The 72,089-nt window shown below is 39.8% G+C and overlaps 1 protein-coding gene across 4 annotated transcripts; it reads left to right on the top strand.

The window, feature by feature from the left end:
- The first annotated feature begins 40,039 nt into the window (after positions 1–40,039).
- Positions 40,040–58,708, top strand: EMB2752 (embryo defective 2752). 4 transcript variants are annotated; one of them, XM_089418421.1, is made up of 3 exons: positions 40,040–40,083; positions 40,451–40,556; positions 58,463–58,708. In XM_089418421.1, exon 3 carries the CDS (start codon positions 58,476–58,478, stop codon positions 58,680–58,682), a length of 207 nt encoding a protein of 68 aa, XP_089274547.1. In that variant the 5' UTR covers positions 40,040–40,083; positions 40,451–40,556; positions 58,463–58,475; the 3' UTR covers positions 58,683–58,708. The 4 variants fall into 4 exon arrangements, with proteins under 4 accessions (XP_089274547.1, XP_089274545.1, XP_089274546.1 ...); XM_089418419.1 differs by having other exon boundaries at positions 40,065–40,083; positions 58,466–58,708; XM_089418420.1 differs by lacking the exon at positions 40,040–40,083 and adding an exon at positions 40,090–40,355.
- Positions 58,709–72,089: the final 13,381 nt, after the last annotated feature.

The raw sequence follows: 72,089 nt of genomic DNA, 5'->3' as shown, positions 1-72,089 counted from the left end.
TGGGTTTTTTTCTTTAGGGCCCGAGTGCAGAAGCAATGAAGTACTCATGCCAATTAGATGGGATTTGTAGCCATTGCTATAGATTAAATGACTCCTCATCACCCACAAAGGGCAGTGATGAATTCAACCCTTTATTAGATGCTTGCTCGAGTTCAAGTTTAGTATACCTTAAAAAGGTTGTATGTATTGGTTTTGTGATGACATTTTTTATTGTAAGCTTTTCAAGTCTTAAAGTATCCATCACCCTATTTTATAATTGTTACCAAGATTCAGTTCTAGATCAACTATGAGCATTTCCAATGTGTGAAAATCATTATAGTTCAATATTGTTTCTATATCATGGGCAATGGGTGCCCACTAGTAGTTTTAGGGTGCGCTTCAAATGATCATACCCATCCATTCTTGCAAAATCTCAGTTGAGATCAGATCAGAAATCGTTAGTTTGGAAAGTTATTAAGAAGAAGCAGAGATAACCTTGGAAAATGGCACGCAAGATCTTTCTTCAATGATTCACTTTTGCCCTCAACGATTTGAAGAATGAGCAGTTGATATTTGATGTGCCAATATTCTAGTCAATTGGTCTCCTTTACTTTATATTGCTTTTTGTACGGAAGAGACAAATTAGGCACATGATCAAGTACAATTACATCCCATTCTTAGTTGGAAAACAATGATATGGAGGGAAGAAGTTTGCCAATGCAGGATTCTGAAGGGATTAAGATTAATGCCTAACTTGCAAATGTTGCATTCATTACAGATTAATGCAATTTTTTGTAAATGTTATAATACTTTATAATGCTTTATTTTCTATGTCGCCCTTAGTTTTCTTCTTATGATATCAATATGATGATCTTGTACAGACCTATTTTTTATGTCCCCGTGGGCTATGCTCAACTCTTGAAACTAATCTTTTGCAGTCTTCTTTGGAAACATTGGAAGATAAGGAAAAGGTTGAAATAACATTGCTTCAGGTGATCATGTACAATTCTTATTAATATTGATTAGTTATGATGACAATAGCCCTTTGCATTTTAAGTGGCCTTCACCTTGAAGACGAGAAAAGATGCAGTGGAAGATAGGTAGTTGTTCAATAGTCTAGGATGTTTGTGGAGAGGAGAAGTTATACCTCATTAGGGTTATGAGACATGTGTATGAGGATTGTTGTCCAATTTTTCAATGGAGATATGGGATATATAAGCTTGACATCATACCCTTATGAGGGCTATGAGATATTTCGTGTGATAATGATGTCCAATGATGCTGGGAAACTTGGATCACAACTAGGACATTGTATCTTTCAGTGGAATAAGGAGCAACTTGAAGGAGTCTTACTAGTCCAAGCATTATTTTTCAAAAATGGAGCCTTTGAAGAATGTTTGGTTCTATTTTTTGTTGTGTCAACGTGTGTTTTGTTTCAGTGGTGTAAGCTTTAAGGGGGGTGTTAGATTATAAGACTAACTTATGTAATAATATCAAGTTGTTAGGCATCGAATTATTGTTGGATGATGGTTGAGATAACCATTCAACCACTTCCTCTCGATTAAGAAATAATTAGATCTAATAACCATTTGCAATCATTATAAAGAGGCAAATGTTATTACAATGATGAAGTGGATCTTATATTGAATATATTCTTTGAGTTTCTCTAGTAGTTCATTTTTCAATATGGCCATCATTGGTGTTATGGTCTATATTTTTTATAAACTAAAGAAAGAGTTATAACTCACTTGTAAATTTAGTTTTGGAAAACTATCTGTACTAGTGAGGTTGCTCCACTTAGGAGATAAACATAGTAAAAATAAGATGATAAATGCTCTCTAGACGTGATGCCCCATCTATAACTCACACATGAATAATCTCAAGGGGATCTTGAGAGAATATCTCTATATTTGGCACCCTCACATTTATTTATGCCAAAAAATCAAAATGATTATGAATCACTAGTCCAACCACTTTCTAAAAAAGAAACTTCTAAAATTTAGGAAATTTCAAAAAATTAAAAATGATCTCAAATGAAGGTGATGATATGGAGAACATATTCATAGTAACAAAACTAGTATTCCTTCTTTGCGAGGAACATGTTCTCAACCACACCAAGTTTGTCTATCAACAAATCAGACTCCCCTTTCACTAGAGGCTTTGTCAAATCATTGTCCACCTGCAAAATATGAATGAATATATTCCAGGATCATTGATCTCCTATGTGCCTTGTCCCTCAGGAAATGATATTTGATCTCAATGTGCATGGATCTATTATGTAGAATTGGATTATTATAAAGCTTAATGCAACTAGATTTATCAAATAAATGATAATGGGCTCCAATATCACATGGATCCACTTCCCTACCAATTTGTGAAGCTAAGCATGGCTCCTCAACTAATAGAGGAAGTTGCATTATATTCTGTTGTTGAGATTCACAAGAGATAAAATGGATAGAACATCCATAAACCTTTACCTCGAAGAAGAGTAGTGATTTTATCTGCCAAAACATGATAATTTTACCAATTCAAGTGGGCAAACAATCATTTTGCATCCATTGGTGTTAAATTGCCTTGATAGACCCAAAAGTTAAGAATACTAGTATCCTTTTGAAATACACTAGAGTAAACCTGCAATATTATTCAACTGAATTAGTAAATGAGTGTGCTGGTCTTAGAAGAGGGAGGGTGTAAACCCTAGAAAAGAACCCTAGAATGTTAAATTTTGGGTAGCTCAAAAGGTATTTCCAAGAGAGGACAACCCATTATAAGTTGTTTGTTGGGGACTTACCTATTTGACCCAAGTAAGTGGTTTAGGACCAAGAAAGAAATAATTAATTATTGTAAGGGTCAAAGAGACAAAAACCCTAGATCTATAAGGTTTCCTAAGTGACCCAAGGAAAAGTATTTAAAGAGCCTAAGGTGAGGTTCATATCATATCATGTGTAAGAGAAGATGTAATCACTCTTGTGCTAAGACAACCCTAGGAGGGCCAAGATCTGATCATGGAGGTCGAGATCTATTGTTCTTATAAGGTTGAGTCAAGGGAGCAAGGGTGTCGTAATGTTGGAGGGCTGGAGAAAAAGGTCAAGTATTTAGGGCGAAGTTTAAGGCCAATGTAGCATATCTACCTCTTGTTCCTATAGGGTTCGAAGAAGGCCATTGTGAACAATAATTGAAGGAAGGCCGAGTCCAAGCATTTCCATGAACGGAAGTTAAGAAAATTATTAAATCTTGAGATATATTTGCCTAGAAGGAGATGCATACCTCAGGAAGGAGCTGCAACCTTGGAGAGACGAGTTATGGTCTTATTTTTTGTGTTAAGGAAGGCCGAGTTATGCTTATATTGAGGTCGAGTTCCTGTGGAAGGTGTGTGCTCTAGAAGGGCTTTGTTCTAGCTGAGTTAAGGAGAGAAGGACTACTGAAGTCTGAAGTAAATATGATCCCTAGTAATGGTCTGGACAAGTAAAGGTAAGCATTAAATTCTTTGTGTAAGGGCTAGTATTAGTTCTGTACACAAGGAGGGAGGGTTGAGCCCCGAAAGAGACCTGTTGTGCCTGTTACCCACCATTTTGTGGGTGATATCCCTAGGAGAAAAAAAATCTCTAAGATGGTCCTTAGCCGACTGTCAACAACCCCTTACAGCCACCAACTAGCTCATCGTGCCATTTCTCTTTCGCCTAAGCTAGCCATGTGGTCCCTCACCCATCTACCATGATCGAATGTTTGAAGGTGGCCCTGCCGAACCTAAAGGTATGCCATGTCATTTGGTAATTGAGTATTGTAGTTTGCTTATCATGAACACTTATGGGCATGCATTAATGGGGGGATTCAGTGGAAAGAGTGGGTTAGGTTTGTGCTCTTGTCCCTTAGACCTGTTTTGGATGTTAACCTTGGACCATAGTCCTGTGGAATGTCTTTTACTAACCCTTGGGCCTTCGCGATGGTACTACATGGGAAACCCCGATTTTGGTTGCATGGTCTCACTCCCTCATTCATATATATTACTCCCCTTCCACTCATTATAACCCCATTCATCATTTCTCCCACCTAGGTCCACATTCCTCCACTGGGTCCACATAGGGTTAACCTTCCCCTTCCCCTTGCCCACACCTTGGGTTGGGCCTAGAATGATGTCCCAGAGTTTGATGCAGGTGAAAAGAAAAGCAAAAGCATAATTGCCCACATTCAACAGGAAAATGTACCACAAGATGCAAACGATGGTCAGGACAAACACATTTAGCATGTGGGAAAAAGCCAATACATGAGCTCTACCCCATCATCATGTCCATCAATCTGGTTCCTACTGGCCCTAGATGAGCATCCTTTACCATTCAGGAACCCATGATTGTCCCAACCCCTGGTGGGAAAAGAACCATCGTACCTTAAAGGGGGTATCCACTGCTATATCTCACACATCATGCTCTTACCCCTTGAGCCCCAAGCAATTAATTAAATAAAAATCATAAAAGGCAAAAGGCATATAAAGAAGGGTGGAAAAATCAAGGTCGGGGCACCTCATGTACCATGATTTCTCCCTCCTATACATTATATACCCATGCGTGGGGTTCCTTTTTACTGGTTGCCCTTATACCACAGCATGTGACCTAGGTTGCTCCTTTTCATTCCTTACTCCATTCATCTCTTTATCACATGCCACCACTTTTTAAAGGATGTACCTTGGACATATTATCCCCTTTAGAAGTAGAAACCACCTAATAGGATACTTGGTTTACCCCATTTGGAGCTTGGATACATTAGCACATGCTAAAGCCCATTATGGAAGGGCATGTCATTATGAAGTCCCCACTTGTTGTCCATGGTTTGTAAGCTCTTTTACTTGATTTCCTTGATGACTTGTATTGGAAGGCTAGGGGACTCATTGGATATTATACAGGATTGCATGTGGTCCCATCTTGGGTTTTCTCTCCCTGTATGGGGTCCTAACCCTCTAGAGGGCTACATTGGCACATGTAGGATGTGTGTTGAGAGCCATGGGCCTCCACAACAATAGAAAACACTCCATGGATCCCAGAGATGTTCAGAGATTGCTCGAGATTCACCTATTGGACGAGGAAGATGCACATGGTTCACCTTTGCCCAACCAACCCCACAGTTTTACCATGCACTTGGGAGATGACCCATGACTTGTATGCTGATGTGGCATCACTTACACCATTATTTGAGCCCTTACAAATTATCTACATGCATCTTCGACTTACTTGGAGACCCATGAGGTCACTTGTGTGCCCTCACGGCCATTGGGAGCACCACAAGTTTATTGTGTGGAGAACAAGGGGCCAACCCCTTGTCCATTACTTTTGGAAGTCCAATTCATCATTTTGGCACTTATGGACTTCATTAGGCCTCTTAGAGAGCCCAACAACATGATTTATTGATTATTCAACCTCTTGGGAGGCTTGTTATTTTATTTATGACCTAGTTTGGTGGGCTTGTCACCAAAAGTTAGTTATTTGTACATTATTTTTATTTGATGGGTTAATGTAAGCTCAAATTAAGTAATTCGAACTCCTAATGAGTGTATAAATATGAGAGACATGAATTAATTTTGGATCATCACTTGGATTGGATCATTCTCTCTCTTGAGAATTTCACATTTCCTTCTTGGTGGACTAAATTGGAGCATGGATGAATTTGGATGTTTGGATTGCATTTTCTTATCTTGGAGCTTCTTAATTGGAAAATGTATTGATGGTTGGATATATTCTCTTACATGTAAGTGAAGATTTGATGCTATTTTCTTTTACTTTGTCACATACATTGATCATGGGAATTTCACAATTTTAGGGCTAATTGTTGCATGCATTTACTGCTTCATTGTGGAATTATGTTTCTATATAGCATATCTCTATGTATGGGCCATGTTTGTTGAACGAATTTTCCTAGAGATAGAAGTTACCTTGATAAGCTATCTTGATTTTCAAACGAAGTATGGATGTTTTAAGGTCACTCTCTTTTTGCCCTAATGCTAAACGAAGTTGCCCTTAAAGCCTCCTTGAGCTAGAAACGAGATTCGTTCTCATAATTCTTCTTGAATCCATATCCTCAAAGGAACTAGGTACTGATCCACCATAAGGTGATGGCCTTGAAATCTCTTTTTCTTCACCTTTTCCCCCTCTTTTCCAAGTCTAGCCACGCTGGACATACTAGGACATCATTTTCCTGACAAAGTAGCCATAGAAAAAGTTCGATCTCTTGGCCTCTGCTGCGTTGGTGTGTCCTTAAGGTCTCCTCCAAATTTGATAAATTATGACGATGGTATTGCGAGATATTCCAAGCCCTAGCCCTGATACCAAACTTTGCCTTGGTGTTCCCTAGGCTAGTACCTCATATGATCAATTTGGCACCTCTAAGTGGAAACTCTTGTTTTGATCCTTTCCCCTTTCTTGTTTAGGTTAAGATCATCATTGGTTGTTAAGCTCCCTCCCCTTAACCTAACCTATGTCCACTTGGTCCCGTGTGTTCCCATACCTTTGGAAAGTCAATTCTTCAAAAACTGTTAGGTCCCTATAATACTAGTGATTACCCCATTACTATTGTAGTTGTATCCCTTATTAATATTTTTGTGCCCCTATTGTCCCCATATTGTTATTACTGTGCCCCATAGAATCCCTCTATTGTTATTTTTGTGCCTTTATATTATTATTGTTAGGTCGGCTGGGTTATATTGTGACTCCTTAGACTCCTATATATAGAAAGGAGGTTTTGTCATTTGAATCATCAAAGAATCATTCATTTGTGTAATGTAAAGGAGGTTTCCCCCTCGAAGAGGCTGAATTCTAAGGCATTGATCTATATTTTCTATCTTTTTGTGAGCTGGTTTCATAACATTTGGTATCAGAGCTTTGGATTCTAGGGTTTCGCTGCTCCAAATAGGTCATCGTGGAATTTTCGCTATAACTTTTTTTCTGCGACATTTCAGAAGCGAAAAGAAAAACCCATTTGAGAAGAAATCGCACTGAACCTTGGGTCCGAATTTCAGAGCTTTTCGCGCTATATTTGCAGAGATATGATCTGAGGAAGTTGGTCTTTTTGCAGATTCCTGAATTACATTCCAAACAGGTGACCTGGGGAAAATCATCATAACTTTCTCTCTGAGCATCGGATTGAAATTTCGTAAGAAGGTACAGAAATAGGACGGACTGTAGTTTCTTGTATATATTTTTCAGAGCCAAAGGTCGAAACAGGGACACGTGGCACGTCGTACAAGTTCGCTCTACTGAACTAGTCTATAATCAGGTCATTGTGGGAGATTTGGCATAACTCTTCCTTGGAGAATCCAATTTGGATCAGACTGGTGGCATTGGAAAGAGGACACAGAGGGCTATGGTAGCTCACAATTTCAGAACTCGATGATCCAAAATTACAGAGATACATCAGAGGCAATATCGAGCTCCTACAAAGTGAAAAAAAGGTGTGTAGATTATTTTAAATTTTTGCTTAAGCTTGGTTTGAAAAATTATTTTGAAGGAATTCAAAGGGCATAGTAGAGCATTATTATTGGTAACTGATGCCCCGAGGAAAGAAAATGCAAACACCTAGTAAGCAACCTGAAAGCTCTATCATGACTTATGAAGAAGAGGAAGAAATGCTACATGATATATCAAAATTACAAGACCAAGTGCAACAAATGTCACTCTCACAAAAGCTAACAGAAGCTAAGATAAATGGCGTGGGATCTAACATAAAGGGCGTGGAAGCTAAGATGGACGATTTGAAGATAGACTTGAAGACATTTGAAGATAGGCATGGCAGATTTGAAGACAAATTTGACAAATTTTCTACAAGAAATACTTACTAATGGTGAAAGTGTAGTAAAGGAAGCTCATGATGCGAACAAAATAAATGTTAATCATGATTTCATAAACTCTAATGTTGGATCGAAGACCCACCATATTCCAAAAATCGATATGAGGAAGTTTGATGGCAAGGATCCCGCAACATGGATATTACAGATGGAGCAATTTTTCGATCTCAATAATGTGCAAAACACACAAAAGGTACGTATTGCAACTTTATATTTGGAACCAAATCAATTTGTATGGTATCAGTGGCTTTGCTCTCGTAAACAAATTATCACTCGGGCAATTTTTACGGAAGAATTGACAGCACATTATGAGGATACAAAAAGCAACACTTTTTTTAGCCAATTGATAAGTCTCAAACAAAAGGGTTCAATAATGGAGCACATTGAAGAGTTCCAAAAATTGAACATAAGGGTAAAAAATATTCCAGAGGAGCATAGGATTGATGTGTTCATAGGGACTTTGAAGTATAATATCCAACATGATGTTCGCCTTTGGGAACATGATTCATTAGAGAAGGCATTCAGGTTAGCAAAAAAAATGGAAAGCAAAATTATGGCAACCAGGAAGCATACCACTCACAACTATAAAGATGGAAGTATTGTTTCCCCTAGTCTTCCACAACCTATAAGGTTGACAACACAACAATTGGAAGAAAAAAAGAGCAAAAGGGCTTTGTTACAGTTGTGATAGCAAATACACTAAAAGTCATAAGTGTGCTGAGAAGAAATTATTCTACATAGATTATGAAGAGGAAGAAGAAAAGGAGCAAGAAAGGTCAAAAGAAGAGGATATACTCCAGGAACAAAGCCTAGATAAAGAAGAAATGAATCCGACCATATCTTGTAATGCATTGGCTGGAATTACCACTCCTCAAACCATCAAGATAGAAGGACAAATCAAGAAGAAAAAGGTAATAGTGTTGATTGATTCAGGAAGTACCCACAATTTTATTCATTGTAAGGTAGCAAAAGAATTGAATTGCTTCCTATATCCAGCACCAGAGTGTTAAGTGATGGTTGCAAATGGAGGAACAATAAATTGCTCTGGAAAGTGCCATAATATCAAGCTATCTATGGGAGAATATGTATTGACTAGCCCAATGCTTTCCATTCCAATGGGAGGTGTTGATGTTGTACTAGGAGTCCAATGGCTACAATCCTTGGGTACAATAGCTTTTAATTTTCAAGAACTTTTCATGAAATTTTCTGCAGAAGGAAAGGAAGTTGAATTAAGGGGTATTGCAGGGAAACCGAGAAAGATAATCAGCTCTAACGGGATGACAAAGCTTCTAAAAAAGGAACAAAGAGGTTTAATTGCACAATTATGTTCTCTAGATGTTTCCACATCGAAATCATGTATTTCTCCAGATCTCCAAAAAGTCTTGGACAATCATTCCAAGGTATTTGAGACTCCCAAAGGTCTCCCACCTATTCGTGATCATGATCATGCTATTATTCTGATTCCAGGAAGTGTTCCTCCAAACATTAGGCCGTACAAATATCCCTGTGCCCAAAAGAGTGAAATTGAACGTATGGTTGCAGAAATGCTAGAGGCTAGTATAATTCAACCTAATCAAAGTGCTTTCTCTGCTCCAGTATTATTGGTGCACAAGAAGGATGGATCATGGCGCATGTGTCCGGATTATAGGGAGCTCAACAAGCTCACTATTAAAGATAAGTTTCCCATTCCTGTCATTGATGAATTACAGGATGAATTGCATGGATCAATTTACTTCACCAAGTTGGATCTTCGTTCAGGATATCATCAAATCAGAATGAAGACTGAAGACATTCTGAAAACAGCATTTAGAACTCATGAGGGTCATTATGAATTTTTGGTCATGCCTTTTGGCCTTACCAATGCACCTTCTACATTTCAAGGTTTGATGAATTCCATTTTCAAACCCTTCCTTAGAAAATTTGTGTTAGTATTTTTTGATGATATACTAATCTACAGCAAGTCTTGGAAGGATCATGTTGAACATGTTGACAGGGTGCTACAACTATTGGAGGAGAAACAATTATATGCAAAAATATCCAAATGTTTCCTTGGAGTACAAGAGGTGGAATATCTGGGTCATATTGTATCTCATGAAGGAGTTAAGGTAGGCCCTAGCAAAATTAAAGCCATTAAGGAATGGAAAATCCCCACATCCATAAAGCATCTGCGAGGATTTCTCGGGTTGACAGGGTATTATCACAAGTTTGTTAAGAATTATGAGAGAATAGCAGCACCTCTAACAACATTATTGAAGAAAGATGCATTTTCATGGACTCCAAAAGCAACAAAGGCCTTCGAACATCTTAAAAAGGCAATGTGCCAAGCACCGGTCTTAGCTACACCGGACTTCACAAAAACCTTTATTGTGGAATGTGATGCTTCAGGAAATGGAATTGGTGTTGTTTTAATGCAAGATGAAAGTCCCATTGCTTTTGAAAGTCGTCCAATCAAGGGAAAGATTTCACACAAAGCTATTTATGAGAAGGAATGTTGGCAATACTACATGCACTTAAGAAATGGCGACCCTACCTAATGGGAAGACACTTCAAGGTAAAAACGGATCATGATAACCTTAAATACTTTGTAGAACAAATATTATCCTCTGAAGAGCAACAAAAGTGGGTCACAAAGATGTTGGGTTATGACTTTGAAATCATCTACAAAAAAGGGAAGCAAAATGTGGTGGGAGATGCACTCTCAAGAAAGGATGAGGATGTGGAAGCATTGTTGTGCGCCATTTCTATTATCCAACCAGATTGGATAAACGAAGCAAGGGAGGAATGGAAGAATGATGAAGAAGTGTGGGCACTTATTCGAAAGTTACAACAAGATTCCAGTACATCTGATACATTTAGCTGGCAAAATGATTCGTTATGGTACAAAGATCGCTTATACCTCTGTAAGAATTCCCAACTCAAACAAAAGATTCTTATGGAATTGCACACTTCTCCCTTAAGAGGGCACTCAGGATTTTTAAAAGCTTACCACAAGGTTAAGAAGGATTTTTTTTCGGATGGCCTTAAATCAGATATTCAAAAGTTTGTGGCGGAATGTTTGGTTTGCCAACAAAATAAAGTTGAAACAATTAAGACCCGGGTCTATTACAACCTTTATCCATTCGAAGCCAACGTTGGGAGGAGGTTTCAATGGATTTTATCACAGGTTTACCCAAGTCTGAGGGAAAGAGTGTCATCGTGGTGGTAGTTGACAGACTTACCAAGTATGCACACTTTTGTGCATTATCACATCCATTTAAAGCCAGTATAGTTTCTACTGCATTTATGGAAACAATTCAAAAGCTACATGGAAACCCAAAGATTATTGTAAGTGACAGAGATCCCATTTTCACTAGAAATTTTTGGACAGAATTATTTTCTTGTCTCGGTACTCAGTTAGCTCATAGCTCATCTTATCATCCTCAATCTGATGGGCAAACTGAGATAGTAAACAAATGTTTGGAAGGATATCTTCGTTGCTTTGTATCTGATAAACAGACACAATGGGTCAAATGGTTGCCTCTGGTTGAATGGTGGTATAACACTTCCTTCCATACAACAACAAAAATGACCCCATTTATGGCACTTTATGGATATCAGCCACCATCCGTCACATCATATTTAAGAGAAAATTCTAAGGTTCAAGCAGTGGAACATCACATCGAGCATCAAAAACAAGTCCTCCAACTCTTAAAGGATAACCTCGTGTTGGCGCAGAATAGAATGAAACAACAGGCAGATCAACATTGCAGCGAAAGAAGTTTTGATTTAGGTGATTGGGTATTCCTACGGCTACAACCATATAAACAAATGTCCCTCAAGCAAGCTAAGAAGGATAATAAATTATGACCAAAGTATTATGGTCTGTACAAGGTGTTGCAAAAGATTGGTACTATGGCATACAAATTGGAGCTTCCTGCAGCTTCTCGAGTGCACCCAGTTTTCCATGTTTCATGTTTAAAGAAGGTTATAGGCGACAAGCTCCTAGTTCAAACAATATTGCCAGAACTTGACGAGGAAGGAAAAATTATATTGGAACCAGAAGCAGTCACAGAAACAAGAACTCGACGGCTATGAAATCAATCAATTTCGGAATATCTCATCAAGTGGAAGAACTTATCCGCTGAAGATTCCACATGGGAGGATGAGAATGTTATACATAAGCATCTAGAACTACTCAAGCATTGAGGACAACACTTTTTTGAAGGAGAGGGGCATGTTAGGTCCCTATAATACTAGTGATTACCCCATTACTATTGTAGTTGTATCCCTTATTAATATTGTTGTGCCCCTATTGTCCCCATATTGTTATTACTGTGCCCTATAGAATCCCTCTATTGTTATTTTTGTGCCTTTATATTATTATTGTTAGGTCGGCTGGGTTATATTGTGACTCCTTAGACTCCTATATATAAAAAGGAGGTTTTGTCATTTGAATCATCAAAGAATCATTCATTTGTGTAATGTAAAGGAGGTTGCCCCCTCGAAGAGGCTAAATTCTGAGGCGTTGATCTATCTTTTCAATCTTTTTGTGAGCTGGTTTCATAACAAAAACCACTTGAGAAACCAAGTTCAATAAGGATTTTAGGGTTTTGGAAGCTCCTTTACAATTCACACTCCTTTAAACTAGCCCTTAAATCCCCATCCCCTTTTGCTAGAAAGCTTTGTACTTTGCTTAAGAAGCAAACTAGTCCCATTCTTGAGCCTCCCATAGGAAAGGGTCCCCGAGATCACTTCTCACCCATCTTAGTTGATCTATCTTTTATAAGTAATTATCTATATATTGGGTCTCCTCCCATCGGTGAAAGTCTGTAAAGAGTAGGAAGCTTTAGCAGTAGTGATAGTGGGATTTAGCTTCATTGTTGCTCTTGACCTAGCAAGTGCCCCTTTAGGACCCCCTCCTAGTTTGGGCAATAACATTTTGGCGTCATTGTAGGGGACACGAAATGTGTGTTTTGTTCCCCATATGACATATTGACATAACATTATTGGTGACTCCATTGGAAGAACGAAGCCCTAGTTCTTCATTGAACTTTAAGGTCAATGCTTGTAGGGTGAAGCAAGCATTTTTCTAGGTATATTTAAATTTACCCTGGTGACTCCTACATCTTTTTCATGTATATCCCAAATAGGTTGTCTTTCTTTGATAAATTTCCCGCTTTGGACATTGCTAGCATCCTTGGGCATCCTAATCATGTCGCGAGAAGGATGATACATGGGGGCCCGTGTTTGATGGTGATCCACTCTCCACAATTTACCACATAGAAAAAATTAATGCACATGCTTCAAGAGAGAAGGTTGTTCACCAAGATGTCCTAATGTTATTGGTCATTTGATATCTCAGTGGTCATAACTCATGGCTGCATGATCATGAACCTAGGAGCATCTCATCTATTGAAGAGTTCGTTGATGGCTTTCTTAGACATTTTCAAGTATGCCCTGCATTAAACATCCAAGGAGAAGCCTTCATTGAACATCATCAAGACATTGAGAATCTAAGTAATGAACATGAAGAAGAGTCCTCCTTGGGTCCACATGATGAAAAGGATGATTTTGAGGACACATGTGTTGGGAAGAATGAGTCTATGGAAAGTGAAGTTGAGACTAACCTTACCCTTCTCAAGGATAATACTCCTTATGATTCTCCTTTTGAGAACCTTGAGGAAGGTGATCTCATTAGCCCCTTAGAAGATGACATTGGAGATTATTTCCATATTGAAAAAGAGAAATGGGAAGTTGTTCAATGTTGGCCCTCAATTTTATGGTGCTCTCATTTCTGACATCGACAAGGTGGATGAGGTTGAGAGTGGTCCTCCCTTTCTCCCGAGAATTATTTATGAGGACATATCCGTTGATACCCTTGGGAAGGAGAAGTATCACTTTCCCTTGCATGAAAAGGAGAAATTAGAGATGATTGATTCTCATTTTTGGTAAGACCCAATCTTTGATACCAACAATGATAGGATTGATAAGGTCCTTGCTCATACCTACCTTCCTTATGATTTCAGGAGTATACTCAAATCACTTGAACCTCAAGAGTTGGATTTTCAGGAAAAGGGTCCCATTGAGACTACACCTTCCCCTTTGCCCTTTTCTATTGTTCATAATATTAAGTTTTCATTAAGTGATTCCCTCACCCCTTGTCATATTATCTCAAGTGACCATGAGCCATTCCCCCTTCCAAGTATAGTGTCAAGGAAGATCCCCTCACTGATTATACTTTACCTCCTTGGACACACCTTCAGGGTTTTGATCACTCCATCACCTCCCCTCTCCAATATGACCATCACCTTGAGCGACCTATTTATTGCATCCTTTCCATCCCTTGCCTTTCGTTCCCCTCTCATCATGACCTTGTGGCATCTACAAAGCATGATACTATAAACAATGATCGTGATAGGGAGTTGTTGAGAGTGATCTTTCATTATACCATCACATACTTAGAAGGAAATCCCTGCACTCCTAGATTGACTTATTATCCTTCTCCTAGGGTTTCCTTTTACCTCAAATGGAGATCATATTTTCCCACCTCCAACCCACTTCATCCTCCATACAAATGTACCTGCATCCGCTTTAGGATTTGCTTCATGAGTAATCATGCTGGTAGGCATATGTATAGTGACGTAATGATATGTTGGTTGCATTGGCTTTATGATTACACTTAACATTAGCATTAGTATATGCGTGTTAGGGTAGGATGCATTACATGTTTATTTTTTCATTAAAACTATTGACATGATATTTCTCATGATAGATTAGTTGCATTTAGATTTTAAAACTGCATTTACTTCTATGAGTCGATTTTATGGGTCTAACACAAGCATGTGTGATCATGAGACATCACGAAATCATGTTGCCTCGTGTTTTTCATTTATTATATGTGTAGGTAATAGGTCTACGGTAACCAAGAGATTGTTGGAGTTCTCATGACCTCCCGTTCGAGTAGATTCATCCACTTCTTCGAGAGTTCACGTCCCAGTTGGAGCCAAATGTTACCCACCATTTTTTGGGTGATATCCCTTGGAGAAAAAATTTCTCTGAGATGGTCCTCAGCTGACAGCCAATAGCCCCTTGCAGCCACCAACTAGCTTGTCGTGCCATTTCTCCACCACTTGAGTCAGCCATGTGGTCCCTCACCCATCTACCATGATCGAATGTTTGAACGTGTGCCTCCCTAACCCAAAGGTATGCCTTGTCATTTGGTAATTGAGTATTGTAGTTTGTTTATCATGGACACTTATGGCATGGATTAATGGGGGGATTTGGCGGAAAGAGTGGGTTAGGTTTGTGCTCTTGTCCCCTATACCTCTTTTGGATGTTAACCTTGGACCATAGTCTCGTGGAATCTCTTTGACTAACCCTTGGGCTTTAGGGATGGTACTACATGGGAAACCTCAATTTTGATTGTGTGGTCGTGCTCCCTCATCCATATATATTACTCCCCTTCCATTCATTATAACCCCATTCCTCATTTCTCCCACCTGGGTCCACATTCCTCCACTGGGTCCGCATAGGGTTAGCCTTCCCCTTGCCCACACCTTAGGTCGGGCCTGGAATGATGCCCCGAAGGTTGATGCAACTGAAAAGAAAAGTAAAACCATAATTGGCCACATTCAACACGAAAATGTACCACAAAATGCAAAAGATGGCCAAGACAAACACATTTAGCATGTGGGCAAAATCCAATACATGAGATCTACCCCATCATCATGGCCACCACCCTCGTTCCTACCGGACCTAGATGAGCCTCTTTTATCGTTTAGGAACCCATGGTTGTCCCAACCCCTGGTGGGCAATGAACCACCCTACCTTAAAGGGGGTATCCACTGCTATATCTCACACATCATGCTCTTACCCCTTGAGCCCTAAGCAGTTAATTAAAGAAAAATCATAAAAGGAAAAAGGCATATAAAGAAGGTGGAAAAATCAAGGTTGGGGCACCTCATGTACCATGATTTCTCCCTCCTATACATTATATACCCATGTGTGTGCTTCCCTTTTACTAGCTACCCTTGTACCCCAACATGTGGCCCAAGGCTGCACCTTTTCATTTCCTACTCCATTCATCTCTTTATCACATTCCACCACCTTTTAAAGGATGTACCTTGGACATATTATCCCCTTTCAAAGTAGAAACCACCTAATAGGATACCTGGTTAATCCCGTTTGGAGCTTGGAGACATTAGCACATGCTAAAGCCCATTATGGAAGGGCATGCCATTATAAAGTCCCCACTTGTTGTCCATGGTTTGTAAGCTTTTTTACTCGATTTCCTTGATGATTTGTTGTACTGGAAGGCTAGAGGATGCATTGGATATTATGCAGGATTGCAGGTGGTCTCCATCTTGGGTTTGGTCTCCCTATATTGGATCCCAACCCCCTAGAGGGATACATTGTCACATGTAGGGTGTGTGTTGAGAGCCATGGGCCTCCACAACATCAGACATCACTCCATGGATCCCCAAAGATGTTCAGAGATTGCTCAAGATTCACCTATTGGACGAGGAAGATGAACCTAGTTCACCTTTGCCTAGCCATCTCCATGGTTGTACCATGCACTCGGCAGATGACCCAGGACTTGTATGATGATGTGGCATCACTTACACCATTATCTGAGCCCTTACAGATGGTATACATGCATCTTCATTTACTTGGACCCATGAGGTCACTTGTGTGCCCTCACAACCATTGGGAGCACCACAGGTTTATTGTGTGGAGAACAAGGGGCCAACCTCTTTCCCATTACTTTTGGAAGTCCAATTCATCATTTTGGCACTTATGGACTTCATTAGACCTCTTAGAGAGCCCAACAACATGCATTATTGATTATTCGACCTCTTAGGAGGCTTGTTATTTTGTTTATGAGCTAGTTTGGTGGGCTTGTCACCAAAAGTTAGTTATTTGCACATTATTTTTATTTGATGGGCTAATGTATGCTCAAATTAGGTAATTCGAACTCCTAATGAGTGTATAAGTAGGAGAGACATGAATTTATTTTGGATCATCACTTGGATTGGATCATTCTCTCTTTTGAGAATTTCACAATTCCTTCTTGGTGAACGAAATTGGAGCATGGATGAATTTTGATGTTTGGATTGCATTTTCTTATCTTGGAGCTTCTTTATTATAAAATGTATTCATGGTTGGATATATTCTCTTACAAGTAAGTTCAATTTTGATGCTATTTTCTTTTACTTTGTCGCATACATTGATCATGGGATTTTCACTATTTTAGGGCTAATTATTGCATGCATTTACTGCTTCATTGTGGAATTATGTTTCCATATAGCATATCTCTATGTATGGGACATGTTTGTTGAACAATTTTTCCTAGAGATCGAATTTATATTGATAAGTTATCTTGATTTGCAAACGAAGTATAAACGTTTTAAGGTCACTCTCTTTTTTCCCTAATGCTAAACGAAGTTGCCCTTAAAGCCTTTTTGAGATAGAAACAAGATCTGTTCTCATAATTCTTCTTGACTCCATATACGCAAAGGAATTAGGCACTAATCCACCATAAGGTGATCACCTTGAAACATATTTTTCTTTACCTTTCCCTCCTCTTTTCTAGGTCTAGCCACGTTGGGCCACCTAGGGCATCATTTTCCCAACAAAGTAGTCATAGAAAAAGTTTGATCTCCTGGCCTCTATTGCGTTGGTGTGTCCTCAAAGTCTCCTTCAAATTTGAAGAAATTCCGACAGTGGGATTTGCCCTGGTGTTCCCTAGGCTAGTACCTCATAGGATCAATTTGGCACCTCTAGGTGGAAACTCTTGTTTTGATCCTTTCCCCTTTCTTGTTTAGGTTAAGATCATCATTGGTTTCTAAACTCCCTCTCCTTAACCTAACCTGGGTCCACTTGGTCTTGTGTGGTCCCATACCTTTGAAAAGACAATTCTTCAAAAACCACTTGGGAAATCAAGTTCAATAAGGATTTTAGGGTTTTGGAAGCTACTTTATAATTCACAGTCCTTGAACCTAGCCCTTAAATCCTCTTCCCCTTTACCTATAAATCTTTGTACCTTTCTTAAGAAGCAAGCAAGTCCCATTCTTGAGCCTCCTCTAGGAAAGGGTCCCCGAGATCACTTCACAACTATCTTAGTTGATATATCCTTTATAAGTGATTCTCTATATATCTGGTCTCCTCCCATTGGTGAAAGTCTGTAAAGATTAGGAAGATTTAGCTGTGGTGACAGCAGGCTTTAGCTTCATTGTTTCTCTTGACCTAGCAAGTGCCCTTTAGGATCCCCTGCTAGTTTGAGCAATAACAATGCCTCAATGCAATTTGTTAAGGAGGGCCACAAGGCATTTATAACAACATACGGGTTTTGTGGTCGGGTTCAACCCTAAAGAAGGCCGAAATTACCCTCATATTTGGATAGTGGAGCAACATGTTATCATGTGCAGAGAGAGAGGGCAATGTGACGTTGAAGGGTTGATATATTGAGTAGATTGAGTGTTGAAGGATATTGTGGAAGTCTATCTAGCAAAGGGTGCTTTGATAACACGTTTTAGGGCTACGTTGTACAATGAATCAAGAGTAAATTCATAGTGTGAGTAGACCTTGTTTTGGAGGCCTACATATAGTGGTTTGCAAGGGTCAAGAGAACGATGATTGATGAGAAGGTTGATTGATGAGGGTTGTCATACAATGGCATTTGAATTGACAAATCATTGTGAGAGGCCATACTTGTTGAGCCTATGTTCGGGACCTTGGAGCAACATAGTCATTGAGAGAAGGCAGTTACGTTGGAGTTGAAGTGTGCAAGTGTTTTGTAGTAGTAGAACCCTTATGAGCAACTGAGTGAAGGAGGAAAAAGGGCAACAAGTGCAGAAAGGGTTGATCTAGACGGGCTACTTCATCGAGTCAACTATGTGTTTGTTCTTGTCTATTTCTCATTAAGCAGATTGCAGATTTGATGTTGCAGGCTGTAAGCCCTGGTTTGTATACTATGTATACTAGTTGTATCAGAGATCAAGGGCCATGATACCTGGTACATAAGCCCCATGATTCTTTTATTAGTGAAGTAATAAAATAATTGAGATTTAGGCTCAAAAGATCTGTGTGCTAAATTGATTTCACTGCTGAAGATTTCTACTTTGCAAAGTGCTAGTAGGTTGAGGGTATTTCAATGTGTTTGTGATCATGTTTTAGACATAGACTTGATTCTAAAGTACTAGAAGAAATATCAACATGGTATGAGAGCAACTTTCAAGGCAGGTACAAGTACAAGGTGTTCTAGTGAAGGTTGTGTAGACTCAAAGGGAGTCTAGCTTGAAAGGGAGACTTCAAAGGATTGTCAGTTGCCCTATGGAAGTTTGAATCTCCAGGTTTTGATGAGATCAAGAAGTTTTCAGCCCATCAAGGACAGTCACGGACCATGCAAGATCATTCATGGTGGGGCAAGGAAAGTCATAGATCTTGTGAGGACAGGCATGGATCACGTTGGAAAATTCATGTTGTATGCAAGAATATTCATGCACCATGAAAGTCAAAGCTAGGCCTAATACAAAGAATTTGTGGCACATATGTGGATAGATATGGCTACGCAAGGAAAGTCATGAATCATGCAACGACGATCATGAGCTTGCGTGGAAAGTCATGGAGCTGGAAGTGTGAAGGAAATGCCTTCATCACTAAGAGGGAGTGTTAGATTTTGGGTAACTTGGAAGGTATTTCCGAGAGAGGGAAACCCATCAATTAGTTATTTGTTAGGAAATTTACCCAAAATGGGGTTTTGGACCCAAGTACGGGGTTTAGGACCAAGAAAGAAATAATTACTTATTTTAAGGGTAAAAGAAGATAAAACCCTAGATCTAGAAGGCTTCCTAAGTGACCCAAGGAAAAGTATTTAAAGAGCCTAAGGTGAGGTTCATATCATATCACATGCAAGAGAAGATGTAATCGCTACTAGCTAAGACAGCCCTAGGAGGGTCGAGATCTATTGTTCTAAGAAGGCCGATTCAAGGGAGCAAGGGTGCCATAATGTTGGAGGGTTGAAAACAAGGCCGAGAATTTAGGTCCTAGTCTAAGGCCAATGTAGCACATTTGTCTCTTGTTGTTGTAGGGTTTAAAGAAGGCCACTGTGAACAATAGTTGAAGGAAGGTCAAGTCCAAGGGTTTCCATGAATAAAAGTTAAGAAAAGCATTCAATCTTGAGACATATCTACTTATAAGGAGCCACATACCTTAGGAAGGAGTCATAACCTTGGAGAGACTAGTTATGGTCTGCTTTTATGTGTTAAGGAAGGTTGAGTTATGCTTAGATTGAGGTCGAGTTCTTGTGGAAGGTGTGTGCCCTAGAATGGCATTGTTCTGGCCAATTTAAGGATAGGACTACCGAAGTCTGAGGTAAATCTGATCCCTAGTAATGGTCTAGACAAGTTAAGATTAAGCATTAAATTCCCTTTGTAAGGGCTAGTATTAGTTTTGTGCATAAAGAGGGAGGGCCAAGCCTTGAAAGAAGCGTATTGTTCCTCAACGCAATCTGTTAAGGAGGGCCGCAAGCCATCTATAACAACGTAGGGGTTTTGTGGTCTAGTTCAACCCTAAAGAAGGCCGAAATTACCCTCAGATTTGGACAGCGGAGCAACATGTCATTCTGTCTAGAGAGAGAGGGTAGTGGGATGTTGAAGGGCTGAAATATCAAGAAGATTGAGTGTTGAAGGGTGTTGTGGAAGTCTATCCAACAAAGGGTGCTTGGATAGCATGTTTCAGGGTTGCATTGTATAGTGAACCAAGAGCAAATTCATAGTGTGAGCATACCTTGCTTTGGAAGAATACATACAGTGGTTTGCAAGGGTTAAGAGAATGATGATTAATGAGGGTTATCATACAGTGGCATTTGAAGTGAAAAATCATTGTGAGAGGCCAAACTTGTTGAGTGTATGTTCAGTGACCTTGGAGCAGCATAGTCATTGAGATAAGGAAGTTATGTTGGAGTTGAAGTGTGCAAGTGTTTTGGAGTAGTAGAACCCTTGTGAGCAGCTGAATGAAGGAGGCAAAAGGATGTGCTAGGTGCCAAGGACATCAAGTGCAGAAAGGGTTGATCTAGATGGGCTACTTCAACAAGTGAGCTATGTGTTTGTTCTTGTCTTTTTTCTCACTGGGAAGATTGTAAATATGATGTTGTAGATTGCAAGCCCTAGTTTGTATATTATGTATACTAGTTGTATAAAAGATCGAGGGCCATGTCCCTGGTACGAAAGCCCCATGATTCTTTTAATAATGAAGTAATAAAATAATCAAGCTTCGGGCTCAAAAGATCTATGTAATAAATTGATTTGATTGCTGAAGATTTCCACTTTGCAAAGTGCTAGTAGGTTGAGGGTATTTTAGTGTGTCTATGATCATGTTTTAGACATAGACCTGATTCTAAAGTATTAGAAGAAATATCAACATGGTATTAGAGTAACTTTCAAGGTAGGTGGATCATAGTGTGCACAAGAAGCAAGTACCAGTACAGGGTGTTCCAGTGAAGGTTATGTAGACTTAGAGGGAGTCTAGCTTCAGAGGGAGACTACAAAGGATTGTCAACTTCGTTATGGAAGTTTGAATCTTCAGGTTCTAGTGAGATTGAAAAGTTTTCACCCCATGCAAGGAAAATCATGGAACATGCGAGATCATTCATGGTGGTGCAAGGAAAGTCATAGATCTTGCGAGGACAAACATGGATCACACTGGAAAAGTCATGTTGCATGTAAGAATATTCATGCACCATGCAAGTCAAAGCTAGGCTTAGTACAAAGAAGTAGTGGCACATACGTGGACGAATATGGTCACTGTTGACAAGGTTAATCCTCTCTACGGACAGAAACGATCCCTCTAGCCCAATAAGTGGGTCTGCAACTGAAGTGACAATCAACTAGACATCTTCCTAGGTTATAATTGAAATAAGAACGAAAGAGATGGCTTACCTCGTTCTGATGTTATTCCAATTTTCTTTGTTGAGGATCCCAAACTTCTTGTGTCACGGGCTTGTTCCTACTTCTCTCGGTGTTTATGCACCTGCACAAGTGATCAAGAGACAACAAAACATGCCAAAACAAATAGCAAATCCAATAACAACCTACTTAACTGATCAAGGAATGTCAAGCTAATGATATATGAACATATACATTTTGGGAAGATGAACCAGCAGTTTTGTATTATTAGAAAGAAAAGGGAAGCTTACAACCAAAGCCTTGATGTTGAAAGGCTCTCCTTGAGTGGTAATCCAAGTCCAAGCCAAGAAATCTCCAAGCATTCCTTCTCCATGTCAAATGAATAGCCTCTAGGCACAAGCTTAGCATAAGGGTGCAAATAGACATAGACCAACCCTTTGGGAATGGGAGATGATGAATTTATAAGCTGGGAAAGGGAGTTAGGACTTCTCCAAAGATAGGATTAGGCCCTTGTCTCAAGGAGGTAGATCATAGGGATAATACCAAGAGGTCAAGTTGGGAGGATTCAACCTCATATATGCAAAACAACCTCCAGCTCACCGCTCTCGAAGCTTCTATATCACGAAGTTTCTCATTCTCTTTGGGAAAATTACCTTTTTGGGATCATCGCGGGTATGCAAGGGAAAAAATCGATGCCATCGCTTGTCAAGCATAGTGCAACAGGCGATCATCACTATTTTAAGCCTTATAAGAGCGATGATTCTCATTTTAGGGTTTTAAGAGTTATTTCTTCAGGGAAAGCTCAAGGCATTTTCCAATCAAAGTGTTAGGATGGATCTGAGTTGTATACATGGATGAGTATATTGTATAATGGTCATGTTTCAAGCACTTCGGGTTATGTCACAAGGAAGTGCGGGAGGTGTGACAAAATATTGTGTAACAAATGCCCCCTAAAGCATGAAGGCAGAACAAGGAGTGATGGTTGAGATGCTTTATGAGATTTTGGCAAGGACGAGGACGCACACTTTCAAGAGACCTAAAAATCAAGGATGCATATACATATACATATCTGAAATCACGACATGAATCTACGACATGGGTGCAACCTTCCGCATGATGAAGACTATATGAAAAGATCCATGGTATGGGGGCAACCATCCAGATAACAAGGATCATCGGGAATATAAAGTCCCACGGTATGGTCACAACCATCTGTATAGTATAAACATGTATACAATCATGAATAACATATATCTCCATGGAGCCTAAGTCATATTAGACAAGACTTAAGGTCTTGCGCTCCATCCCGACTCGATCATAGTACGAATTCTAACATGCAAATGAACGTGTTGAAGTCGAACATGCTAGAAAACCACCTGATTACCGGCCAATGATGTGGACCGTTAACAAGTACGAGAGAAACCACCAATAATGACAATGGCTCTCAAGGTACAACAGTACAATCCGTGAATGTGATAATGAAGCTGAAGTCGAACACTCGTGGAATCACCCGATCGAAAGCCAATGATGAAGACCTGTCATCGGATGCAAAGAACTTGCCATTAAGGCATGCAAGCTCTAAGGTACTAAAAGGGAGTTTCTAAGTCATATTCCTGGATAATGAGCTGAAGTCGACAGGAAGCAACCTATCGAAGGAGGGCAATGATGAATCCCCCATCATCGACACGAAACAAGGAATAAAGTGGAATAATTTTCAAGACTGTAACAATGACTCAAACAATGTATAGGTAAATAACTGCAAATTGGACTTCTCTTGAACACTAGCGACATGACTCTGGAGTGTGGCAACATCTGACTCGACATAGGACTAAAGGTCATGATGACAAAATGGAATAATTAAATGAGAGGCAAAAATGGATCACCTAAACCCGGGAGGATAAGTGACTGAGTGAGGATATCCCAAACCCAACATGAGAGCAGAAGAGTGTCATGTTCAAGAGTGACATGTTGCCTATACAAATGATGTTTCATCTTCATTCCCCCCCCTGGCTATTTCTAGCGAGTACCCCAATTATCTTTATCACAAACTTGAAGGGGATAGCATATGCTTTTCATGTAAGTTCATTCTTCGAATGAATCCATCCTAGTAAGTTTTATGATCCCTAGGAAGGAGAAGCTCGGTCTCATCATGGTGACGAGTCTTTCGTCATAAAGTTTTAATGAGTCCGACGTAAGAATAACTCGGTATCTTTTTCACATTTAGAGAGTTTGAAAAAGAGACGGAAAAGAAAACTCCATCATGTCCCTTTTCGTAATTTGTCTCTCGAATCCGAAAAGGTAGAAAACAATATCTGAGAGAACCTCTTGACCATGTCGATCAAGGTGTACCTTTTTCATAAGTAGTCAATCTCAGCCTGAAAAAGGGGTAAACGTATACTGAGGTGACGTCGATTCATTTATTTTAACGAGTTCAAAATGACAAGTACTCGGCAATCTTTTTAATTTTCGAGAGTCAGAAAAGAGCTCAAAGATGACTCCAGGGGGGTTCCTTTTTCGTTTATTTAATGAGTCTGAAAAAGAGATAAAACAAAACTCGCAAGAATCAGTCAATAATGATCACTGTTCACTCGAAGGTACTTGTAACTACACAAAGAAACGCACTCATCGTTGATATCGAGAAAAAACATTAAAATATTATGAAAAAAATTGACAAATGACTTGCAAAACTTATAAATAACCAAAAGTAATTTTCTTTTTTACCATTTTACCATAGTAAGCTCTGAAAGTGCATTTGTGCCCTAATTTTCTCGATTTTCAAGTGACCGTTACAGGAGATCCAGAGTGCCATTTCGCGAACCGTTTGCAACAGTTAAGAGGCCCATCCCTGCTCTTGCATTTTAAATGGTAATTTATATGCTATAAGGGAGTATTTTTAATTTTTAGGGCAGCAACGATCATCGCGGGTATGGTCATCGGACCCGCGATCATTGCGCTCGAGCCTAAAGGCTCGCGCAATGATCACACTCGAGCCCAAAGGCTCGCACAATGATATCACTATGTTTGTAAAGATAGGTGGGATGGCACCGAGGCGAAATTTTTAGAAGAAAAACCCTCTTTTCAAGCAAAAATCTTTGATTTTAATCCATGAAAAAAGCATTAATTTGTGTTAAATGATGTTTTGTAGGAAATCATGGTTCTGGAGTGGAAAGAAAGAGGCCATGAGGCTGAAGACCACCAAGCAACTCAAAATCTTGAATGAATAAACGCTCGAAGGAATTGTGGGTTGCTAAAGTTCTTCAGGACCACAGGGTTAAGGGCCCATATGGAATTGTTGCCCTATTTGATCAGTCTGTGGGATGTAGATCGAGAGATCTTCATCATAAAAGGCCAGGAACTAGAACTTGAGGAGACAGATATCTACTTCACCACGGGATTTTCCTGACAAGGGGAAAAGATCCAACTCTTTGGATCTCGCCTAAGAGGTGAAAGTACAAGAACTCTAGTCCAGAGGCATTGTCCAGGTGCCAAAATGACCAATGGAGGGAAGGTGAAGATAGCAACAATCACCAACAACCTCATCTTGAGAATAATCTTGTTCACTATGGTACGTGTATCTGACACACAAGCCTTGCATGAGGCTTCAAAATCCCAGTTCCAGTATGCTATTGCATGTTTGACTCCCACCATATTTAACTGGTGTGGAGGCCTTTTAACAAATATGAAAAGGCAATTGACCAAGGGGAAGCATGGACACCTAAAGCAATTTGGGTTCGGATCGATACTGGTGACCTTATTTTTAGAGTGAGTGCCCTTATTTTGGCATCAATGGGTAGAGGTACCAAATCCTGCCCCCCCCGAGATCCAAGACTCGTGAGATGGAGTCAACTTATGCCTCAAGGAGGAACCGGTCATCATATGCATTATCCACCACAATTTTTTGCTTGGCTAGAACACCAACTACTCGTGGTAGACGACTATGCTTATGCTGGCATGGATTTCAGGTGGGATCAAGATCTACCTCTGCCACTAGGAGAACAATGAACTGATGCAAGTAAAAACTTGTTTTTTGTATTTTTCCAAGTTTTATGATTTTTTGTAAAAGTGTAAACTGAGACTCGACTTGTGATAAATGTGCAGATGTGGGACTAGAGAGACCACCAGGCATGTTGAAAATAGCACGGCGAGTTGCTCATCAGATAGTAGGCGCAGACTATGAAGAAGGGACAAACCCCTTAGCTAAGATGGAGCATAACTTGGAGACGATAACTCGAGGAGTCCCAGAGTATGCCACTATTGATGATGTTCCACTGCATTGGCAGATAAACACAGTGGGAGTATCTACGAGAATCTGTTGGTTGTTAGGTAGGCCGAGTGACTAGAGCGGTCTCGTGCTGTCATGAGCACTATGCAGGTTGATAGCCTTTCTAGTTCTTTTACACATTGTGTAGGCTTTGAAAGCCAAGTGTCCCAGAACACTCTATTTTTTGCTATCTTGATGTAAACACTCTAATAGACGCAATATCTATATATATATATATATATATATATATATACATATATACACACACATAGATATCTACATATATATGTGTGTATATCTACATAAATATGTGTGTGTATATATATATATATATATATATATATATATATATATATATATATATATATACATATGTACATATGTATATATGTATATATATATATGTATATATATATATGTATATATCTATGTATATATATATGTATACATATATACATATGTATATATGTATATATATACATATATACATATGTATATATGTATATATATACATATGTATATGTATATATATGATCAGTTTTATAAATGACGCAAATGCCTATCAAGAACAAAATTTGCTAATGCATCTATTAATGTATTTAAATTACGTGGAATATGTTGATATGTGATGAAATCAAAATTTCTTTCCAGTAATCTAACACGTAGATACATACGCAATATTTGTGGATTTCTCACTGAGTAATGATTGTTTAACTGTAACACAACGAGCTGTGAATCCAACTTGACAACTAAATCCCTAATGCCAAGAGCAACTGCTTCTGACAAGAGTTCAATGACTGCACTGTATTCAGCAATATTATTAGTTGTTCGACCAAGGCATATACCTTGTAAGTTAATCAACTCGCCATTAGGGTCATAGAGTACCCATGCTGCGGAAGACAGGTTTCGTGTGCTACGACAAGCACCATCAGCAAAACCAACGTAATGGCTTGACGACATCTGCAAACCAAGTGGAACATAGGGTAAGCAGAAAAACACATGTCTGCAAAGCAAACAAACACACCAAAAATCAAAACACACACTAATGAATTGACACACTAATGTACAAAAGTCATTACACAAATTTCACGCATAATACTTCTTCAGATACAACCCATTGCGGGGCTGTGACAATGCATTTCCCTCATAATCACATAGCTCGTAGGCACCTTTTTGTAAGACACACTTAACGATGTAGGGCCCATGCCACATGGGTTCAAACTTTCTTGCTCCCAATTTATCATTGGCCTGATCATAAAGAAGGACCAAGTCGCCTTCAGCAAAAGTGTGGGGAGAAACGGTTTGGTCAAAATGAGCTTTGACATGTTTCTTTTGAGCTTCGATGACCATCGCAGCAATGTGACGAGTCTCGTCAAGCCTCTCAAGATACAGTAGTCGTTCCTCTTCAGGCGAGGTATCCGAAAGAAGTTCGATAGCTAGTTTGAGTGAAGGGATTTCGCATTTGATTGGAAGAGTTGCCTCTAAACCATATACTAGCTAGAATGGAGTGAATCTAGTGGCTGTCTTAGCAGAGGTTCTGTAAGCCCAGAGAGCTGAGAATAACATCAAATGCCAATCCTTTTTGTGCTTCCCAACGGTACATTGAAGCATAGTAATCAAAACTTTATTAACTGCCTCAACTTGGCCATTGGCCTGTGGATAATAAGGAGTTGAGATATCATGACAAAGGCCCAACTAAGCAGTCAGCTCTGCCATCATGTACTGACGAAAATGTGATCCATGGTCAGTTACAATGGCTTGAGGAACACCAAAACATGCTATGACGTGGTTAAAAAGGAACCGAGCAACAGTAATATCGTCAACATTTTATGTAGGCATTGCCTCGGCCCATTTAGTAAAATAGTCGACGACAGTGATTATATAACCATGGCCCCCGACCGAGCGAGGGTTACATGTCATGAATCAATGCCCCATTTAGCAAATGGGCCAAGGGTAACAACTGGGTGTAAGGGTGCGAGTGGGGCGTGTTGCTTGCGGTTGAAAATTTGGCATTCATGGCATTTTTGAACAACTAGAATACAGTATTTGAAGATAGAAGGCCAGAAATAACCGGTGCGAAGGATTGTTTAAGCAGTGGCGTAGCCTGACATATGACCACCACAGGCACCAGAGTGGAAATCCTTCAAACCCGTTCAACCTCTTCTAGGGTGAGACACCTGCAAAGAACAGAGTCTACACCGACCCGATACAATGTATCACCAAGGATTTGATACGGTTAGGACTGATGTCGGATGTGGCATTGGTTGGATCGAGACAACTCAGATTGAAAGGTTTGGGTTTGAAGATAAATGATAATATCTCCATACCATGGGTTAAGAGTGTTGATCAGAAACAAAGTTTCATCGGGAATTTGCTAAGTGAAATCCGTAGAAGTACTTGTAGATGGAAGGGCACATATCAACTCAGCAAAAACGAGCGATTTCTTTGATTTGGCGGCAGTAAACTCCAAATCAAACTCCTGCAGGATAACAATCCATTTGGAGTATTTCCCCCCAGTAACTAACGAGTCAGTATATAGGTCATGGGGTTGCAATCGAAAATCATTGTGGTTTTCCGTAAAAGGATATAGTGTCGAAATCTTTGGACAACATGGACTGCTGCCAAGGCAAGCTTCTCGACATGGGCATATCGAGACTCAATATCGAGAAGATTTCGGCTTAAATAATAAACCACATGCTCATTGCCATCGTCGTCATCCTGAACTAACACCATAACAATGGTACTGTCAGTTGCAGCCAAGTACAGGAAATAATTGCATCGATAATCAGGGGGATGCAGTAAAGGAGCACTGATAAACATGTCTTTCAAAGCATCGAAGGATTTTTGGGCAACTTCATCCCAAATGAAAGGGATCCCCTTCTTAAGTAAGCGAGTAAAACCTTTGGTGAGTTCAGCGTAATTAGGAACAAATCGACGGAGAAAGTTAGCCTTTCCTTGCAGGCTTTGCAATTGTAGCAATGAAGTAGGAGGGGGTAAGTTGACAATGGCCTCAACTTTTAAAGGATCAATCCGGATACCTTCGCGGGACACCACAAAACCCAAGAGTCAGCCAGACTCAATGCAAAACACACACTTGTGTGGATTGAGACGGATGTTATAATGCCGACATCGCAAAAAGATGGATCTTAAGTGATCTAGATGGTCATGACGCTTAGCAGAATGGGCTGGTAAGTCGTCAAGGTAAGGTTGAACAATGTGTCGAATGTCGTGAAACGCATAAGACATTGCTCTTTGGAAAGTAGCGCCAACATTTTTTAAACTGAAAGGAAGCTTTTTATAAGCAAAAGTGCCCCAAGGACAGATAAAGGTTGTTTTATGTTGATCAACTGGTGAAATGTTGATCTAGTTGTAGCTAGAAAAACCATCCATGAATGAGAAAATCTCACTCCCAGTGCACTCGTCGATGATCTGATCGATAAATGGAGTGGGGTAATTGTCTTTTGGACATGCGCGATTGATATCGCAGTAATCAACACAAACACGAATCATGCCCTGCTTTTTAGCAATAGGGACAATGTTGGACACCCAATCTGTCAATGGGATGGGATAAATAAAACCTGCTTTTAAAAGCTTCTCCACTTCTGCTTTAATAGTAGCAGCCTTTCGAGGATGCATGGGGCGAAGCCATTGGCAAACAGGCTTTGCACCAGGATAAGTCGGTATTTCATGCACCACTATTGCTGGATCAATACCAGGCATTTCCTCATATGACCATGCGAAGACATCTCGAAATTCTTTAAAAAGTTGAGTGTAAACCCTGATCTCATCTGGAGAACAGGAAACCCCAATATGAATGTTCTCGACAATTCCAGGTTTAATGGAAATGTCAAGAGGCATAGTAGTAGTGATGTTTCCCATATTACCCTTCGACAAGACTTCATGCACCAGGACATGCGTTTGAAGTGGAGGCATGGGACAATGAGAAACAAACGCTTCAAGACATGAAGGCATCTCACTGAGGCTGGGAAGAAATGAAGAATGATGATGGAGACTGTTCCAAGGAGTTTCGTCCAGAGACATGACCTCAACGATACTCTCATCGGTGGGGAATGTCTCGTTCAAAGGATCCGGAGAATCCCAAGAACCAAGCCAAGGAGATGGCACATAAGTGTCCAGGTTCATACTGAAAACAATATGACTTTCTGAAGCGACCATCGAAGCTAAGACAATTTCTTGATAATTTTGCTCCAATGGACTTAAAGGCATAGAATCGTCAAATGAATCAATTTGATCTGGAGTAGGAATAATCCAAGGATCCGTAGAAACCGAGATCATATTGATTGAATTAACATTCGGAGGTGGGAGAGTAAAAGTACCCATTAAAGCAGAGTCTTTGAAGAGACCTGCCCCCACACTCTCATAAGGAATCTCAGTATTTCCCACGTAAGGGACGTTGCCATTCGATGAACCAGAAGAGAAGAAAGACAATTGATCGACGGTGACAATTTTTCCTTCATGAGGAAAACGAAGCACCCATAACAAAGAAGAAACCACACAAAACATAGCATGGGTCCAGCTTCACCCGAGAAGAAGGTTGTAGTTGAGATTTGCATCTACAACTTCCACTTCTAATTCAACGGTCTTTCCTTCCAATGTAATCGGCAAGTTCGTGAGAATACCGTATGGACGTGAGCCTCTGCCATCAAAGGCTTCCAAGGTGTTTGGGGATTAGTTAAGAGAAGGAGAGCCAATGGCCTTCCAACACAAAACAACATGATGCAAGTAGAAGCACCTTCATTAATAACAGTCTGATGGATCGTCTTTCCTTTAATAAGAACCTGTATCAGAAAAGCAATCTGATGTGGAAGACGAGGAACGTGGTTTTCAAGATCAAAGGTTATTAGACTCGAATCAGAAGGATCAATAGCACCTATAGCAGACAACAGTGACTTTCGTTGCGTTAGACAGGTTTGGAGAACCTCCAAGGCAGACATTGTCAAAGTTCTTGAGCTAAATCCTCAACAAGATTGTAGTGTTGTGCAGCTCTAGCATTCAGATTGTAAGATGACTTTCGAAGTACACCCTTGGGAGTTGGTTAGATTACGGATTCACTGTTAGGGCGCTCAATATGGAGCGGACCAGAACTGGACATAGTAGAAGTAGAAGGTATATCAGTGACTTCTTTGTCCACTATCTGCTTATGCGTGGTTTGATATTCCTTAATTCGAGTAGCAATCGAAATAGGCGATGAACCTCACATCATGAAAACTTGGGAACCATAAGAGGCAGAGGATTGTGGTTGGTCTACCAACTGCATCTGTTGAGATGGAAAAGGTTCTTTTAAAACAACCAAAGTCCCTTTCAACAAGCGGTTAACTTTAGAACGTCGAGGACAATCCTTGGTGTAATGATCTTCCTCACAGATGAGGCAAGGATATTTTGACTTCCTCTTAGAAACATCATCAACAGATGATTTGGGTGGATCCTGTTTTGGGGCATCGACTTTGGCTTTACCTTTTCCCTTTTTCTTACCTTTAGAGGCCTTATCTGCTATGGTAGACTGAACAGCATGTACCTCAGAGGTTTTACCAGGACTAGATGAATTTTTTGAAGGATTATTGGAACCAGTGCTTGAAACAGATTTCTCCTTCGAAGAAGCTTTCATGGAAGTCTGAGACACGGAACCAATCACACCATCAATAGGTGGTACATCAGGAGACTTTGATGTTGTCAGATCTGAAGATGGTCTCGAAGCATCAGGCAACATCTCATACAACGTGCTAGATTGCGAATAGAATAAGTCTAGATACTGAGCATGGTCAATAACTTGTTCTTCCGTAACACATCCACCCATAGCGATATCCTTAGAAATCTTGTTAACGGATGATTTTGTGAACCATTCAGTCAACAATTCATTAGCAATCTCAAATTTGATGAGGCGATGCTAACGTCTCCATTCATGGATATGATCGGAAATGTGGGTCGCAATGTCTTGTTTAAGGGATGTGAGCAAATGAGTGTTAGTTTCATACCAAACTGACAATTGGAAGTGGGTGAGGAAGGCCATAGTGAGAGAGTTGAAGTCAGCATAGGTACCTCGAGGCAACTCGATATACCATTTTGCGGCAGCACCTGTGAGAGTTCTCTAAAAAAAGTCAAATACAGATAGAATCATCGACATACAAATTGGAGGAGCACCATAGGTGATATTTCATCACATGGGCTTGCGGGTCCTCCTTAGACTTTCCTTCAAATTTGGGGCAATCGCTTGGAATTTTAGTTGGAACCGGAGGCTAGTAAGGCAAATGAAGAATGGGATCATTCGTGAGCCTCGAGACATCGAGTAGCTCCAACGTAGCCAAGAAAGGTAATTGTGTGTTGAATGACATATATGGTCTTTGAGGAGACCCAAACTGCGGGTTCCATCCTTGCTGGTAAGGATTTTTTCCCCACAATGGAGGATTTTGTCCATACGGGACCTGATTTTGTCCCCACTAAGGGTTACCTTGACCATAAGGTGGATTTGGTCTAGGGTAGGTTTGATATTGTCCTACCATAGGCCGCTAATAAGCATTGTACGCAGCATATGGGTTGTAAGGTTGTTGAACCTATTGACCTTGGACCTAAGGAGATTGACCCTGCTGCTGCAGGGGTTGACCTTGTGTTTGCAAGGGTTGACCTTGTGGATATGCATATAAAGCTTGTTGCTGCAAAGGTTGGCCTTGCGAGTACAAAGGTTGAGTAGACTGCTGAACAAACTGAGTTTGCGGCTGCAAAGGTTGCTGAGACTGCGGAAAAGGTTGCCCCTGCTGCTATAACAGTTGCCCTTACTGCTGCAATGTCTATCCTTGCTGCTTTAACAGTTGCCCTTGCTTCTGCAATGTCTGCCCTTGCTGCTGCAAAGGTTTCCCTTGCTACTGCGAAGGTTTCCCTTGCTGCTGCAAAGGTTGTCCTTGCTACTGCAAGGGTTGGTGGACAGTTCCTTGGGATATACCTTGTGGGTATTAGTAATTTTTGAATTGAATCTGACCATATCCACTAGGAATAACGGATTGACTAGGTTGGACATAAGCTCCTGCTTGAGGAATGTAAGACAGATTAACCAAGGCTTGCGAACCATATGGGACATAAGCCTATTGGAGTGGAAACTAAGCCATATAAGGCTGTTGATATTGGATGTTTCCTAACCCGGATGGACCAACAGGGTTAGGAATACTACCATAATAAAGTTGATTAACTCCAACCATGTGAGTTTGTAATCCACTCACATTGGTTTCGCCTGACACAAGAGGAGTATTTGGATCTTGCCCCCCAGGTGGTGGCACATTCTGTCCACTTGATGGAGGGGTAGAAGAACTCACTGAAACTTATCCTGAAACAATCGGTTGTACCGGAAGGGTCGGTTGAAACGACGAGACAGGCTGCAACAGAATCGTAGGTTGAACGAGAACTGACGTGACAACAGTTTGTACATAAGTTTGAGAGGTCGCGTTTTGAATGAACGGATCGGATGTAGGCATAGCATTTGAAAACCAAATGGGATTTTGATACAATGAAGAAGCACTAGGAGTACCTGCAACTAACTGAGCTAAGGTTGTATAACTAGGTGGCAACATGGGTCCACAAGTTTCAAGAAGGGTGAGAGACAAGACTCTTCCTACAAAAGGAAAACTTCTGGAGGAAATTCATATCCTTGTTCATCATCGATATGAGGAGTATGGGTAGCGGAAACTTTCGAATGACCTGGAGAAGAGGTTGGGATTTCACCCTCTGACTCCATATATGGAAACGACTGGTGACGAGGAATCCGATATGTGCGAGGAGATAACTCCAAAGGAATACCAGGCCGATCGTAAGTACTGTAAGGACGCTGAGGAGATATCACAATAGAATTGAATAACGGATTCAACAGATGAATAACAAGCCTTTGCAGACTCTCAGGGGTTTGAATAGGATTGTCTGGGGTCTCAGGATCAGATTCTTAAGGCAACTAGGAATTTGATGGAGGTGGACGAGAAGATAGGGGTTGGATACTTGGAATAATCCCAAGTTCAAAACCTTGATCCTCAAGTGACTGAGGAAGCTCCAGATGAATTCCTTGAGAGGACCCTCCAGTATTAGACAATGAAGGGGAACTATGAGATGAACATAATGGTTCAACCACAATGACTTCCTCTTAAGAGCAGAAAAGGAAAGGAGATTCGTTGAGGGCTTTATTAACAATCTTGAAATTAACAAGGAATTACTCAATATTGGTCCAAGAAGCAACTGCTTGGGTTCGACATGTTTATCGTGGGCAGTTATTTTTAGAAACAAAAACTTTGCCTTTTCATCTTTTAAGAGTCGAGAAAAGGACGAAAAGGTGACTCTAGTCGCTTTCAATGGTTTAGCAAGCTTGAAAGGACAAGTGCTCGATGATATTTTCAAATTTAAAGAGTCAGAAAAGATCAAAATGACCACTCAGGTAACTCTAGGCAAAAGGAGTACCAAGTAACCGTGAACTGCAATATACACCTCAGCAAATAAATTTACCAAGGACTTGACGTATGTGCAGGCAATCTCCCCGAATGTTGTGTTCGGTGTATCATGTTTACAGGGCGGCAAACTCGACTTCCTATGGATAAAGGTTTGCAACCTATGGGGGTCTCCCTTTATATACTTGATGGTACGGGGAGCACAAGTCCATGCTAGCGCTATCTAATGCCAAAGCGAACGACAACTGCTAAGTTTTATAGACGTTGGAACACGTCTCTAACCTAGACCACTAAGTATGAACGTTAATGTTTCAAATTCTCCTTAGATTAATTGATAGATTTTAAAGTTGATCTTGGAATTATGTTTCAATTTCAAGGCCTTAACGATGTTACCTATTCCTAAAATGCAACTAGATGATGAAATGAAATCCTTCAATTCGATGAAAGCTACCTATGTAAGGAAGAGAAACACTCGAATCATGCATCAAACAAGCAAAAATGCATTTATGACAATTTTCAAATGCTAAATGCCAAACATGAAATCTAATCTTTCATATCATAAGCAAATGCAATGCCTAAAACAAAACCTTAAAGCAAACTACTTTAAGATATAATGATGATTTTTCCTTTTTCACTTTAGTGCAATCAATGTAATCTAGTGCAAAAAGGTAAAAGAGAATGAAAGCAAGCCAACAAACATGAAAATCTCTTTCACATTAATGATTGAATGCAACAAAAAATGCTTTAAAAACTATGAAAATATAAACACATTCACTTTTCGAAACACAAATTGAAAGCAAACACTTCCTTTCGATTCAAATGAGACAATCAATTTGTAATCTATTGTTTGTCAAACAGAACTTAAGTGACTTTCACAATATCTACTCAATCCGACACTAATGAAAACAACTTAAGACACAAGAACCAAAAGTGATTTGCAAAGGATGCCCAAACACACAAAAGACTCTTTAACACAGGTAATTGATCTCTGATGAGAAGATCAACGAGCGGATGAAGGATGACCTAGAAGACCTAGAAACCCTAAAAGGCTAATCAAACTTCAAACACACTTAAACCAAGTTAAGAGGTGATTGCAATCAGGCAAGAAAAGAGTCAACTCAAATCACACTGGTAAATCACTGGGAGAAGGCAAAAGAACTAAAAATCAGAAGACAAACCCTAAATTTCTTTAACTTCTGCTATCATCGCACCTGTTAAGAGAAAAGCAGTGATCATCGCTACTGTAATCAACAAATCCGCGATATCATCGCGACTGTGAGGGCCAAAAATGCGATGGGCGAGAAAAACAAAGAAAAAACACAAAATCTTCAAGAACAACTCAAATCAACAACCTTCAAGCATCTACCAGAAAGTGAGATTGACTATAGATAAACAATGAAGTCTAAAAATGGATGGTTGATCAAACTCGTCAAAAGACAAGGTGAAGAATTGGAAGGAAAGGATCATAGGCTCCCTAGTGGAGTTGCCATTTTGTTGACAAGGTTAATCCTCTTTGTGGATAGAGATGATCCCTCTAGCCCAATGAGTGGGTCTAGCAACTGAAGTGACAATCAACTAGACATCTTCCTAGGTTATAATTGAAATAAGAACGAAAGAGATGGCCTACCTCGTTCTGATGCTATTATGATTTCCTTTGTTGAGGATCCTAAACCGCTTGTGTCACGGGCTTGTTCCTGCTTCTCTCAGTGTTTATGCACCTACACAAGTGATCAAGACACAACAAAGCATGCCAAAACAAATAGAAAATCCAATAACAACCTACTTAACTGATCAAGGAATGTCAAGCTAATGATATATGAACATATACATTTTGGGAAGATGAACCAGAAGTTGTGTATTATTAGAAAGAAAAGGGAAGCTTACAACCAAAGCCTTGATGTTGAAAGGCTCTCCTTGAGTGGTAATCCAAGTCCAAGCCAAGAACTCTCCAAGCACTCCTTCTCCAAGTCAAATGAATAGCCTCTAGGCACAAGCTTAGCATAAGGGTGCAAATAGACATAGATCAACCCTTTGGGAATGGGAGAGGATAAATTTATAGGTTGGGAAAGGGAGTTAGGACTTCTCCAAAGATAGGATTAGGTCCTCATCTCAATGAGGTAGCTCATAGGGATAAGACCAAGAGGTCAAGTTGGGAGGATTCGACCTCATCTATGCAAAACAATCTCCAGCTCACTACTCTCGAAGCTTCTAGATCATGAAGCTTCTCATCATTTTTGGGAAAATTACCTTTTGGGATCATCGCGGGTATGCAAGGGAACAAAGCGATGCCATTGCTTGTTTAGCACAGTGCAACAGGCGACCATCAATGTTTTAAGCCTTATAAGAGCGACGATTCTCATTTTAGGGTTTTAAGAGCTATTTCTTCAGGGAAAGCTCAAGGCATTTTCCAATCAAAGTGTTAGGAGGGATTTGAGTTATATACATGGATGAGTATACTGTGTAATGGTCATGTTTCGAGAACTTCGAGGTATGTCACAGGGAAGTGGGGGAGGTGTGACAAAATACTGTGTAACAACTACGCAAGGAAAGTCATGACTCATGCGAGGACAATCATGAGCATGTGTGGAAAGTCATGGAGCTGGAAGCGTGAAGGAAATACCTTCGTCACTAAGAGGGAGTGTTAGATTTTGGGTAGCTTAGAAGGTATTTTCGAGAGAGGACAACCCATCAATTAATTGTTTGTTGGGTGATTTACCCAAAATGGGGTTTTGGACCCAAGTAAGGGGTTTAGGACCCAGAAAAAAAATTATTCTATGGGTCAAATAGGCTAAACCCTAGATCTAGAAGGTTTCCTAAGTGGCCCAAGGAAAAGCATTTAAAGAGCCTGAGGTGAGGTTCATATACCTTGTGCAAGAGAAGATGTAATCCCTCTTGTGCTAAGAGAGCCCTAGGACGGGCGAGATCTATTGTTCTAAGAAGGCCAAGTCAAGGGAGTAAGGCTGTCGTAATGTTGGAGGGCTAAAAAACAAGGCCGAGGGTTTAGGGCATAGTCTAAGGCCAATGTAACATATTTGTCTCTTGTTCCTGTAGGGTTTAAAGAAGGCCATTATGAACAATAGTTGAAGGAAGGCCGAGTCCTAAGGTTTCCATGAACAAAAGTTAAGAAAAACATTCAATCTTGAGGCATATCTATTTAGGAGTCTCATACCTTAGGAAGGAGCCGCTGTCTTGGAGAGACGAGTTATGGTATGATTTTCTGTGTTAAGGAAGGAAAAATTATGCTTAGATTGAGGCCAAATTCTTGTGGAAGGTGTTGTCGCCCAAAGTGTATACCTAAGGCGTAATGCTCAGAGTAGGGGCTATCACTCTGATCCCTACTCACTCCGTTTAGACTCTCTCCTAGCTAAGTCAAGGGGGGTAGTCCCTAAGGATGATTGATGATGGAAACTTGTTGAAGCAACAAGTCTAGGAGATCTAGAGGCAAGGCAATCACTTCCCTAAATAACTTGAATTAAGATTTGAAGGCAAGTTGAGCGATCAATGTGAGATAAATATGACACATAAGATGAGAGAACAAGAGACCAATGCCCTAATAACAATGCCCAAATAAATGATACTTCAAGCTATAAGGTAATCAATGCTGCAAGGAAAGTTACTTTAACTGATTAAGATAACTAGGAATATGAGTAGTAAAGTGAATTAGGAACAAATTGCAAGAAAAAAACTTATACCTCCAAGTAATTATGGCATTCAAATAAACTTGCAATTTCCCCCCCTTGGAAAAATCGTAATTTTCATTATGTGAAAGAAAATTACATGTTGTATATGCAAAATTCATATGTTGTATGTGAGGCAGAGTGTCTGTCGTAAATAGGAGTATCCAATTTAACAAAAATTAGTGCCTTGTCTCCACGCAGGGAGGCACTGTCCTATGAATAAGTTCAACAAAAAAACAAAATAACTCTAAATAGAGAGTGCATGTTTGTTATATATACATCTGATAATTTAAAATCATGAATGAATATTTACAAAAGTAAAAAACCAGGCTCTAGCCGAGCCATTTAGTCTGTAATGTCCATAAACGGTCGATGGTAAAACTGGTAATGAGTGCCATCCCTCTGTTCCCGAATCAGCCAAGTGCCGAGAGGCTTGACCGCAGCTTCTTTGGATAGTAGATCGACAACTGTGTTTCGTTCCCTGTAAATATGATGACATACAAATGAGTCAAAATGTGTAATAAGTCGGCGCCTCATCCAAGATATGTCTCAGAGAATATGCAGAGCAGTTTGATGTTTTGTTTATCTAGTTACAGACAATTTTTGAGTCACCAAACAATTGTAGATTACTACAGTGTTTTTCCAATGCAAATTGTATGAGATATTTTGCTGTGATTAGCTCAACGAAATTGTTTGTGCCTCTCCCCAGTCCCATTTGTATATGAAAGTGGTGGGATTCAGATAAGTACAGAATGGCACCTCCCCCACATCCAGCTTCTTGTGCTGAACCATCAAAAAATGCCCATGGATGTAAGTGATTTATGGCTTCGGGGACAATGGTTCTGGGCCGAGGGGTTTCCTCATCATCAGGGATGATGTTGTAGTCAGTCAGGATACGAGCTGAGATGGAGGGCCAGTGGGGAGCAATATTTTGAAAAATGAATCTATTGCGTGCTATCCAAATTGCCCAACAAATAAGGAGGGGTAGGTTCCTGGCCTTTGTCGGGTCTGCATTGGTCCACCATGAAGACCAGACATCCTTTATTGTCAAGCCCTGCCATCTGTTCTGGGAGGAAAAGGTCAATAGGATCGAGCTCCAGAGATCCTTTGCAGCCTGGCAATCGAGGAAAAGGTGGTCTACATCTTCGTTGTTGTTCTTACACAAGCAACACCAAAATGGTCCGTGTTGTGCACGTTTGAGGAGGTTATCGCCAGTGGGGATCTTATTTTTGAGGATTGTCCACATGAGAAGTCAGGTCCTGGGAGGCGCTTTGAGCTTCCACAAGTGCTTCCACTAGAGCTCGATAGCTTGAGGTCGATGGGTCTCGGCTAATACAAGATAGCCCTCCTTGGGGGAGTATTTCCCTGATTTTGCAAGTGCCCAGATTATCTCAAATTCCCCTTCAACAATTCAACAATTCTAATGTGAGATTCAGTTAAGGCCGCAATGTATTCAGCCCATTGCTGTGGAATGTGCAGGATGCAGGCGGATTTCCAAGCTTGTTGAAACAAGGTGGTATGATCAAGGTCCGCAATATGACAATTATTTTTTTATAAAGTAAGCCCACAATTTTTTTTTTTTTTTTTTAAATGCAAAAAAAACCTTGAGACCAAATGAAGAGTTTAAAGAAAACCTTTAAAGAGTATTTATTAAATAACAACTTTGATATCAAATATCCTTTCCTCACAGGTATTTAATACATTTAAAAGATTAAAATGAAAATATTTCTCTCAATAAAGGGGAAATCGATTTTCCTTCCTAGTAATTTATATGCTTAAAGAAAAATAAATTAGGCAAAGGGTTTAAACTTTTGAAAAGGCATTTATAAATTTCATTTAAATACCCTGTCTCAAATTAACACTGGGGGAGGAATTATGTAAGAATTTTACAATAATTAAAATGAGAAAAATCCCTCTCAAAATGCAATTCGCTTTGCCAAAAATCATATTCTTTCAAACGTTTTAATCACTCAAAGCCGAAGAAAAATAAACGACGGTTTAATTCACGAAGCTTCCAAAGGTATCGGTTTCTCCTACCAAATACTTCCGCTTAAATTCTATGACGACCAAATATCGTCGAGAGGATTCGTTGCTACTTCCAACCATGTTTAAACTTCCAAAAATTCTGGTTTGAGCTATTAGTCGTCCAATTTATGGAAGGAGACTTGCGATAGGAAAAATGGAGAAGCCCCCTTTTGCTCACGGCCTAGACAAAAAAAAATAATTGTCGCTTCCAATTTGTTCACGGCTAGGAGAAGAAAAACCGTCGAAGGCTCAGAGCTAACCCAAAAAGTTGGTCAAAAATTTGATTTAAACCTTTTTCCGTTTTTAATTTCTCTAATTTTCAAATCTTTAACTCTTTAAATTTTTTTGAATATCCTTTGCAGGACAGCCAGAAGGGTTTAGCACCAGTGGAATGGGAAGCTTCTTTAGTCCTCGCTTAGGAGAAAGGAGAGACCTCTAGGGTCTGCGGCCAAGCCAGGAACGTCAGGAGTAAGTACAAAATTTTATAAGCAATTTCCTTAACGCTCGAAATAAACAAAAAAATGTCATTTTATTTTTTGTTTTTGCAAACCGACAGATCTGAAGAAATTTTTGCGCTGGGTGGAACAGGAAACCCTCCTAGGCAGAGAAAGAGACTTACAAACTTTGAAGCACCGATACCTCTCTTCAGGTTACAAAATTTATGAGGAAAAATACAAGGGTTTTAACACTGGATTACGATAAATTCTTCAACAAATCTGAAACCAACCATTTACCAAAGTGTTAACCCAACTCTTCAGCGTCCCAGGTAAAGGAAATCAGCGAGAATTGAAGAGAGGCACTAAATTTTTTTTCGTGAGCTAAGGAGCCATATATGATCTAGTTGTTGCCCTTGGAGCCCTAATTGATCTTTGCTAGCCTCTCCAAGGGCAACAACTAGATCAATAGAGATTTATACTTCAAATTTGCGAAGGAGACAAAGTTTCGAGGTCTTTAACCTAAGAGGTGCCTCTAGGAACATTCACCCAATCCCTCAAAGGTCAACACATGCATTTAATCACTTATTCAAGGTCCCAGAAGAATTTCACATTACATTTAACCCATACAAGAATAAAGATAACAACATACATGCTGTTAACTAGTAAGATAACAAAACTAGCATCAAAATTTTGACTTACATGAGAGAGAGTATATCCATTTGCCAACTTTGCATTAGAGAAGCTCCAAAGACACTAGAGCAAATCCAAACATCATAGTGAATCAAGAAAAACTCCAAAAATTCATCCCAACAAAAAGCGTGAAAATTGTTAAGAGATGCTAATCCAAACCAAGTAATGATCTTGAAAATGAATCATCTCACTTCTATTTATACAATCACTAATGAGTTCAATTTGCCTAATTGAGCCGCAAATAATAAAATAATGTGCAATAATAACATCCGTTGGTGACAAGCCCACCAAGATAGCTCAATAACACAATAATAAGCATCTCAAGAGGGTCGAATGATCAATAAAGTGAGTTGTTGGACCTTTGAGGAGCCCTAATGAAGTCCAGAGTGTGCCATGTTGTGAGAATGGACCTCAAACATAGTGGACAAGGGGTTGGCCCCTTGTTATCCAAGCAAATCCTTGTGGTGCCCGTAAGTGGGTGTGGAGGGCACAAAGACATCCTCATGGGTCTCCAAGTGGATCGAAAGTGCCTGTAAACTTACTGTAAGTGCTTGGATAATGACACAAGCCCTCATCTGGACCTCAGATCATCTGCCAAGTGTGTGGTGCATGTGTGGAGCCAACTAGGCATGGTGAACCAAGTGCATCTTCCTTGTCCAAAAAGGTGGAACAAGAGCAATCAATGAGTGGTACTAGGGATCCATGAAGTACTCTTTGCTATGGTGGTGGCCCATGGCTCTCAACGCTCACCGTACAAGTGCCAATGTGGCCCTTTGGAGGGCTAGGACCTCGTATAGGGAGACCAAGCCCCAAACGGACACCCACCTGCAATCCTACATAAGATCCAATGCGTCCCTTTGTCCTCCAATAGAACAAGTCATTAAAATAATCAAGTAAAAGAGCTTACAATTCATGGAATCAATGGGGCACTTCGTGGTGGTATGCCCTTCCATAACTGACTTCAACGTGTACAAGTTTCTTCAAGCTCAATAAGGGGGTTAACCAAGGATGCTATTAGGTGGTTTCATCCTTTACAGGGGATGACATGTCCATGGTACATCCCTCAAGTGGTAGGTGGCAAGTGATAAAGTAATGGAACGAAGTGGGGACTAGGGGAATCATCCAAACCACATGTTATGGTACAAGAGTAGCTATAATAAGGGAAGCCCACACCTGGGTATATGAGTGTAGGAGGGAGCAAATTGTGGCACATGAGTTACCCTGGCTTTTGTTTTTCCACCTTTCTTCATATGCCTTTTGCCTTTGATTGGTTTTTCTTCATAACTGCTCAGGGCTCTAGGGGATGTCAACATGATGTGTAGTATATAGCAGTGGCTACCCCCTTAAGGTGGGGCCGTTGATCGCCCACCAAGGGCTGGGACAATTATGGTTCCTTAATGATGGAGGGGACTCATTTAGGGTCCATAGGAACCAAGGTAATGGTCATGGATAAGGGGTAGAGCTCATGTTTGGCTTTTGCCCATGTGCTAAATTTGAATGTCTCGGCCATCTTTTGCATTTTTTGGTACATTTCCTAATGAGAGTGGCCAAATTATGTTTTTTTTTTTTTTTAGTTGCATCAACCTTCGAGTATCGTTTTAGGCCCGACCCAAAGTGTGGATGAGGGGAGGGCGGACGCTAACCTTATGTGGACCCAGTGGACACATGTGGACTCGGATGGGAAAGAGATGAATAGGGCTAGAATGAGTGGAAAGGAGTGATGTATATTGCATCGAGAAGCGGCACCATGCAACTAAAATTGGGATTTCCCATGTAGTGCCAACCCTAAAGCTAATGGCGCTAGTAAAGGAGATCCCATGAGACTAGGATACAAGGCTAACCACGAAATCGGGCAGTGGAGACAAGAGTACAAACCTAGCCCGCTCTTTCCGCTGAATTCCCCCACCAATCCATTCCCAAAAGTGCCCATGACAAGTAAGGAAAATTACTCAACTATACCACTGAAAAGCCATACCTTTAGGGTTGGGAGGCCCACCTTCAAACATACAATCATAGGGACAATTGGGACAACAGCTTGACATGGCAGCAAAGGCACAATTGGGACAACTGCAATGACATGTGGTAGCAAGGCTACAATGGGACGACAACAAAAGCATGATGCTGCAAACTCATTAGGACAGTAGTAAGGTACAACTTGCCACATGGGACTGCAGCAAGCATGGTGCTGTAAGCACATTGGGAAAGCATGGCAAGCATGGTGCTGCAAGCACATGAGAGATGCTGTATGACAACATGGTTAAGCATACCACATGGGATAACAATGTGGCAACATGGTGCAGCAGTGGCACATGGGTGCAGCATGGTGCAACACGGTAAGGTGCAGCATGATGATGAGGAGCAACACAATGATAGGTGCAACATGGTGATGGAGTCACCTGGGAGAATTAGTTGAAGCAACATGTCTTCAACTAAGTTCAACTACCTCATGTATCATCTTCTTAAAGGTGATCTATGCTCTTATTTAAATAAGTCAAAGTGTTGACTTCTGTTGTAAATGTACTATCTCTCTCTCTCTCTCTCTGTGCTGAACTATTGAAGAACATATAAGAAGAATTGATCAAGGGTTTCCCCACATTGGGGTTTGTCCCTGGCTAGCGCCACATCTTGTGTCCTCTTGTCTTGGCTTGTCTTCTGCGATTTATGTTTATGTTATATCTGCAATTTACTATTATGCTGATGTGATTGCTAATCTGGAAAAGATATCGAGCTAACTGTGAAAATTGAAATAAATTGCTATAAGCATAGAACATACCTAAAATTAACAACTATATATATTGTTATCAATATAATGTCTCAGAGCTTTCCCAGAGCTTTTCTGCTAACATTATCAGATACTGAAAATAAAAAATTTAACGTTTCAGACCTTTCCCGCTAGCATTATCATATACTGTACAACCAACATGCTATAGATAATTAGTAACTTACCTATACAACTATACAATATGGCCTATAGATTAATAATAAGTAATCTAACTAAAAGTCTACATGAAATAAATTAAGTTACAGGTGTGTAGCTTCCATTGCGCATGCTATATATAAAGTTTAAACTTTAAAGCCTGAAAACTTAATTATGTGAGTACTCATCCTTCAAAAATTTATTGATGAACATTACTATGGAGACTTGAATAGACTTGAATGAAGGACTGTATTGTATTACAATATAATAAAATTTAAATACCTGTGAAAGGTAGCCTTTTGGGTTGATAGTTTGTTGGCTTCTTTCTTCACCTACTGCTCGATACAAGTGTATCATTACCCAGTGCTCAATGCCACTGCTCACCCATTGGTCAGTGCTTAGTTGAGAGTCATTGATTAGCACCTTCTTACTTGACATGCGCTCATTGTGCATTGGAACTCAAACAAATTCTCACTTTTTGTAGGATGTTTGAGCAGTCGTACATACCCTGACATATTTAGAGTGGGGCGGGGTCTTCTTATAAAACCACTTCTTAGGGTTTCAAATAGGTGGCAAACACCATTTAAAAAGAAATCCTAAAACTCTAATTTTTTTGCATGCGATCTAGTATGTGGGGGCTAGCTGGTACAAATACCATAGTGGCAACACGATATCTGTGTCTGGGCATGAAGTATCCTTATAGGCTTATACATGGCAGATCCTACATGGATCTAGGCAGATGCGTATCTGCATCTAGATCTGAAACATGGATCTGCAGATCCAGCATCAAACCCCTGCCTAAGTCACCCGACACGAGGATTCGGGATTCGATGGATACAGGGATTCGAGTGTCGAATACGGACACGTTGGCCCCTTGGAACAGGACACATTTGGATATGTTATATATATATATATATACATATATATATATATATATATATATATATATATATATATATATATATATATATATATATATAAGTGCCAGGCTACAAAGAATATACTCTTGATGCTCAGATTGATACTGGAGCAGATTGATACTGGAGCTATGAGCAGCTGTTGCAAATTCAAGGCCATTCCTGCTTACTATTGGAAACCCACTCAAGTCCAGTTTAGAGCAGTTAACAAACAGCTGATAAAAATTCCATATATTGCTCCAGACTTCCCAATACTCTTAGGTTCACAAGAAGTATATGTCACCTTATATAATTATGATACTGGTGCTGATATGTTACTTGGACAGGATTTTATGAAGAAATTCATGCCAATCACCATTGAAAAGAATCTGATAATTTTCAGCATTCAAGGAGACAAGGTGCAAGTCCCTGCTAAGAGTAAATACACACTCAGGGTAAAACCTGATGAGGTAAGCAATTTTGATGAAGCAGTAACAAATCTTTCCAAGATCCAAAAAATTGTCAAACATGCAGAAATCCATGGCCCTGCCATTTTGTCTGATATTGTAAACAAATTGAAAATGACTATACAGCAGAACACCTTGACGCATTCTAGTTCAGGGAAAGTATTTTGTTTCACTTCCATTCCAAAAAGAAGGCTCCATTAAAGCACAAAAGGCATCAACAAATCACATGAGCCCGTTTGAACAAGAGCTTTGCAAAGCAGAAATTAACAGTTTGATAGAAAGAAAACTGATAGAACCATGCAAGAGTTCTTGGGCATGTCCAACTTTTTATGTCAACAAGCACTCAAAACAAAAACGTGGAAAAAAGAGGTTAGTTATCAACTACAAAGCTCTGAATGAAGCTCTTGTTCCCATTAAATATCTTCTGCGTAATAAAGAAATGTTGTTATCAAAGATTGCCAAAGTAAATGTGTTCAGTAAGTTTGATCTTAAAAGTGGGTTTTGGCAAATTGGCATTAATCCTGAGGATAGATATAAAACAACATTCGTGGTACCTGGAGGATAGTTTCAATGGATAGTTATGCCATTTGGTTTGAAGAATGCTCCATCAGAATTCCAAAAGAGAATGGAAGATCTTTTCAGAGATTATTCTTTTATTATTGTCTACATAGATGATTTGTTAATTTTCAGCAAAGATATTAGTGAACATAAGAAACACTTAGAGATATTTTATCAGGTTGTTTTCAAGCATTGTCTTAAAACAGTGCGAAACACGCATGTAAAAGAATATCAAATTAATTAATCCACCAAGAGCAAACAGCTCAATGATAATACAAAGATATTTACAATAATAGAAACATCAGGTTTCTATGTACAAACAGTTTCATCTAAGAAACTGCTAAAAGAATAAAAATAGCAACAGCTAAAAGACTGAGCATTAAATACTAAATAGACATATTCTAATACCCTCCCTTAATGCTCAATCTATTTACAACACCAATAGACCCTCTGAATTTTACAAATTTATCAGGACCAAGAGGCTTGGTGAAAATGTCGGCGGGCTGCTCTGTTGTGGGAACATATTGCAACTGAACTGAGCCGTCTTCAACAAGCTGGCGAATGTAGTGGCAATGAGTTTCCACATGCTTTGTTCGTTCATGAAAGACTGGATTCTTGGCAAGTTTGAGCACTCCCTGATTATCACAAAACAAAGGAGTAGGCCCTGTCTGAGAAACATGCATATCTGCAAGCATACGTCGAAGCCAAACTGCCTCACAGGATGCCTTAACTGCTCCTCGATACTCTGCTTCTGTTGAGGAGAGAGCCACTGCCTGTTGCTTCTTACTAGTCCAAGTAACAGCACCGGATCCTAGACTAAACACATACCCAGCTGTAGATTTACGGTCATCAACCGAACCGGCCCAGTCAGAATCAGTGTAACCACTGAGTATAGGATTGGAACTTCGAGTGTATAGGAGGCCATAATCAGAAGTGCCACGCACATATCGTAGCACACGCTTTGCTGCTATCCAATGATCAGCTTTAGGAGCTGACATGAAGCGGGAAATATAGCTTACTGCAAAACTGATGTCAGGTCTGGTAGCAGTAAGATAGATGAGACTGCCCACTAATTGCCGGAATAAAGTTTCATCCACAAGGGGAGAGGATGACTGTGCTGAAAGTTTGAGCCCTGGTTCCATAGGAGTCGTGGCCGGTTTGCAATCCTGCATTCTGAACCTGTCCACAAGATTTTTGGCATACTTGGACTGAGATAGAAAGATCTGATTTTCAGTCTGCCAAACTTCAACCCCCAGACAGTAATGAAGAAGTCCCAAGTCTGTCATCTCAAAAGTTCTGCATAAATCTTGTTTGATCCCATGGATCAAATGTGCAGAGCTGCCAGTAATGATAAGGTCATCCACATAGACAACCACAAACAAGATATCATCACCAGTATGCTTGATATACAGGTTTGCATCAGATGGGCTCCGCTGAAAACCCTGATCTGTCAGGTACTGGTCAATTTTCATGTACCAAGCCCGAGGAGCTTGTTTCAATCCATAGATTGCTTTAGCTAACCGACACACTTTCTGTTCTTGACCAGCAACCTTGAATCTTGGAGGCTGCGTCATGTAGACTTCTTCTTGGAGATCACCATTTAGGAAAGCACTCTTTACATCCATCTGATGAACTTTCCAATTGAACTGAGCTGCTAGGGCAAGCACAAGCCTTATGGTACTCATCTTGGCTGTAGGAGCAAAAGTCTCCTCATAGTCGATGCCTTCCTTCTGTGAGAACCCCCGAGCCACAAGACGAGCTTTATACTTGTTTATGGTTCCATCAGCTTTGTATTTCACTTTATACACCCATTTGCAGCCTATGGGTTTTTTCTCTGCAGGAAGATCAGAAAGTGTCCATGTATGATTCTTCTGAAAACTCTGGAATTCGGCTTCCATAGCCTGTTCCCACTTAGATGTACCCTTAGCCTCTGAATAGGTTTGAGGCTCAAAAATACTGTGTAGGTTAGCCATAAGAGCAAAATTGACTGTAGACTGTTGTCTGTTCTTATGTCTAGAAGTTCTACCTTCAAGGAGCTCATCATCCCGGAGATCACCAATGGTTTTAGCCCACCATTTTGGCCGAAGAGTAGAAGAACCAATATCAGGAGTAGAGGAACGAATATCAGGAGAAGGTGGAGAAGACTCAAGAGCAATAGGGGCCGCAAGAGGAGGGTTATTTTCTGGAGGAAGCTCAGATAGAGTATTATCAAATACTGATGCTACATCATCCCTCCCATCAGGTGGACCGACCGGAAGAAGAACACTGTGAGGCTGATCCTTAGAACACTGCTTAGAAGAAGAAGACTGAAAGAATCCTCTGTCCTCATCAAAAACTACATCCCGACTGAAGCTAAGACGACCAGTGGCTATATCTATCAGCCTATAGGCCTTGTGATGATCACTGTACCCTGTCATCATGAGTTTCTGGCTTTTGGAATCCAACTTAGAGCGCTTAGCAGTTGGAATCCAAACATATGCAACTGAGCCAAAAACTTTGAGGTGACTGATCTTAGGCTTACGGTCGGACCAAACCTCTTCAGGAGTCTTCCCTGTCACAGCCTGAGTGGGTGATCGGTTAAGAAGGTAAACGGCAGTAAATACTGCTTCAGCCCAGAATCTGTTTGGAACACTCCTGTGTTGTAACATGGAACGAGCCATTTCAACAACCGTGCGGTTGCGGCGCTCGACAACACTGTTCTGCTGAGGAGTGTAGGGTGTGGTTAACTGATGTTTGATGCCATGAATATCACAGAAATTGGCAAAAGCTGAAGAACAAAATTCCCCCCCATTGTCGGTCCTAAGAGTCATGATGTTACAACTAGACTCTTTTTCAACTAAGGTTTTAAACTTCTGAAAGGTACTAAGTGCATTAGATTTATTTTTTTAGAAAATACACCCACATCTTTCTACTGAAGTCATCTACAATAAGTAAAAAATATTTGCAAGCAGTGATAGAAGCTGTATTCATAGGACCACAAATATCAGCATGAAGTAACTGGAGTACCTTAGATGCGCGCCAAGATTCTCCATTCTTGAATGAAGACCGATGTTGCTTTCCCGCTTGACAGGCGCCGCATACCCCCAACTGCTGAGTCTGAATATCAGGTAATCCTGACACAAGTCCCTCCCGGGAGAGCTGAGAGAGATACTGCATATTTAGATGCCCATATCGCTGATGCCAAAGAGTACTGATGGGAGAGACACGTGCTGCTAGAGCCACTTCTGGAGAGTCACCGGTGTCAAGTAGCCTATATAGACCATGGTCCTCTAGGCCAACAGCAACTGTTAGACTAGTCTCCCTGTCAATAATAGAGCACTTGTGTGCACTGAACACAACATCAAGCTGAGGAGAATTCCTCATAATCTGGCTGACAGACAGCAGATTAATTTCCATACCAGGAACATAGTATACATTCAGAAATATGAGTGTGCGCCCACCAGACTGAATTTGAATTGTACCTCTGCCAGCTACTGTGTACTTTTCACCTCCGCCAAATACCACGGAATCACTGAAAGGTGAGAAGTCAATAAACCAGTCACGCTTGTGAGAGAAATGGCGTGATGCACCAGAATCAATGTACCATGCAGAAGAAGGAACATGATCTGAAGACCTTTTAGCCATAAAGGCGTAAAAGGCTTGATTTCCTTCTAACATCAGATTGGTGAGCGTGGCCATTTTCCCAAAGACAATACAGAAGCCCAGCAAAAAAAAATATATCTCCACAGTCTAAAAAAAACAATAGAGCAGATTCCACTGCTGTAGCTGTACCCTTCTTTCACAAGTTTTACACTGCTGTTTGAAGTGATTTTATTGACTATACAGCTGCCGGTTTAACACAGGCTGCAGAACAAATTCTCCACAGGCAGCCTTGAGCAAACAAATGCTAAACTTCAGAGATCAAGTAACAGGAAATAAGGGCCGAGACTCTTGTATGGCTAGGGCTACAAGATACGTTTTAAAATTCCTCTTTCAGGTGATGCCTTTTCAAATGAAGGAACCACAAATAAATTTCAAGAAAATATCAAGATGACTGTATGAGACTGACACAGAACCTTAACAAATTCTGCCTTGAACAATGCACAAACAAAATAACTCAGATCTGTACCAGATCAAAACACCAGACCAAAACACCAGATCAAAACACCAGACAAGAGGTCACATGTATCTTTATAAAATTAAAGCTGATGTGAAGAGAAAAAAATACGTAGACTGAAGCTGTCCACGCTGTTCTGTATACGCTGTTCTGTATATGATACCACGCTGACTTGTATATGAAACCACGCTGATACCACGCTTCCGCTGCTACCACGCTTCCGCTGATACCACGCTGACTTGTATATTCAATAGATTTGAGCGATCATCTAATTGGAAAAAAAACTGCCGGCAGACTTCCCAGATACGTAAAACAAATACGTAGATTAAATACAGTTTAACCTACGTGAGCGGATTGATACAGCGGACCGCAGAGAATATTGGAGCTTCAATTTTTGTTGGACGTCGTCAAGGCTTCACGTCTCTGCCAAAAAATTGCACAAGATTCGTGAAAATATAATCGAACGTCTACAATCAATTTCGAGTTTGATTCCCAATGAGCCAGCGGGAGCTGTGTCGAATCAAAGCCTGCCAAGAAATTATTTTTCCGGCCCGATAAAATATGCAAGGTCATTCACGGGACAGAAAGAGTTTCGACGTTTCCATGCCACGTCAGAAAGCCTTGATAGGACGGAAGATGAACGACGAGTATCACAAATTTCCAGCGATTACTCTGAAAAACTTACAGACTCCAGCGATTAGCATTCAAGTTTGGACACGGATCCAGTATTAATCCACAGAAACCCCAAGCTCAAATACGTAGATTGAATACAGTGATTAATTATCGGTCATCAATGGCAGAATGACGTATCACGATGAGATGACAGGGGTTCAAAAGAAACAAATAGACTGAGTCACCTTTGCCGAAGAAATAGCCGGATTCGAGATTTCAAAGCGATTTCAAAATTCTGAGCCGGAAAGCCGTCCAGTTTTAATTCACGATTTCAAGCAAACTGGCCAGCCAAAAACAACAAATCCCGCTCCCACGAAACGGTCACCGCCACAATTTTAATTCCTCAGAAAAAAATGATCATGCAGGAGAAGAATCCATTTCTGTATCGAGATGGACGACTGTAAGCTTTTATCACAGCGAGCAAAGCCGAGGCTAAGACTCAGTGAAGGCTACCTGGCTTACAGAGGGCTCGACCTTAGAAAGGAATGAAGGAACTCAAGAGATTAGAATACGAAGCGGATAGCTGATCAAGAAATCTACAGACCCTGAGAGCAGTTTCGAAATGAACTACTGAATTTTTCAAACTATGAAAAATTATTTCGAAAAAAATCCCTGTGCTCTGATACCATAAAACAGTGCGAAACACGCATGTAAAAGAATATCGAATTAATTAATCCACTAAGAGCAAACAGCTCAATGATAATACAAAGATATTTACAATAATAGAAACATCAGGTTTCTATGTACAAACAGTTTCATCTAAGAAACTGCTAAAAGAATAAAAATAGCAACAGCTAAAAGACTAAGCATTAAATACTAAATAGACATATTCTAATAGGTCTAGTTCTCTCTTCCTCCCTAGATAAGTTCATCATTGCACAAACTCGGATTGAGTACTTGGGTTTAATCATATCCCAAGGAAAAATAGAATTACAACCACATGTATTGAATTCTTTATCAAATTTTCCAGACTATCTTCTAGATGTTAAGACTGTGCAAAGATTTTTAGGATGTTTGAATTACATCAGGCAATTTTATCCAGAGCAGGCCGCAGATACAAAGCTTCTGCAACAAAGATTAAAAAAGGGTAGCAGTTGGAATGACCAGATGACCAAAGCAGTCAGAAACATAAAGCAGAAAATCAAACAGCTACCACCTTTGGCTCTTCCCCACAGTGACCTACCATTCATTCTTGAAACAGATGCCTCAGATTATTGTTGGGCAGCAATCTTATTGCAGAAACATGGCAAAAAGGAAGAAGTGTGTGCATATGCCTCTGGCACATTCTCAGAAGCTGAAAAAAATTATCCTTCTTCCCATAAAGAAATTCTAGCAGTAAAGAAAGGTATAAAAAGATTCAGGTTATTCCTTAAAAGTGTCCACTTCATTGTTAAGACAGATCTCAGGCACATGAAAGGAATGCTGCAAAACAAAAGGTTGCTAGAACAAGGTAATTCCAGAGTTTTAAGATGGGCTTTGTGGTTAGATGGATATGATTTTGATATCATATATAAAGCCAGTAAAGAGAATTATCTTGCAGATTTAATGACCAGAGAAGGAGCAATTATACAGACAGAATATGCAGTTAAAAAATTTGAATTTGGTGAATGTTCATCATCCTCCCAGAACAAATCCCAAGTTACATTATGCTCTTCCTGCCATTATTCTTTTTGTGTGGATTGTCTTTTAGGAAAAGTTCTGTCTTTACCCATGGAAATCTAGAAGATCATTCTTGAGAAATGGTTTTGGCTCTTAGATACAAGACACAACTATGATATTCCATTAGCACCTATCAACAATAACCGTGCTTATTTTGGTGCAGTAAGATATCCATATCACAGACTTGTTTATATTTATGATCCTAATCTGAGATGGATAGATTATTATGCCATTCTTCAATATGCCCGTGCCTATGAAAGAGTTTCAATCATCATGTATTGTGAAGACATCATGTCTCCATTCAGTCATTGGAGTAGTTGGATGAATCTCCTACTTGTTTCATTTGTTCCCAGAAAAGAAGATCAAGGCAAGCTCTGTCAGCAGTTTGCCCTTTCTATTTTGTATAATGACATGCAGGATGGAGTAGAAAGATATGATATATTTGAATTCGATTTATTATATAAGGGCACCAACATGAAGATCAACCAGGATAGTACTTCTCCTACAGGTTATAATTTTACTATTGAAATTGACTATTTTGGTGAAGTCGGAATTCCCCTAGATAAGCTAGATCCATTCATGTGTTTCTCAGCTTTTTCATCTAGCTTCGGAAGGGAACCATCATGGTTACAACAACTTCCTGGGTTAAGTCTTGACAGGTATGTTGAAGAATACGAGTCTGACTATGATCCTGACTATGACTCTGACCATAGCCCCAAAGGCTGGTGACCAAATCTTCAAAGAGATTTTATTTTAGGCTTTTGAGGGTTCTCCTTAAAAGAATCTCCTCTGTGTTGATAATCATTGTACCTAGTTTTAGGCTTTCGAGGGTTCCCTTAAAAAGGAATCTACTCTGTGTCAATAATCATTGTACTTAGTTTTGCTTTCATGGGTTTCAAGATATTGGAATATCCATTGTGTATCAACTTTTAGATTTTAGTACATATATGATTTCTTCCGTGAAGAAATATCTACTGTATATAACCTTTTAGTACATGCATTATGGCTTTCGTGGATTCCCCCAGTCAGAATCTCCACTTTGTATCATATCATTAAGATTTTATGTGATATGAAAAATCTCTTTGGGGATGGGAAAGATTCCAAAGCTTGAGCAACACCTCGAGGGTCCATCCTATATAAGGAAGCATTAGCCTCAGCTCAAGGAACTTGTAAATTTCTGAGTATTTCTATAATATGAAAGAAGTTCTATTTGATTCTTTCAGTTTTAAGTTCAAAACATCTGCATTCTGTGTTCTGTGATCTTTGAGTTTTTGTGTTTTGTGATCTTTGAGTTTCTGTGTTCTGTGATCTTTGAGTTGAGTGCGCATTACAATATATATATATATATATTAAAAATGAGATATTTCTTACACAAATTCTCATTCATGATACAAATTCATTGATTTCAAACATAGATCTTCATCTAGATGTAAGTTTTACAAAGTAACATTATGCATACAAATACAAACGTGACATAAATGATAAATCATAATACATACTCAATTCATCAATGATCCAATAGGAGAAAGACAAGATAGTAAGATAAAGATACTGACATACTGTAGTTTTCTCATTATGTCATCAAAATCAAAATGTGTTACATAGGTAGTGCAATGCCAATGACAAATAGAAATAGAAAATACAAAACAACTACAAGTATACAAACCTCAAGGTAGTAGGTAGCTCATGACTCATGAGTCATCAATCCTCATAGTCATCATCAAAATCATCATCATTGTCCTCATCATCATGGTCACCACTGCTCTCCTCTGCTGCATCCTCCTCCCCTGTATCCAAAGTCATCTCTGCATTTGCTGGTGTGGATGATGACCCCTCTATAGTATCACCATCATCAAATGTGACAGTCTCTAGCACTAGATCATTGAGATCCAAGTTGGTCAATGCCAACTCAACACTGCTGTCCAAACCTATATCATCAGAAAAGACATCCCATATCTTTGTCCTTCCCTTCAACCACTCATCCCTCTGCTTGTAAATAAGACGAAGGTTGGTGTGCACATATACGATTGTCTCTGCCCTGGACTGCTCAAGCCTGCTCTTCTTGACACTATACAAATTCCCATATGTGCTCTAACTCCTCTCACAACAAGAGGATGAAGTCACCTGAGAGAGGAGCCTCATGGCTAACTGTTGTAGAGGAGGGCTTGTTGCCCCATGATTTACCCTCCAAGAATAGGGCTTCTTAGCCCCCTGTCTCTAATCATATCATATCTTGCAAATCGACTAGTGCCAGTGGAAAACTCTGCCAAGGCATCCTCCACCTTATTAAGGGATGCTCCATCCCGTAAAACCCGCCTGAATGCATCTTTCTTCCCCTGTGAGATTTCACCATCCATGTGAGGAAGGAATCTACGGGAAGTTCAACCATTCAACCACTCATGGTTGTAGTATTTTGGGTTCAATGAGTGAGCCAAACAATGTAAAGGTGTGCAATTCTTGTCCCATCTGCTGACAAGAATATCCTGTATAGTGGTGAAGAAGGCCTCTGATGATGTCTTATACTCAGGGTACTCACTCTGTAAAATAATGCTCCTCACAGACTCAATCATGGATTCCCATCCCTCACAAACCTCTCCTAGGATGGGTTGGTCTGTATCTGCAAATCGAAGCAAAGAGATGATAGGGTCCATGATCTGAATAAGTAGATCTACCCTCTCCCACCAAGCATCATCTAACACTTTGTCCTTAACTCTTTTTAAGGCTGCTTGATCTGTCTTTTTCCAAAAAGACCAAAACTTTGAAATAACCATGGCCCCAAGAGCAGTCAACCTCCCTCAACCTCTTCAACATGATGAATGAAGAGGCAAATCGTGTATATGTAATCTTCAATAATGATAGATGGGTGTACTCCTTGTAGATTGTGAGGGCATTTGTGTGATTTTGTACAAAGTTGCAAATATGTTGTTCATCCTCAATAATACTGCCAATCTAAGGCACATCAGAAGCAATAGTTTTAAGTGCTAAGTTCAATGAATGGACAATGCAAGGTGTCCAAAACACTTATGGATATTTAGCTTCCACAGTCATGCCAACAACCTTGCAAACAGGTGCATTATTTATAATGATTTGCACACAAGAATGAACACCTACATCTTCAATAACTTTAATAAACAACTGACCCATATATTGTGCATCTTTGTATTGTCCAAGTGCATCCACTGCTTTCAAGAAAATTGGACCATTCAAGGAAGACACCTTGAAGTTGATGAGTGGGTGCCGTGCTGGATATGTCCATCCATTAGAAACAATGCTAACCCCAGATGTTGGCCATGATGCTTTAATAAGCTCAAGCATTTTTTCCACCTCTTTTTTTGCCTTTGTCAACAATGTGGTTCTAAGCTTCTCTGACCCAGGAGGCACATACCCTGATGGAGCCCCTTGAGTTAGAGCTCGGCACATCTCAATAAATAGAGGTGAGCATGCAACATTAAAGGATATGAAATTTTGATAGAAAAAAAGGCAATGGTGAGATCAACTTCTTTACGTTTCTCCTTCTGAAAAATCTTGTCCATTGGACCAAGTGAAATTGCCTTTCTTTTTGCTGCTTGTCCCCCACCAGAACTCTCAAATGGGAATTTGTTGCTGCTTTTCCTCAAGAATGGAAGGGGGTCATCATTCTTGGTTTTTTTTTGATTTTGCAGCCACATTTTCCATACCAACATTGGACTCTCTTTCCATTTCTTTCCTCTTTGGTAAAGGCACCTTTGTACAAGCTGCAATTCCACAACTTGGTAAAGCCAACAAATGACCTTTCACACGGAAATATGTGCTTGTGAAAGTAGTGTGGCAATAGCTGCATTTCCAACTCACATTGTCTCCTCCCTTCACCTTGCTGCTTGGCCCTTGCTCTCTTGTGACATATTTCCACAAGGGATATTTGTTATCTTGAGGAGGAAGTCTTCCCTCAACATTTGAAGCTGTTGTTGCAGCCCCACTTGCAATAGAGGGAACACTTGCAACAGACCCTGATGAAATTGGGAGAGGAGGGGCATCTCCAATGGGGACATTCTTCCCCTTCCTTTGCCCCTTCCTTGCTGCCCTTGATTGAGCCATGAATGCTGTAAAAAAATAAACAAAAAATGCACAAATTTGTAAAAGAAATGCACATGCAAACTGCTGTAATAAAAATGCAAAAAAAATAGAGAGAAAATGCACTTACCTGTTGCTTGAATCTCCTTGAAAATGCTCCCACACCCTTTGCTCCTTGCTCCCAAACACCCACAGCAAACCCACAACAAACTAAACAACTCAATGTGAAAATAGAATGGAGAAAATTGCCTTTATAATGCCGCGTGGGTTCCTAATTTCCGGATTCGAATCCGAAAATCGGGACACGATCCGGATTCGATCGTGTCCCGATTTGGGACACAACGGGCCTGGGGGACGAATCTAGTTTCATAGGCCTCTGCTGATCTGCTATTGTTAAATAATTATTATTAATTAAATAATCATTAATATGATATAACTACTTTACTAGGTGTATTTCTTGTCCTCCCCTCTTGAGGTGCTTCATCCTGGATGCATAAGTGGAATTTGAGGCTTGAGCTTCTTCTTGTAAACAGTATGTTTCATGCAGATCCAACCCATGCATTTTGGATAAATTTTGAAATATTGATGATAACTTGTAGCTTTAGTAGAATAAGTTATTTGGTCGTGCCACTGAAGCTATGATTGTCTCAATTGTGATGAGAATATCGGCTAATGGGGGAATCCTTTCTTATCTGATATTTTCATGATCTGTTGAGGGAAATTCTCACGTGATTGAATAATCCAATTGACAGAAGTTTGTTTGCTTGCAGGATTTTGATGTACTTTGGTGTGATTAGACAGTAATTAATAGTACGCATTGAGAACAATGTGTTGGAAATTAATTTTGCCTTTGGAATTTGTTTGTTGGCAAAATCATGTTTGATCCAAGTACCTCTGGTTCACTAATATTGTTATTAACTGTTTTTTAAACGTTTTGAGTAATATATCGTTGGATTTCTTTTTTGGTACCATATTTTGGATTTGTCTATATTGTTTGTATCTTCATCATAAAATCCTATTATTTTTCTATGATTGAAGACTTCAAGAACACAGTCAAAATTATTCAATGAAAAGAGCATGAGATTGATTTATGTTGGTTTGGAGACAGAGTTTTAGATCACTATCATCAATTTCTCCTGTTTCCTTTTTAGTGCTTCTCTTTCTTTTTCAATTCATATAATTTTGCCAAAACTGTCTTTGAATTGCACGGAATTTATATACCTCAATGAGATTTTGTTGCGCTCTGTAAAAGTCACACAAAAATATCCTGTGTGAAACTTTGTAGTTCTTATTTGATATTTGGCAAAGGATTAGTTTTCTTGCCTCTTCTCTGCTAATCAAAATAGACACTTGTATATCTTGAAAATGAACTTACAAATTTAAATATAATCAGAGGTGCTATTTACATATATCGATAATTAACAGAGTATAAGAGACATAATTATTGATATTACGATCCATGGATTCCGTCATTCATAGTCATATAGCCAAGAAACGAGACATGAAATGTCTAAATAAATGAAATAGATCTAATGATGAATGCTGACAAAGGTTCCAACTACAACCACATTATATCCTTAATGTAAGGACATGACCGAAGGATAATAGTTATTAAATTAATATTATTCTAATTATCATTAATATTATTGAAACTCTGCTTTTCTTGGTACACTACATTGGAAGATCTGGTTATATTTGAGACGAGGGATGAAAGTCTTTGTTCCCTAATAAAGTAGTCTAATATGCCATATAATGTAACATGTATCAATTTGTATGACTAGCATTTGACATGTGTGTAATAGTTTGTGCTTGTGAAAATTTATTGTTAGCTTTTCCATTGCAATGATCCTTTTCCAAAACAAACTAAAATCCCCATATTTATCGAATACGTTATTGCACTGTGCTTTACCATTGTTATTTCTTTCATCTTAGCAGGTAGCCAAAGATGGATTGGTTTTGGCAAACATATGCAAAGAGGAAACATACTCAGTGGGAGAAGACTTTCCTGTGGGATATGGTAGAACCTTACCGGCGGCCTAGATCTTTGATACCACTTGTTGCATTAAACATTGCAGCATTCTACACAGGAGTTGTAGGTGCAGCAATCACAGAACAACTTTACAAGGTTGGCATCCCTATATCTGAGCTGTAATAAGAAAGTTGCAAGTGCAGTGTCTCATGTGAGTGCAGAAGACATATTCCCTTTTTAAATTTTTTTCTATTGCATTTTCATTCTCCAAAAAGGTCATATTCATTCTTTATATTATATAACTATAGTATTATTGTTTTCAAACATAGAGCTTGAGCTGTAATCTCAAACCCAATGCAATGATATAAAGGTAACTGAAAATATTTAGTTTACTGTTTTAAATAATCAAATATATGTAACTCTTACTTTACTGTTTTAAATAAACAAATTTATGTAACCAAGTTTCCAAAAGATGATAGAGAGTGCAGTAGGAGAAAGGCTTATATCAACAAAATTAAGAGAAGAGAACGATGTTGGACATAGACAATCCATTTTGTGAGCTTGTAATCAGTAAGTCTTTCTCTGCAGCTGATTTAAAAAAAAATCTTTACTGGTGTTTCTTTCAAGAGTATTGAAGACTGTACTTACTAGGTAAACGTTTATTGTATCCCAGTGTTTACTACTTTGTACCTGTTTATATAAAATATAGTAAGCAGGCCTAAGAGATTACTATATTGTATCCCATTATTTACTAGTTAGTACCTGCTTGTGTATGATATAGTCTGGACTCTGCACGCCTCAAAGAATACTAAGACATGATAATTTCTAGGATAATTTTCTGCGGCAGTAGCACACGTTTGATGTCTTTGTTCCCGCTTGCTAGTTCTCAAGGTCTACTACCAAGGTCGTAATTTTTTTTTTGTTTTTTTGTTTATTATTTATGTTCATGTATATGTTAGGAAGTTTTGTATAATTTTGTTCTAATATATTACATAAAATAATGCAAAAATTTGTAACTATTGTGGGGTATGATGTTAAACAGCCCTCATAATTGCATAACAAGTAATACTGATTCTGAAACTGGGTTTCATGGAACTCAGAACCATTTACAGATATCTGGTATAAAAGATTCTCAAAAACTTAAATTTGGAAGAAAACCATGAAATACCAAGATAGGGTTTTTTAATTTAAAATATACTTAGAGAAATATATATGGATTTGAAATAAAACATACTATTTAATTTTAGGAAAAGGGAGCAAAATTAATGAGGAAAATCCATTAGAATTGGAGAGACGAGGATGTATGGATATTGAGAGTCTATTTTAGCTTTATTGTTAGCCTTAGTAGTTCATGTTAGATTATAACATTTATTTTGTGTTTATATTTCCTTTTAGTTATTCACTTTTTCTTATTTCAATCACTGCATGCATGTTGGAAATGTTTTTAGTCTATTTTTTAATGAAAAATATATCTTATATTTACAAAAGAGAAAACAAAGGCAGAAGGGTATATATAAAATGGTAGATCATATCCTCATCCTTAGTGTTACCAGAGCAGAAATATCAGAATAAGCTGATGCATCTAGTTCTTTCGCATCCTTAATCAGAAGAAAGCCTCTAGCAAACAATCATATACATAAGTTTTCCACCAATTTCAACAGGACTGAAATTAACTGATCTCATTCCCAAAAACATGCTTGCACCTTCACCTCCAGATAGTGAATAAAGCAGTGACTCTGAGGCAGTGCCAAATTCCTGTAAAAGTAGAAAGTATTAGATATCTCATATCTGGAGTCACCAAAATTTGCTGCTCTCCATAGTTTCCCCCTCAAAAAAGGCTGAATGCTGATACTTATTGTACCACCAGCAGTCCCTGGCAAATCTTCTATCCAAAAATGTCTTGTGCTGTTTCTGGTTTGCCACAAGCTACATGAAGCCCATATGTGAGCCCACTTTTCACTGATTGTGCCTTGGTTGGCAGCCCCTTAGATATGACTAACCAAGGAAAGGCCTGAAATTTGTAGGAGAGGCAAATGAGCCAGTGTCCTGCACCCATTCTAATCCCTCCCAGGCAGTGATGAGGTTATCATGAATAATCTGCCCTTGATAGATCCAGTTTGCTCCTTACAAACTGTGTGCAACCACAAACTGTATCCTTGCCAAAACCTTGAGTAGAATTTTGTAGGAGATCATATCCCTTTTGACCCTTTTAGGGATAATTTTGATGAGTCCAATGTTTACTAATTTCATCTGCCACAACTTGTAGAATCCCACTGGAAGTCCATAAAAACTGGAGATTTATCATTCTTGAGCTTCTTCATGGCTGCCTCCAACTCATCCAACTCAAATGCCCTGGAGAGGAACATCCTCTAAGAGGGAACAACCCTCTGGGGTACTACATGCATAACAAGCTCTACAGATTCATCAAACAAAGGATCGATCCCTACTGATGTGAAAATATGTTGATAGTGCTCATGGAATATATGGTAGATTACTGTCTCATCTTTTTTGAGAGTACCTCTGAGGTCTTGAAGGGAAATAATCTTCTTATTGCATTTTAAGTGCTGAAATAAAAAATTAGGGTGCATCCTTGTCAACCATCCATTGCATGTGTCCCCTAATCTTGGTTCTCTTGCCTCGTAGCCTTTGAAGACTGGCAATTGTGGTTCCAATTCACTAACATTCTGTTGAAGTTGTACATTAAAAGGATCAATTGCAACCCTTTTCAAGGAAGCAAGAGACAATTTTGAAGTTGGTTCTCCTTACCTCTCCTTCTAGCCATGATCTTGCCACATCTGCAAAGGAACTTGGTGGTATGTAGAATGGCTGCCTCTCACCAAAGAATCCAACCAGTATCCCCTAAAGATGGAGGCACCAAATTCCAAATCCTTGCAACCACAATTTGACAATCAGTTAACTCAATGAGTGAGATATTTACCTTGAAGAAATACTGAGACTCGTAGTGGTCATCAATGCCAATGTTCATATAGGTGGATAGTGAAAATGATCAAAACTAGCAATGGACAATCCACATGTATAGAATGTTCCCCAATAGATGAGAATATGGTCACATGGGAGTTGGCATAAACCCTATTGACTTTAAATCCTAGCTTGAACTTGGTGAGAACTACTTTGCTTGTTGGACCATGTATATTAACTTCTTGGTGCTAAGTTCTTTTGGCCCTAGACAATTTCTAACACACCAAGTAGTATTTGTTAGTGATTCTAGGCTTGTTTCTCTTCAAATGAAAGTACATTATTTTTCCCACTAAGATGATCTCCATCCCACTCAATGATGTTGAAAATTGAAATCTCCCCAATGACCCACTCAATGAGAAGTAGAACATGGGTTCACGCCAAAACTATGTACAACAATTGAACCATTGGGATGATATCATGATACATTGAGTGGGGAATCTATAGTCCATAGTACATACCTCACTGGTTAGCAAAATTGTCATCTAGCAACTATGGACCATGGGATCATTGTTGATTATAAGATTGAAAGGTCTTCTACATAGGCTTGTGTCTAGCATGCAGGAGAAGAAGTCCTTTTTAGGTGGTTGTTTGAGAGGAGCAACTAATATGATTTCTTTCCTAAGTCTAACTTAGGAAAAACACATTAATTAATTTAATTAATTAATGTTGGCTAATTGAGCAAATTTCTAAGGATAAATATTTAATTATTTAAGTGACTTAGATCTAATCTCAACCATTGATCTAAGTGGGTTAGGATTTAATCCTAGCTGTCTATCACTTTGGAGATTGAGGGTTAGGGATTTTGCTCAATTTGAAATTATAAAGAGAACTTAAGGGAGAGGATGAAGACACACAATTACATTGTTGAGGAAGCAATTTTCTCATGAGTGAGAGGCTTGAGTGATTGAGGAGAAAGAGGGAAAGTGTGTAACATATTTTTAGAAGTGGAATTTATGAGAGGGCCGAGATTCCTAACAGATGCTGAGACTTTGAGGAGAGAGAGGAGGCGAAAATACTGAGTAGGCTGAGATTGTGAGAGAGGGTTGAAACTTCCCTTGGGTGGGCCAAAACTTGGAGGTTGATTTTTCATTGGATAGGCCGAGAATTCCAGTGTGCAGGATGTTACCTACTAAGTCCCACCTAGCAGGATGAGAAGACCCCATGAGCCCAATGCTCAAGGCATTCGACAAATTTTCAAATAATTAGAAGTGCAATAGGCATTATTGCCCCTTCTTCTCCCTCCTCTACTTCATACTTTTCTCAAATTCCGTACACCCACGAGGGACTTGTAAAAATGAACACTAGCATGATGAACTTATGTAACATGCTTAGGCAATTTTGGTTACTAGGTGAGTCCACTCTAGGGTGTTTTTTTCATTGAACTAATTATTTTCACTTTTTAGCGATAAATAACTAGTTATGTTTATTCACCCATATACCTCCAAAGCTAGAGTGCAGCTTAATAACTGGACCTTGGATGTGACCTAATGCCTAGGGTCAATGTATATTACCATTGTTAAAATTCGCAACTAGGGCCAAATTCCACTTTGGTCAGGTCGATTGGGGAAGATAATTGCGGCATTGAATTCTTCTTTTTGAGAGGACCAAAATCGACCTAAAGATCTCCGAATTTGGATGAGGAAAAATATTTGTTTACTCAAAAGGAATTTGATAAGGCATGACCTTATCAAGGCAGGAAAAATTGAAAATTTGAAATTTGAATTTGCCTCCACAAGTAAGGACAGATCATCAAGTCTAATTGTATATAAGGGCATCCTCCAACCTCATATTTCATCATCCAAATACTTGAATTTATGTCTGAGGCAGCCGAGTACTTGGAGGAGGTCAAAGGGTTGTTTGTTTAGGGTTTCTCTTCTTCTTCTCAGGGTCGAGATTCCTCAGATGGTTAGCCGCAGGCCTTAAGGAAGATTCTGAGCAGATTGTATGGGTCAATTCCTCCTTTCAGGTCCAGTTTCAAGAGTGGAAAGGTAGTCCGAACTTATTTGTTATCTCTGGGACAGTTTGTGAGAGTGAAACTCTGTCCTTTGGAAGCCGCTCTTCAAATCTATTGTTACAGGAAGGAGCGCAGGTCGAGTTCAGGAGACCGAGAAGCTTCTAGGGAGACCGTTGTCTGTCATACTTGAACAGTGTGTTGTATGGTTCGTTTTTTAGGCTTAGAAGAAGATTAAAGGATAGCGTGCTGATGAAGGGATCATATGAAGGGAGGCCACAGTCAAATCAAAGGTCTGTTGGGTGTGAATAAGGTGCTGCAAGCAGACAGTGTTTTGCCCTAACCAGTATTCAGAACTACAGAGAAGAAGTCACCAGCCTTTGGAGCATGCTAAGAATGCCAGAATTTCAGATTGACTGGATCATCTTATTATCTAAGGGTAATTTTGTTAGACACATTAAAGATCTATGGAGGCCTCTCCTCTGATGCACATCTTGCTGACGTAAGATCTATTTGTATATTTTGTCTTGGATAAGGGTATTCACTGGGGTTTAAGTATGTTCTTGCAGGAAGATTTGAAGAAGCAGATCCGTTTTAATTATTTGACTCTGCGGCCTTTTGGAAACCTATCTCTCTCACCACATGCATATCTTCTGAGCACTAGAATAAGCAGTTCGAAGAAGGATATATGAGTTTGTTGATCATGGGTTCTAGGTTATGGTATTAACCTTTGAGATTTGATGGTCAAACTTAAAGGTTGCACTGTCGTTTTTGAAATCTCTACCCTACCCATATTCTTGTTAATAAAACCTTAAGAAATTCGTGGCAGTAGATGGCCTTCAATCTGTTTGACAAGAACAAGGGTACTTGCTATTATGGAGAGGAATTGTCATCATAGACTCTGCAACATGCTTAGCGTGTGCACTCAAATTGCTAATGAAGTAAACAATCATATACTGATGACATCAATAGAATAAGGCTCAAAGGAAAGGGAAATGTTTAGAACTGCAGAGAGTTAAGTTTTGGAAGCAAGATCTTTAAGATTTGGAACAAGTCCGCACACTTACTCTAATTTGGACAACAGTTGACGTTCATGGATCCAAGTCATGACAAAGTGCGTGAGAACTAGATGATCGCTTCCAAAATGTTTGTTAGGAATGTTTCAAATATTGAAATTGTTCATTAATATGGAAGAGCAATGTTATTGACAACTCAATAGAAACATCGTGGATGCTAGCATAATGTGCACCCATGTATTTCGACACTGGCAAACTGAGTATGCGAATTGATGCCCTGCTTGATTGCATGTTCGATGCCAAGCAATCTTGTGCTAAATGCGTTCGATGCCAAGCAATCCTGTGCTAAATGCGTTAAGTGTGAAAACTTCACTGCCAAGGTTTGATTCACTAACAGTGCAAAAGGAAGATACAGTGACCTCTTGCTTAGCTCTTTGAAGAATCCTCATTAGTGATTGTTCTAAGATTTATTGCAATCCATAGCTCCAGACCTAAAAATTTTCAGAGGTTGTTCCAGCATTTGAAATTGACTATGTGAAGCAGTCCTGAACCTTGAATGTGTGTCCAGTACTTAGTCAAAGTATCACTGCTGGTTCTAACTGACAAGTTGATTATGGTTGAAATATTCTGAGCATGTGCTAATGCTGTGTAGATGATCAAAGGCAGATGACAGTGCACAGTTGATCAAAATTCGTGCTGATATGTATTGTTGCAGAGCAAAAGACTTAAGCTTGATTCGTTAATTTTGATCCCATCAATTGATGTAACTTAAGCATAATATAATGAATGTCTGTTGATATACTAATGCTATAAGAAGAGCCAAAGCTTTATCATGCAAGTAGTCTGCACAAGGCATACGACATATCTAGCTAGGGTTAGAGTTGTTGACAAGTAACACCACCTTCTGCAGAAGAACAGAGTTATGATAAGGAAATGTGATAACAATGGTCTGGCTTATTGACAATTAACCAACTTCTTCAAAAATTGTTTCAATAGAAACAATATATGACATCATCCCTTGCAATAGGCATCAAACTACTAATATATACTGCTGTCAATCAATGTTTTAAAACTCCGACTCCGACTCTGACTCGGCCGAGGGTAAACTCCGACTCTGACTCGGCCGAGGGTCAACTCCGACTCCGACTCTGACTCGGTATCGACTCGGCCGGCTTGATTTCAGTGACTCCGTCGTTGTAAAAAATACATTAAATATTTATTTTTTATAAAAACATATAATTTTAAAGATTTTCATTCATGTTTCCAAACACACAGCATTATAATATAGATAGAAGACAACATATGATCAAAGTAGGTTCATGAATATATCCATTATATCAAAATGGCACCCAGTGTATTGTCCAATACATACACGATGATGATATAGAGATCAAAACAAAAACACATAACCAAGGAGGCTATAAATGGCATCTACAACAAAAGTCTGTGACCAGTACTGTTGGCTATTGCTAGAGTTGCCAACATCATCTGGCTCAGTGTTACTTGGGAGCAGGAGCGAAAGTGGGGAGCGAGAGCGAAAACGGGAGCGGGAGCGGGAGCGACATTTTCAGAAGCTCCTGGTTTGGGAGCGAATCCCAGAGGAGTTCGACAACCAATGTCACTAACATCAAGGTACATAGAGGGATTGGTGCTCTTGATTAAATACGAGTTCCATACCCTAATACATGACAAAATTCAATGGAAACATTGCAATCCTCCAATCCTGAAATCCTGAAAAACTGATAAGTCTGCTGGATTTTGAATGAAATCTAAAATTCTACTTTCTCCATATGAAATCCAATGAGGCCGAAACCACTCTCAAACATCCTGAGTCATTTCATGGTAATGTTAAAAATTTAAGTAAAAGGATGAAAATGAAGATTAAGGAGAATGTCACTTTTACTTTAAGAATTTAACATTACCATGAAATTTGAATAGCATATCAATAGTAGAGAGCATTTGAGTGTGTTAAATAGGGTTTGGGAGGGGGAAATGGACCCCAAATAACATTTAACTAATTCATAAAACACATTGGAGTCCAAACCAATCAGCAAACACTTCAAATTTTCATTAAAAAAATGTCAAATCGTTGTTTTGATGGGTTTACGGGCAGCTGGTTATGACTCGGCCGAGTCAATACGAAAACGGCCGAGTTGGCCGAGTCAGCCATGACTCGGCCGAGTCATGGCTGACTCGGCCTACTGAACCGTTTCCTCCACCGAGTCACAATTCTGGGCAATGAAACGGATCAACTCGGCCGTTTCCGTTTCGAATCGGCCGAATTTTAAAACTATGCTGTCAATAGAAAAACAGAGCATGTGAGAAGAAACTGCTAGTTCATACATTTGGTAATTGGAAACGTCTCACCCTAAAGATTAGGAACAGGTTGATGAAGGCTAAAATGACCAATTGAAGCAAGACTTTAGAGGGAGTTATGGATAAACCATATTGATTGAATTAATCAATGAATGAATTGAATTGATTTACAATGAGCAATGAAGCTCAATAAATAATACAAGAGTATTTACAGAAACAACAAGTTTCTACTAAGGAATAGAAACAACAAGTTTCTAATAAGAAACTGCTAATAAGATCACATACGATCTTATCTTACATAAATGAGCATTAAAATACTAAAATAGCATTATTCTAATACCCCCCCTTAATGCTCAATCTATTTACAACACCTATAGACCCTCTGAATTTTACAAACTTGTCAGGACCAAGGGGCTTGGTGAAGATGTCTGCTGGTTGCTCCGTGGTGGGAACATACAGCAACTGAATGGATCCGTCTTCAACAAGCTGTCGAATGTAGTGACAATGGGTTTCCACATGCTTTGTTCGTTCATGGAAGACTGGATTCTTGGCAAGTTTGAGCACTCCCTGATTATCACAGAACAAGGGAGTAGGACCTGCCTGGGAAACATGCATATCCGCAAGCATATGTCGAAGCCAAACTGCCTCACAAGATGCCTTAACTGCTCCTCGATACTCTGCTTCTGTCGAGGAGAGAGCCACTGCCTGCTGCTTCTTACTAGTCCAGGTGACAACACCGGATCCCAGACTAAACACATACCCAGCTGTAGATTTACAGTCATCAATCGAACCGGCCCAGTCAGAATCTGTGTAACCACTGAGTGTAGGATCGGAACTCCGAGTGTACAGAAGTCCATAATCAGGAGTGCCACGCACATAACACAGCACACGCTTCGCTGCTATCCAATGATCAGCCTTAGGAGCTGACATGAAGCGTGAAATGTAGCTCACTGCAGAACTGATGTCAGGTCTAGTAGCAGTAAGGTAGATGACGCTGCCCACTAATTGCCTGAATAAAGTTTCATCCACAAATGGTGAGGATGATTGAGCTGAAAGTTTGAGCCCTGGTTCCATAGGAGTCGTGGCAGGTTTGCAATCTTGCATTCTGAACCTGTCCACAATATTTCTGGCATACTTGGACTGAGAGAGGAAGATGTTGTTCTTAGTCTGCCAGATTTCAACCCCCAAACAGTGATGAAGAAGTCCCAAATCTGTCATATCAAAAGTGCTGCACAAATCCTGTTTGATCCCATGGATCAAATGTGCTGAACTGCCAGTAATGATAAGGTCATCCACATAGACAACCACAAACAAAATATCATCACTAGTATGTTTGATATACAAGTTTGCATCAGATGGACTTCGCTGAAAACCATGATCTGTTAGGTACTTATCAATTTTCATGTACCAAGCCCGAGGGGCTTGTTTCAGACCATAGAGTGCTTTGACTAATCTACAAACTTTCTGTTCTTGACTGGCAACCTTAAATCCTAGAGGCTGCGTCATGTAGACTTCTTCCTGTAAGTCACCATTCAGAAAAGCACTCTTTACATCCATCTGATGGACTTTCCAACTGAACTGAGCTGCTAAGGCAAGGACAAGCCATATGGTACTCATCTTGGCTGTGGGAGCAAAGGTCTCCTCATAGTCTATGCCTTTCTTCTATGAGAACCCTCGAGCAACAAGACGAGCCTTATACTTGTCTAGGGTTCCGTCAGCTTTGTATTTTACTTTATACACCCATTTGCAACTAATGGGCTTCTTCTCTGCAAGAAGATCAGAAAGGGTTTAAGTGTGATTCTTCTGAAGACTCTGGAATTCAGCTTCCATAGCCTGTTCCCACGCAGGTATACCCTTAGCCTTTGAATAGGTTTGAGGCTCGAAAACACTGTGTAAGTTAGACATAAGAGAAAAATTTACTGTAGGCTGTTGTTTGCTCTTATTTCTGGAAGTTCTACTTTTAAGGAGCTCATTATCCCGGAGATCACCAATAGTTTTAGCCCACCATTTAGGCCGAGGAGAGTAGAAGAACCAATATCTGGAGTAGGTGGAGGAGGCTCAGGAACAACAGGAGCAGCAAGAGGAGGATTATTTTCTGGAGGAAGCTTAGGTAGTGCATCATCAAATACTGATGCTGCATCATCCCTCCCATCAGGTGGACCTAACGGAAGAAGAATACTGGGAGGCTGATCCTCAGAACACTGCTCAGAAGGAGGGGACTGAAAGAACCCTCTGTCTTCATCAAATACTACGTCCCGACTGAAGATAAGACAATCAGTGTCTAAATCTATCAGCCTATAGGCCTTGTGGTGATCACTGTACCCTGTCATCATGAGTTTCTGGCTTTTGGAATCCAACTTAGAGCGCTTAGCAGCTGGAATCCAAACATATGCAACCGAGCCAAACACTTTGAGGTGACTGATCTTAGGCTTACGGCCAGACCAAACCTCTTCTGGAGTCTTCCCCTTAACAGCCTGAGTAGGTGATCGGTTAAGAAGATAGACAGCAGTAAACACTGCTTCAACCCAAAATTTGTTCGGAACACTCTTGTGTTGTAACATGGAACGAGCCATTTCAACAATCGTACGGTTGCGACGTTCGACAACACTGTTCTGCTGAGGAGTGTAGGGTGTAGTTAACTGGCGTTTGATGCCATGGGTATCACAGAAGTTGGAGAAAGCAGAAGAACAAAATCCCCCCCCCGTTATTTGTCCTAAGAGTTATGATATTACAGCCAGACTCTTTTTCAACTAAAAACTTAAACTTCTGAAAGATACTAAATACATCAGATTTATGTTTTAGAAAGTACACCCACATCTTTCTATTGAAATCATCTACAATAATTAAAAATATTTGCAACTAGTAACTGAAGATGTATTCATAGGACCACAAATATCAACATGAATTAACTAGAGTACCTTAGATGCGTGCCAAGATTCTCCATCCTTGAATGAAGACCGATGTTACTTGCCAGTTTGACTGGCGCCGCACACTCCCAACTGCTGAGTTTGAATATCAGGTAACCCTGACACAAGTCCCTCCCGAGATAGCTGAGAGAGATACTGAATGTTTAGATGCCCATATCTTTGATGCCACAGAGTGCTGATGGGAGAAACACGCGCTGCTAGAGCCACTTCTGGAGAATCACTAGTGTCAAGAAGCCTGTATAGACCATGATCCTCTAGGCCAACAACAACCGTAAGACGAGTTTCCCTGTCAATAATGGAGCACTCGCGCACTGAACACCACATCGAGCTTAGGAGAATTCCTCATAATCTGGTTGGCAAACAGCAGATTAATTTCCATACCAAGAACATAGTACACATCAGGAAGATGAGTGTGCGCCCACCAGACTGGATCTGAACTGTACCTCTGCCAACCACTGTGTACTCCTCACCTCCACCGAATACCACGGAATCACTGAAAGATGAGAAGTCAGTAAACCAGTCATGCCTGTGAGAGAAATGACGTGATGCACCAGAGTCAATGTACCAGGCAGAAGACGGGGCATGATATGAGGACCTTTTAGCCATAAAGGCGTAAAAGGCAGATTCCTTCTGCTCGGAATGTTCTGCAACATTCGCTGTCTGATGGGACCCTCCCTGTTTCTTCTGTTCAAAAGCAATCCTCTGTCTGCAATCTTTCTTCATGTGGCCGAACTTGTGACAGTAATTACACTGCACATTTTTCTTCTTAGCGGGATCATAACACTGAGAAGAACCTTGCTGTTGAAGGGACTGAGAGGACTGATATTGGGTAGCAAAAGCATTTTCTGAGGACGCTGATGAAGCACCACTACCAAACTGCTGTTTCCAACGATCCTGCTGCATGAGTTGGTGCATAACTCCGGAAACTTGAGATCAACATTAGTGGAGGTAATGTTGAGTGTTTCTATGAAGTGCTCATAAGGTTTTGGTAGACTTTTCAGAGTGATGACTACCATATCTTCTTCCTCCATGGTCCGACCAATGGCTTCAAGCTGATCTCGAATGTCTTTAATCTTGTTAAGATGTTCCTGTAAAGACATATGTTCGTCCATCATGATGGAGAACCACTGATTCTTTAGAAAGAAAGTTCTGCTCTTGTCGTGGATGTCTCATGCAATTCCTTCAAATGTTGCCAGATTTCAGCAGCTGTCTTGCCAGAAGGAATCTGTGGTAACTGATCATCAGTCACAGAGAGTTTGAGAAGCATAACAGCCTCTTGATTTCGATCATCAAACTTATCTTGATCGGCACCAGCTGTACCAGGACTGAGCTCTTTGCCCAAAACGAGTTGGTCAAGACGCCTATATTCAAAAATGGTCAACATTCTCTGTTTCCAGATGTTATAATTGGTGCCATTAAAGCGCTGACTGCCTTCCAACATCAGATTGGTTAGCGAAGCCATCTACACGTTTCCAAGACACTGAAAACAACAAAGGAGTCTGGCACGAATTTCAATGCAGATGCCGGCTGATCCGGACAAAATTTGACAAGTGCTGGAAACAAAATTCAAATCCGCTGACTCGAAAAATCGAGGCACAGAAAACGATGCACCCAGAAAATTCTGATGACTACCCAGTTGAGATATCACAAAACCCACATCAAATCTGTACTCGGAAAATTTTTTGACAAATGAAAAAAATAAAATACCTTGGTCGAAAAAAAACGAGTCACGAAAAATTTCTCCGTATTGATATAACGTTGGTCTGTTCCACGTGCCCACTACGCCTGTCTCAACGTGTACAACAGGAATTTGTTGATCTTTCCGTACTGTGTCTGGGAGTTAACGCACTGCAAAACTAAACTGAATGGAGGGAATAATCATCTGGCATGTAGCCACGATCCAACCCTCAGCCCGATCGCTGTTGAAATGTCACGCTCGGTCAGAATTATTTTAGAACAAATGGGTGAAGTTGCAGCACATCAATACATAGCGATCGCTCAGGTGTAAACGGTGCGAGAAAATTGATTTCTCTACCACACTATTCCTTTCGTCTCGCGGGAAATCCAGACTGCTGTAAAGCTTGTTCTTCCTGGGGAACTCGCCAAGCACGCTGTCTCTGTGGGCACCAAAGCGGTTGCTAAGTTCAACAACGCTTGATTTCTGTGAATTTGACACCGTGTTACGGATCGCAATAATGGACGGTAAAATCCGTCCTGGTTCAGTGGAAGCAACAGGGAGGCACTGTACTGCAAATAATTGTGACCAATGCTCGAATTCGACGGACATACATTCCTTCCACAGGTGAGAAGTTCCGTAGCCGGAAAGAGTGCGTAGAGACTTGGCGTCGGGCAGAGACTATGATAGGTCTCAAGAAATGGGTAATAATAAACCGAAAGTCGC

The sequence above is a fragment of the Pinus tabuliformis genome, chromosome 3_2, assembly GCF_031772625.1.
Source record: "Pinus tabuliformis cultivar Carrire ecotype Pingquan chromosome 3_2, CPIR1, whole genome shotgun sequence".
Classification (NCBI taxonomy): domain Eukaryota; kingdom Viridiplantae; phylum Streptophyta; class Pinopsida; order Pinales; family Pinaceae; genus Pinus; species Pinus tabuliformis.
This window is presented reverse-complemented; position numbering and strand designations above follow the sequence as displayed.

Bases quoted from the DNA above. Each gene is read 5' to 3' on its own strand.
- EMB2752 (XM_089418421.1), top strand. From the start codon at position 58,476: ATGGATTGGTTTTGGCAAACATATGCAAAGAGGAAACATACTCAGTGG.